The sequence below is a fragment of the Rutidosis leptorrhynchoides genome, chromosome 4 (genome assembly GCF_046630445.1).
Source record: "Rutidosis leptorrhynchoides isolate AG116_Rl617_1_P2 chromosome 4, CSIRO_AGI_Rlap_v1, whole genome shotgun sequence".
NCBI classification, from domain to species: domain Eukaryota; kingdom Viridiplantae; phylum Streptophyta; class Magnoliopsida; order Asterales; family Asteraceae; genus Rutidosis; species Rutidosis leptorrhynchoides.
Window position 1 is genome coordinate 471,561,784 of NC_092336.1, and position 72,089 is coordinate 471,633,872.

Genomic DNA, 72,089 nt, shown 5'->3' on the forward strand with positions numbered 1-72,089 from the left:
GAAATCACATCAATGAAAGGAAGATTTACATTTATCTGTTTAAACATATCCAAAAATTTGGATTGCTCGGCTTCAAGTCTCTCTTTTCTCATTTTACTCGGGTAAGGAAGTGGTGGTTGGTATGGTTTAACATAAGGTTTATCCTTAACTGTGTTATATTCATTAACCTTTTAAACTACCGGTTCTTTTTCCTTATCTTGATCAAATTGTGGTTCTTGTGGAGTAGGAATTGCTTCATCATAAATTACAGGTATTTCAGGTGGTTTAAGTGTAATACCACTTCTTGTGGTAATGGCTTTAGCTGTATCATTCTGGGGGTTAGCATTTGTATCACTAGGTAGACTTCCCGGTTTTCTTTCACCTATTAACCTTGCTAGGTTACTTACTTCTTGTTCCAGATTTTGAATAGAAGCTTGTTGATTTCTAAATGCTTGAGCATTTTGTTCATTCGTTTGTTTCTGAGATGTGAAAAACTGAGTTTGAGAATCAACTAGCTTCGACATCATGTCTTCTAAATTTGGCTTTTTATCATGGTCTTTGCTGGTTGTAAGTATTATTGAATACTTGTTGATTACTTGGACCTTGTTGGTTGTTGTATGGAACATTTTGGTTATAATTCTGATTTTGATTGTAGATCGGTCTTGGCGGTTGATAATTATTCTGATAATTATTTTCAGGCCTTTGGTTTATGTATGAAACATTCTCTCTTTGTTCCATTGTTAGTTCAATACTGAGACAATCTTTTGTCAAATGTGGTCCTCCACACTGCTCACAACTAATTCGTATTGAGTGGATATCTTTAGTCATCTTTTCCATTCGTCTCTCGACAGCATCTATCTTTGCAGAAATGGAATCTAAGTCATGGGTAGAATTGGCTCTAGCTGCTTTAGATGATCTAACGATATCTTTTTCTTGGTGCCACTCATGTGAGTGGGAAGCAGTGTTATCAATAATTTTATAAGCATCAGTTGCGGTTTTCTTCATAATGGAACCACCAGCTGCTATATCGATGTCTTTCCTTGTAGTGATGTCGCATCCTTGGTAGAATATTTGTACTATTTGACAAGTGTCTAAACCATGTTGCGGACATCCTCTTAATAACTTTCCAAATCTGGTCCACGCTTCATATAAAGTTTCATTTGGCTTTTGTGTGAATGTAACAATTTCTCCTTGAAGTCTCACGGCTTTAGATGCCGGAAAGAATTGTTTAAGAAATTTTTCAACTAAAACGTCCCATGTATCAATCGCCCCTTCAGGTAACGATTCCAACCAATCTTTGGCTTCTCCCTTTAAAGTCCAGGGAAATAACATGAGATATATCTGTTCATCCTCCACTTCTCTTATTTTAAATAGAGTGCAGATCCTATTAAAGGTACGAAGATGTTCATTTGGATCTTCCTTCGGCGCACCACTAAATTGGCATTGATTTGTTACCATGTGTAGGATTTGTCCCTTGATTTCATAATCTGGCGCATTAATGTCAGGTTGAGTAATTGCGTGACCTTGGCCAGTGCGTTTAGCTCTCATTCGGTCTTCCATACTTAGAGGTTCCAGATTTTCCATAATTGAATTTGTTGAATCTGAATCACTAGAGGATTCTGATTTAATGGTTAGTTCCTCAACAATCTCTGTTTGAATGATTGGTGGTTCCGGAGGAAAGATTAGTGGTTCAGGATCTCGGAATCGTCCCTGAATATTCTCCGAATTCTCAATTGTGAGGTCGGGTTCAAAAAATGGATTATCGGAAATTTGAATTGGAGTACTTGATCGACTGGATGACGATTTTAAAGAAAAATCAACGACGACAATATTTGCTAGATGTCTAGATCGAGTTACAGGTGGTGAACGTACAAAAGGTGGTGATCGTTTTGCTCGGTGCATTCACTGAATATCCTATTAGTTATAAAAATAAGAAAAATTATATAAGTTATCAAATTAATAGACTTTTCTGATTTTGCCCACGTTTCGAATAGCCAAAAGATGCAGTAGAGGGGCAGGATTCGTTTGGTCTCAATATAATTGATTACTGTTTGGCTCCAATAACCCGGTCCACTACAAATCCAACTATTACTACGAACCAGAAAATTTTGATGTCTATCAATTTAACCACTTAAAATAATTTTTCGTTAAAGTTTAAAGAAATTTAGAGAGAAGAAATAGAAAAATTATATGTCCTAAAAACTAGAATGTCGAGAAATAAGAAAGAAAAAGAGCGCGTCGAAAAACGTCGAAAAATAAAAATAAGAATGTAGCGCGTCGAAACTTAAAAATGAACTAAAAACTAAAAATTAAAAGTTGTGTCTAAAATATTAAAGCCTAAAAGAAAAACTATATCCCAAATGGCAATAACTTAAAAAGGTACTAAAACTTAAAAAGGCGTCGCAAAATTCTAAAGCACCTAAATCTTAGTCTAAAGAAAAAGCACTTAAGTGATTTTACGGCAAAGCCTAAAAATCTAGAAATAAAAATAACTATGGCAAAAACTATATCTTAGAATTAAATACGAGCGAAAAATACAAATATTATGCTAAAATAAATTAAAAGTTACAAAATATAAAAATAATCTTAAAGTTGTAAAAAGTACAATTTTTATAATAATATTATTTTTTATTATTTATTTTATAAAACTATTAATTTTGTAATTTAATTAAACTTAAAATACAAATTAAATAAAAACTAAATTAAATAATTAATTAATCTAACCCTAATTAGGGTTTAAATTAAATAATAATAATTATTAACCCTAAACTCGTACAGCTTATGTTTCAGACGAGTCAAATCACTCCATGCGATCGCATGGAGTGTATGTTATATATTCATGCGATCGCATGGCTTAAGGTTTCGGGCCAGAGTTGGGCTGCTACAGTGATCGAGTAGATTTCTTTTATATATATATTTTTTTATGTTTTTCTGTTTTAAATTTCTGTTTTAAATAAATACAAAATATTTAAATAAAATTTATATTTTTACAAACTTAAAAATAAAAATAAAGAAACTTTATAACACTTAAATATTTAACAAACTATTAAAAATATATAATTTTTTGTTTTTCTTTTTATATTTTTGGTTTTTAAAATTTAAAACGTATATTTTTTTACAAAAGAGTATTTTTATAAAAGTAAACTAAAAATTAATAAAAATCTTTTTTTTCTATAGCGTTGCGCTTCCGGCGTTTAAGCAGAATTGTCCCCGGCAGCGGCGCCAAAAATACTTGATGTGTGCGAGGCGTACTAGGAAATAGTATTATTTTTACAACGAAATACTATTAAATACGATACAATTTTACACAAGATATTTATTTATTTATAGAATGGATATACCTAAACCTTACTACAACACTTATAGGCAGTGTACCTAATTGTACAGTAGTGTAATTTTTAGTAAGTCCGGTTCGTCCACAGGGAACTCTTAAACAAGCTTAACGCTATATTAGTTTTAAATTTATAAAAATACAAATACATATATATATATATATATATATATATATATATATATATATATATATATATATATATATATATATATATATATATATATATATAAGTGATATTATTATTATAAAAGGGGGTTTTTTACCGTTTAATGACCGGTTTGTCGATTTTAAAACTTTAGTCGCAGTTAAAACCTAATGTAAAATATTAAATAAATAAAAAGACTTAATTTAAAGCGTAAAATAAATAACAATAATGAAATTGCGATAAATAAAAATGCGATAAAATAAAATTGCGATAATTAAAGATGCAATTAAATACAATGACAATAAATAAAAGAATTATGCTTATTTAAACTTTCGTAATCATGATGTTTGACGTGTTGATTTTTAGTTTATTCCCATGGGTTAATTGTTCTTTGTCCTGGATTATTCAATATGTCCATATGGATTTTTCCATAATAGTCCATCAGTCATAATCATAAAATGCGGAAGTCTTCGTCAAATTATTCTTATTCCCGAAGTCAAATATTCCAACTAATTGGGGATTCGAATTGTAACAAGGTTTTAATACTTTGTTTAATGAATACACCAGGTTATCGACTGCGTGTAAACCAAGGTTTTACTACTTTGTTAACAATTACACCAATTATCCTTGAATGTAATCCACCCCTGTTTCAACAAGTCTATTAACTATTAATCCAGTTCCGTGTCCGATAAAATGAACAATTATTGGTATTTATAGATATCCCGCCCACCGTGCCCAGTCAAGCGTATGTGGTTATATATAAATACGTCAAATTATAAGTCTATATATTAATTTAACGAGGTATCGTTTAGTTAATATAAAACCCATTAATAGTCCATAGTCTAATTTCCACAAGTGTCGTTCTTTTGTCCAAACCCCAATTATGGTACAAAGCCCAATTACCCAATCTTAATATTTTCAGCCTAACATCATGATTACTTCGTCTTAAATAAGCATAATAATAACTTAGCTACGAGACATTAATTTAAAAATAACATTAACCATAACTTACAGTGATTAAAAATAGTGTAGCGTTACACGGACAGAATTTCGACTTACACCCTTACAACATTCGCTAACATACCATTATTATTAGAATTTTAAAATTATAATTATAATTATAATATATATATATATATATATATATATATATATATATATATATATATATATATATATATATATATATATATATATATATATATATATATATATATTATTACGTTCAGAGAAAGGAAAGAAAAAGATGTGTTTTTTACGTCCAAAACATGCGAGATTTATAGGTGAGGCCTGTCCCAGCTTGCCATGCGATCGCATGGGATTTCTTCCTCCAGGCCATGCGATCGCATGGCCGTCGGTTCCAGCTGTCTTTCAGCTTTGCAACAGTAAAGCCGCCGGATTTTTATAATATATAATATATATATATAATTTTATTATAATTATATATATATTATATTATATTTATAGGCATAGTTGACTTGTAATTTTCAGTCCGTTGCGTCGAGCGTTGAGAGTTGAATTTGGTCCCGGTTCCGGATTTTTGAACGTCCTTGCGCACAATTTAATATATTGTATTTTACGTTTTGCTTCCTGTACTCTTGTAATTTTGAGACGTTTCTTATCAATAATTGGAACCACTTTGATTGTACTTTGTACTTTTGAGCTTTTTGGTCGTTTGCGTCTTCAATTCGTCGAATCTGTCTTTTGTCTTCACCTTTTATTATTTAAACGAATATCACTTATAAATAGAACAATTGCAACTAAAAGCTTGTCTTTTTTGAGGGATAATGCTATGAAATATATGTTCGTTTTTAGCATTATCATCTTTCAATGCTTGCTTGACGTTTTTTAGTTTGTTGCGAAACACACAATCAGGTCTATTCCCATCAACCCTTAGATTCCACGCATCAACAATAATTTCCTTCGAACCTTCGGCTTCTAACCATTCATCAAATATTTTCGTAGGTTTCGGACCATAGTCGATTACTTTATCCCTCAATATAATGGGCCAATGATCCGATAAATTTCTTTCAAGTGCAAGAGCCAAAACATTATCCCACATCGATTGAAAATTCTCAAAGATGAGAAATCTATCCAATTTGCTAAATTTTAACCCGTTATCACAAATTCTCGTAAATTTTTTCCCTCCGAGTGGGACATCAATTAATTGAGTTTTGTCAATAAACTCGTTAAACCACTTAGCCCTTCTATCAATAAACTCGCAATTTTTTCTTTCGCTTTTGTCTCGAACTTCGTTGAAATCTCCACATAAGATCCAAGCCGCATCGTGAGCACCTAAAAGAGATTCAAGACTCGACCACATTTGCAACTTATTAGCATCGTTATGAGGACCATATATATTGACAATGAAAGTAAGTTCATCTCTACCCTTCCACCTACCCGCCACCGCAATATAAAAATCACTAAAAAAGGATTGTTCTACCACAAAGTTATTCGTGTTCCAAATGAGTAAGAACCCCCCCCCCCCCCCCCCCCCCGAATTCCCTATTTTCTCTTTTTGGATAAAATCAAACTCGTGTGACCCCCAAAATAAAGTAACCCAATTATTATCCACGATGTTTAACCTAGTTTCTTGTAAGGCAACAATACAAGGACTTTCTCGAAAAACTAATTTCCTAAAGTCACCAATTTTACTATGTTTCCCCGACCCAAAACCACGAATATTAAGACAAAGAACCTTCATAAATAAGCAATAAGGAAACGATGTAAAAAACTAAGAGTAAGACTTAGACCTGATGATGGTCATCATCCCACACTAGCCCAATTCGACTCGCCACCTCGCATGTTGGGTTTCCTAAACTTTTTTGCACGTTTACATCACAGTTGTTTTTGGGAGAAGTGATACCATTATTACCATTTTTCTCGTTTTCCAAGCCTTTACCTGCAAACCCCGATTCTTCATCTTCTACCTCCTTCTCCGGCTGCAAGTTACCGTTGTGATTACCGGAACCACCATTGCCACCATTGTTTCCCTTTTCATCGTCAGAGCTAGGGTAAAAGATGTCCTCATCATCATCATCACAGTGACTATCATCAATATTATCCTCATCAGACTTTTGACTTGCATCGACATCACCCCATTCACTTGCCTGTGATTCATCCAAATCGATCTCAATGAAATCATTAACGTCTTTTATGACCCGAACATAAGAGATGTTGCTTCCAATCTTGAGTTTAACCGTCTCATTGATCAAATTAATACCCCAGACCTTCACCAACACCTTGCCAGCAATCAAGTTTTGGTTACCCATAAGTGAACAATTCGAGGTTTCAAATATCTGTCCCCACCATCCTGCTATTTTTTTAAAAGTATCCTCTTTCTAGAATTTAATCGTGACCCCAACGATGTTTAGCCAAGTCAAGCGACCTGACACCAAATAAGGACTAGTGCCAGGTTTAATGTTTTCCATCCACTGGTTGAGGCTGTGATCCTGACGTTCGACAAAGTTCTTGACTGAAAGGTAATCATGATGGTTAAACCACCCAAGTACTTGTATTCCACGTTTTGAACACCTTCTGCAGTACAGAGGGAACGGATGTTGCTAAGAAACTTCAACTTTTTGACATCACCAATGATAGATCTTTCCATGATTGACATGTTGTCATCATCGATTGGGATGGTGACTACCCTCTCATTGACGCCACAATTATGATTTCCCGTATTCCTGTTATTAGCTTGATCTCCATCTACTCTTCTATTGCTCACCACATCACTGAACATCTTGTCGTCTCCAAGGGCAGGACTACCCTGTTGATAGTTTCTGTGACCCTGGTGAAGCGACCCGTCCTAATCCATAAGGACGAATACAATAACATATGATTACATCGCGAGGTATTTGACCTCTATATGATACATTTTACAAATATTGCATTCATTTTTAAAAGACAACCTTTCATTACATCGAAAGTTGACATGCATGTATACCATTTCATAATATCCAACTTATAAATGTCCTAATCTATCATTTACTTAATAATAATCTCTATTGAACTCAACAACTTGAATGCAACGTCTTTTAAAATATGCCATGAATGATTTCAAGTAATATCTTTAAAATGAGCAAATGCACAGCGGAAGATTTCCTTAATAACTGATAATAAACATGCTTTAAAGGTCAACAAAAAGGTTGGTGAGTTCATTAGTTTATCGTAATCAATTATTTTCATAATTTTAATAGACTACAAGATTTCCTTTATTCAATAATCATACACTCGCAAGTGTTTAAAAATCATTCATATGGATTGAACACCTGGTAACCGACATTAACATAATGCATATAGAATATCCCCAAACAAAAACTCGTCTGTATAATATAAACTCGATTACTAAAGCATACCATTTTCCAGTATGGGGGTGTTAGTGCCCGTAGATCTACCTTTAGGATTCGCGTCAATTAGGGTGTCTGTTCTCCAATTCTTAGGCTACCAAGCTAAAAGGAGTGATATTCGATTCGATAATCCAACCATAGAATGTAGTTTCGATTACTTGTGTCTATTTCGTAAAGCATTTATAAAAGTAGCGCATGTATTCTCAGTCCCAAAAATATATATTGCAAAAGCATTTAAAAAGGGAGGAAATGAAACTCACAATACTGTATTTCGTAGCAATTGTGCATATGATGGCACTGACAAGTATAGGGTTGGCCTCGGATTCACGAACCTATATATATATATATATATATATATATATATATATATATATATATATATATATATATATATATATATATATTCATAGATTGGTCAATATCTGTCTAACAAATTAGGTCAGGTCATAGTGTATCACAGTCCTAATGCTCGAGACTAATATGCAAAAGTCAACAAAAGTCAATTTGACTAAAAAAGACTTTTAAAATCTATTTATGTTTATTATATAACTTAAATATAGTCATTTAATATATAATATATTTAACAGATTTTATTAAAATAATAATATAATTCATTTATTAATAAATAAAATTTTATATTAAAATTTATATAATAAAAATATACTTTTATATATCTTAAGTAATAAAACTTATAAAGTTCATTTAATATCATAAAAATATAATGATAGGTATTATTAATGTAATTATATTACATGTAGTAAAATATCTTTGTATCACATATTGATTTGATAAAATATTATCGATAATAACAATAATAAGTGAAAGTTGTATTATTTTGTAATAATAATTATTATTATTCTACTAATAAAAATAACAATATTTATATTTACTAATGATTATAATAAATTGATAATTCTAATCATGACAATCTTAATAATAGCAATACTTTTTAATATTAACCGTAATAATAATATTTTATATAAAAATAATATTTCTATTCAAAACGATAATTTTTAAATAATAATAATACTAAAATGATAATAATAATGATATTTTATCATAACAATGATATTTCTATTAAAAATGATAATTTTAATAAAATGATGGTTTTAATATTAGTGATACTTTTAATAATAATAATGACGATAAAAATAATAAATTGATAGTTTTGATAAAAAAAAATATTAATTATTTTAATAATAACAATGGTAATAATAATAATAATAATAATAATAATAATAATAATAATAATAATATTATTATTATTATTATTATTATTATTATTATTATTATTATTGATTATTAAATAAAAATAATAATAACGACGATAACGACGATAACGATTACGATAACGATAACGATAGCGATAATCATTTTAACAATAATATTTTAAAATTATAGATAATTCAATTGACGATATCTTTTAATCCGTTCATCAAAACCAAACGATATCTAAATGAAAAGTTTATAGTTTTTCGCCAGATTTCCAACGACATGCATATCATATACCTTATCTCAATCGCATATGTATCAAATTCATAATTTATCATAAGTTATCTAACGACAAAATTAAACATACACGCATGCATAAACATATATACTCGAGCACTAGTCAGGGATACACTATTAATATATAAAAGATAAGATATGAGTGCTCGCGTATCAATATTGAGATTCAATATTGCAGGAAAATACGTATATGCAACGGAGATGATAAACACTAGATTGACCTCACGAGCATACCCTTGAACCATACCCATAACCTCCATAGCTATAACCCATAATTTCCTTAGCTCTATCCCTCTCAACAAACCCGTTTTGAAATAAACCACTCATGACTTCGTCGTAGTATTTTATGTATATTAATACTAATAATATTACTACTGATAATAATAATACGATTAATAATAATATTAATCTTAATAATAATAATAATAATTAATAATAATAATAATAATATATATTACATATAGAGAGATTGAGAGATATGAGATTGAATGAATTCGTCCGAAAACTGATCGAGCTTTATAGCCCCTTTCTGGACCCATGAGCTCCGCGATCGTGGAGCTTTTCAAGCATACACCTCCGCAATTGCGGAGGTTCCTGTTTCCAGCTCACTCACAAACAAAACGTGGGCTGCCGACAATTTTATATATATATATATATATATTATAATATATTTAATTTATATAATTAATTAAATATTATATTATATTTATATACATAGTTAACCTGTAAATTTAGTTCCGCTGATTTGTACGTTAACGCTCGACTTATGTCTCGGTTCCGGTTTCTTGAACGTCCTTTCTTATGCTTATTGTACTTTACGTTTCGCGACGTATACCTTTATCACTATTTAGGTTTATTCGCCAACAAATTATATTACTTGTAATGTAAATTATACATTTGAGTGTTATGGTCATTTGCTTCTTTAAATCGACGTTTCGTTATATTTCAAAATATTGCTAAAAATTATTTTAAATCAAAACGTTTTATGATTAAGTTAATATTATATTTTATCACCTTATAAAATATATATGTTCATTTAGAAATACAAGTTTATACATATAATATATATTTGAAATATTTATCTAATAATATAATATTTAGTTTTTCAAAACTAATTATATTTCAAAGTGTAATTTAAGATCATTTACATAATAGGAATTACTAGATCATATAACGTTTTAAAACTTAACTAAGTATAGTTCATTTATGTAATAGCGTTTATTTTAATCTCTTAACGTTCTAATTGACATATCTAAATATCAATCGAATCAATAAGCGAGTGTTACAATTGTTTACTTAATTAATTTGAAATCAGATATATCTAATATACATAAACACGTTTTAAATACACGTTGCAAGTTATCTAAATATTTAACAACCAATATTCCAACTTACATTAATTAATCAAAGATATTTTAATTAATCAAGTTCTATTATATCGAAAAACGTTTTCGTACGTTTGAAATTAAATTAAATAAATATAATAATTTGTTTTCCCAAAACTAAATATATTTAGGACTCATTTCAAAAGGTTAAAATAATGGAAGTCATTATATCATAAAATGTTTTAAAAAAAATAAAATCATATATGACACATAATAAATTTCAAGTTTCTAAATCGTCGTTTGTTGGTGAAGCATAACATAAGGTTTAATGGTTAAAAAAAATCATTTAATGTAAAACGTTGATTTACTCATCTTGTCAATATCCAACATCTAAATTACTTACCTTACACTTGCTTACTTTTACATTTAAATAAAATGAAAATTAAAATAGTTATCTTATCAAAGTCATGAGGAAAATGTTGTAAAGCATGAATTGGAAATCAAACAGGAATTTCCACTAATATTTGTCTAGTACTCGATAATCGGCATTTTGTTCTCACTTATAAATCACTTTACCATTTATTCTGAATATCGTTAAAAAGAAAAGTTTCCTAAATCAAAGTGGACCTCTCAACAGAGACTCGTAATCATACAATGTATCTGATAAATCAATCATTTGATCTTATCTTCTAATTTCATCGATAAACATATTGAAACAAATACGTTCATGTAAAGTATTATACGTTTAGTACTTTGTTAATGTTTCAAGTTATAATATATACACATATACATATAATCATATCCGTTCATTTAATGGTTCGTGAATCGTCAGAATTTGGTCGAGGTTTAAATGAATGTATGAACACAGTTTAAAATTCTTGAGATTTATCTTAACAAACTTTGCTTATCGTGTCGGAAACATATAAAGATTAAAGTTTAAATTTGGTCAGAAATTTCCGGGTTGTCACACCTGGTAGTTGTGACAATCCTTCTCCGTAGCTTTTGGAGATGGGTTTCCTGAACCTTCGCCTTTATAGTTTACTGGACCTTCACCTTGAAATTTTACAGGTACTTTGGCCTTTCTATCGATTGCCTTGAAGATTTGTAGCATAACCCCATCAATCTTAATGTCCTTAATTTCTTTAGAAGCCATTCTTCATCTTGTACATTACCGAATCTGACAAACGCAAACCTCTTCCCATTCCTAAGTCTCTTTTTCACCATGTACACATCTTTCACCCATCCATATTGCTTAAACATCCTCCATAGTTCACCAACCTTCCATTCCTCCGGGAAGTTGAAAAACATGAAGGATTTGATATGATTTCTGTCTCGCCGTTCGTAATCGGATTCATTGTTACCGCCATAAACAAACCTAGACCTAAACGCGCCCGTAGATTTTTGTTTCCTCACCTCTTGCCACTCACCGATATTTTCTCTCTCTAGAATGGACTCTCTCTCTAGAATTCTCTCTCATCTCAATGGGCAATGACAAGTTATAATTCTGATAGCCTTAAAACTACAAAAAAAATTATGAACTAAATGGGTCGGGACAAGCAAATGATTTATCACTTCGTGCTCGAATATTCCAAATTTCATGGGCGTTACATAGATATTTTGATATAATATTCATTGCTTGAAATATTACCCCATCCACTTTTTAATCTATTGTTATCAGATAAAAAATACAGTTTAAGAAAAAATACTTAACACATGTATTTTTTTATTAACTTTTCACTCAGGTCCCTTATTTTTTACTATCTTTTTATTCTACATAAATAAAGTAACAACACAAAAAAAAAAAAAAAAAAAAAAAAATTACATTATTTTTATCCATTTAGTGATAGTGATAAATAGATTGAGTGAATAAAATATAGTTTTCTCTTTGAACGGTAACTAGATTTAAGGAGAAATAGTATAATAAAGTAGAAATTTGTACCGTTGATCATAAAAGTCAACGAAATGTCAATGCAATTTACCCTCAAATTCAAAATGCAAATAACCCCGAAATTTGACACCTTCATGTACCATGTACATCAAAACTTCATCAGATTTCATTACAGTATTACACGCGATATCATTAAGAAACACAAGGTAAAATTACACACACATATAGCTCGCATTGAATGATTAAGAGAGCATATCAAAATATAATGTATCTAGCATGACGAGATAATGCAATGGCACCTAGCAAGATAACGAGTATAAGCACAACGATTGCTCCAAACGATCCAATGAGCGAACCAGATGCACTTTGACAAAAGTCCCCGTATTGTTGGCATACCGGTAACCAATTTGTTGAAGTGTTTCCGTTATGAGCTAAATACACGATTGATGCAGCTAGATGCCCCTGCGGTCACAAGAGAAAGCATGACCTGCAAAACGATGGCTTTAATGTAAACAACCAGTTTTTTATAAGACACACGGATTAATATGATCTGGTAATAATTATTGAGATTTTTCAAAAGGGATGTCGTTAATGTACATCTTAGTGTTGTATGTTAACTTTAAAGCGACGGTTTTGAAGTATACAATACTTTTATGCACCTTAGCGACAACATTAAGATCTCGTGTTAGAAAATCCCATTATTGTAATGAGAAATGCTACCTAGACCTAACTAAATCAGAACGGACTGTACCACATGTCATTCATACAATACAGATCACTACAACTATCTAATCTTATAGCTTTTAACTTTTTGAATGAGTTTCTCATGCTTAAACTGGGAATATAATTGGAAGCGTGAAAAAATATGGCGTCAAAAAATTTGATTCGCGAAAAAATATGACGTCAAAAAATAGTAAGTGTTATTAACTTTTTGATACTTCTAAGTGTCATTGACTTTTCCTTTTTGTCACTATTATGTGTCAAAAATTTTGTGAAATTTATAAAATATATGTGAAGTTATTTATGCTTTAAAGTGTCAAAAATAATAAAAGCGTCAAAAAATGAGAATTTGTTTGTAGTAAGAGTTGAACCTGGACCTTCTTCTAAAACTAACTAAATATATTTCAAGTCTATCTATCAATTTCGTAACATATGAAACTCCAAGGGGTGACTTAGTGATTAAATGTTTGAGAATCTCTAAAGAAGACTCATGTTCAATCTAAAAATTTCTTAACATATGAAATTTACAAGAATGGTTAATTGTGTCATACCGTGTCAAGAATAATCAAGAGGATTCGGCTTCCTCTTGCAGCACTCCTCATGATGTGAACAATTGATAAAGGGATGGTAAGAACGAAATATGCACATGCTATCGCGTTAACAACCACAAACAACCTAAAACAAGATAAAAATACAAAATAAGTTACTTGATTATCGGTAGCAAAGACAATATAAACTAAACGAATTAATGATGTAATGATCAGTTAAGATGTACAGTTGTTAGTTTATGTACGTGGTAAAACAAAGTAACAAACCTGAAAGACGTGAAATCATCATATTGTGCGTCGAAGCGCACAAACCTAGTGAAGAACGGTAGAGTTTGTTCATTGGTTCCCATAGCAATTGCGGCACCTAATGTACCTGTGATACCAACAAGTCGTAGAACAAGATCCATCACCGCGATACCTTTGTTTGATCGAGCGGGCACTGGGACCTTGGATGCATATGATCCCTCTTCCAATCGTACTGGCTTCATCATCTTTGATATTTCACTATTATTTCTTTAACAAAGACTAATGCAGCTTCTCAATGCTGTAATAAGATGGTATGAAAATAGTTTCATAAAAAATGAAGGTGATCGAATGTGAGAATTTATACAACGTACATTAACATAGTTGATCGAGTTGAGTTGAGTTGAGTTGAGTTGGTGTGTTAGTTCTCTTGGTGTATTTTTGGCTTTGATTAACCTGCTCAACTTACAAACTTCCTACTCCATCAAATGGTCAAACATTCTTGGTGTACTAATTAATACCTTATAAAACCTTTTTGGATAATTAAATGCATAATGAACATAATTTCCAATTGATGTATTGTATAATATAGCAAACACCCTAATTTTTTAAATGCTCAATACAATTGGTCAAACATCATCAAAATTAGTTTGAATGCTTTAGAACTATCTTACAAATTTATGCAAGAAAAACTGTCTTTGATAACCAAACCGATACATGAAAAGATTCAGCATATATGAGTGGCTCGCAATAAACTAAAGTTATGTTCGAGCAAGTTATTGAACCCATTTCCTCTTTCGCTACTTCCTTCTTTCCATACCCCTCTCTTAATGACACTCGATTCATATTTTTCTTTTAAAAATAGTTGTTTTTAACATCTGTTTTTTTTTTATTATTATTATTTTTTTTTAAACCACACAGGCTTGCCTGAGTGGCCACCGAGTTGCCCAATGAAGCACACCACCCGTGTTCAATCCTTGGCTATGTCAAATTGTTCAAAAAGGGAGTGTGACAAGAGGGTGCGCATAATGCGCAATTCACCCGGTACCAGGTCTCGCGCTCGGGGGGCTTGATTACCCGAGGTTTTACCTTCTATGGGGGAGCCAATGTGCTCGTTCATAGGATGGTTTCCTTGCTAACCCAAAAAAAAAAAAAAAAAAAAAAAAAAAAAAAAAAAAAGAAAAAGAAAATCTGTTTTACAAATCTATTATTTTAAAGAAATTATAAACATAGTAAAACTGGCATTCCTAATGCCGGTTTGCCACTTGTTACACCAAACCGGCATTTGGAATGCCGACTAGTGCCTACACGGCACAACTTTTCAGCCCGAGACCTAGTTTTTTGCCACTCGTGCCATAAACCGGCATGCCAAATGGCGGTTTCACTACTTTTCTGGCACTCTCTGAAATCGGCATTTCAAATGCTGGTTTGTGCCGAACTGCATAAATTTTCATAAACCTCACACACTTTTATCTTTCTCAACATATAACATAAATGTCGGATTTTGGGGATGATGGATGGGAATACCTTCTGAATGTAGAATGATTCCGAGATCAATTACCTAAGTTCGCAATGCACTCAACTCGTATCGCTTACAAGTCCTACTCAACCCAATTTGGTGCCGACTCGGTCGCCACTATCACCCCAACCTACTTATCAAAATAGCTAAAAAAAACAAAAGCATCATTTTACACCACCAAGTCATATTTTGCGAGGTTTCGAGTCTAACAAAAGGAGTCAATTATCGTACAGGATTCCCAAACCCGCTGGTATATTACAAGCTGCGTATGAACTTTGAAATAACGAGAAAAACATTTTGGATGATAAGAGTACACAAGATTTTATAAGGGAAGTAGTAAACAAACCTGAAGTTAATGATTCGTTTACACTTGGTTCGTGGCTTCACGCCATGGAGTCTGCATATCCATACGGGGGTAAACTACAATATTGTTTGGTTATGACAAAAATCCTAATTAAATTTTTGACATTTTTCTATAATTTTGTGACTGCAGACAACTCTAATATAGCAACATTAAGGACAACCTAGGTGTAACCGGGTCGATCAAGTTGTTGGTGTTGTCAAGACGTGTGGTCCAAATGTTGTAGGCGATCTATCTGTAACACTAAAAGTGAGTTTACCTGACTCATTCATTTTTTAAATAAATGTATTGATTTCACTTAAATGTGGTAATATAAGTTTTTATCCTTGATTAATAGAACACTACTGGTACAATCAACGCAGTTGTTCATAGCAAGATTATTAATGGTGTTGAAGGTCAGTATGAAGGTATTAAAGGCATATGTGATGAAGCTGTTTTGGTGATATAAAATGTTGTCGTTATGCCCTTTCATGGGTGGAAATTTTTTTAGCATTACGCGTAGAAATTTAGTAAATGTGTTCTTTAAAGACGGTGGGTGTACTTAAAGTTGTGTTAATTGTGTTATTTTTATTTGTATTGATGTTATTGTTGTTGTTTGTAATAAAATTGTTACTTAAATTCGTCATTAAACAAAAAACATAACTATTACAATCAATAAAATTAAAAATACAACCAATCAATGTCTATGTCAGTGTCGATGTCCACCGGTTTCACAAGTTGGTGGATTTGTAATCCTGTCACTTCTCTGGAGTTGCTGTGAGGGCTCATCAGCTGCTAGATTCTCCTTAGATGCTAGATCCTCCTCAACATGTGGTTGTGATGGACTCCCAAATCTTGCATCGTGTACGTACTTTTCCTTGGAGTCTGCTGAGGGGTACGATTAATGTAATCGTATATATCCAGGGCCGAGGTGGCACGAGAGGATTGACCCTGATGTGTTTGCTGAGGGGTATGGTGAGTCTGATCATAGTCATAATCCGATCATTGGAAGTTTTGTTTACTATAGTACTGAAAACCCGGATTTTGCTAACTATGATGCGTGTAGCCCATCAACTAATGCGATATGTTAAAAAATGACTGCATGTTTGGTTGACTACTCGGTTGCATTTAAGCTGCAGTCATCTCGTGCATCCTAATTCCTAACTAACCTCTCCGTTTGCTTATTAGTTAAAAGTAAACAAATTTTAAAATCAATTCAATTCAAATGTAACGTATATTAATAATAGTAATAATATATATTTATATATCATAGTTTGATAATGATAGTCCACTGTGTAATTAAAAAAAGAGTTACACCAAAGGGCCATTGGCCTAGCGGTATCGAGGTGACTCTTTCAACCTATAGGTTGGGGGTTCGAGTCCCGGGATGGGCAAGTATATATTCGTATTTAAATTCGTGTATGGGTGTGTGTGTTTGCCTTTCAAAAAAAAAAAATTTAAAAAAGAGTTACGGTGTTGCATTAACAGAATACATATTTATATGTTAAATTATAAATCAGTTAAGCTTCATAAACAAATTCAATATACATCGCACCAAATATTTTATTAATGAAATAGTACACCAATTTAATCAAAAAGGTGTCGTGGGTTAAATAGGAGAAAGTTCTTGCTTCGTTTGATAAAGGTGGGCTTATTATTGGAAGCCTAAAAGCTTTCAATATTGCTCTAGTGTTTAAATGGTGGTGGCGTTTTTTAATTAAACCGAATGACTTATGGACAAAAGTGATTAAATCGATACACGGGCCTGTTTTTCTCTCGGTTCACAGCCACTCCACTGTCTGGACTTCGATTGTCTCGGTCTGTTCTCGGATCACGAACAGAAAGTTGTTGCCAACAGATACATTTCGTATGACTATAGGGGATGGTTGTAGTGTGCGGTTTTGGCATGACTTATGGGTTGGAAACGATCTCCTCTCGCACCGTTTTAACAGATTGCTTCATTTAGACTCAAACCCGAACGCGTTCATTTCGGATAAATGGGTTGATGGTAATTGGCTTTTCACATGGGTTAGAGATAATTTGGGCGGAAGAATTGAGAATTGTATTAATAATCTTTTAGAGATTATTGGTAAGCCTGTATTGAGTGATCGTCCGGATTATTGGACTTGTTCGTTAAATAATGATGGTGTTTATACGGTTAAAAAAGCTAGAGAGCTCATTGATCGTATGATTCTTCCGTCGTCTCTTGTTGAAACTCTTTGGTACGTTTTTGTTCCTAGAAAAGTTAATATTTTCTTATGGCGTTTTCGTTTGGATTCTCTCCCAGTTCGTTGGAACCTATCCGCGAAGGGGATTGATGTATCTTCTATTGTTTGCCCGTCTTGTAACAACGGGGTGAAAACTAGAGATCATTTGTTTTTCGATTGTGAAGTTGCTCGAGATTTATGGTATAAAATTCGAATTTGGCTCGATTGTGATATGCCTCAATTGGCTTCATGGGATTCGTTTTTGGCATGGTTGGAAGGTATTCGGTTACGTCCTTCGTCTAAAGATCGTATTGTTGCGGTAACATTGACTTGTCTATGGGCTATATGGCGTTATAGGAACGACATTGTCTTCTTAGATCCTTTATGTAACAAAAGTAGTTTATTTGATTTCATTAGATTAATTTTTTTTTCGTTGGATTAAACATTGGAGTCATTTAGTTTCAAATTGGAACTTATGGTTTTCTATGTCGTTGTAGTTATCCCTTAGCACCTTGCTAGGGATCGTTTTTTTTCTAATATAATCATTCTTTGGCCGTTAAAAAAAAGTAATCTTCTTTACATATCAACACATCTCTCACTTTACCTATAACATACCAACACCTATTCCTAAAATACATGGATAAAACTTCAGGACTGCTATGTGTCAATTTGAATAACCACGAGAAATGCTTGATTACAATATTATCAATCATGAATTATTCAATGTTTTTTTGGATTTACATGAGTTTTGGACCCACTTTACTGGCCAACTAAACTCATGACGACTACTCGCTTGCGAACAATTCAAAGTCATCATCGCAGGTGAATCTCCGTAACCACAATGAATTTTCTAGATCTAGATGTACGCCTATGTGTACTCTATTTTAATATTACTCTTACTACATTATATTATACTATATACTAAATATGGACAACGATCACCAGTCAAATTCCGCCACATCATCAAAAAATCCTACAGTATAACAGTAACCACTAGGGGTGTTTTCGTCTTTTTACATATATTCAGTAAAAAAAACATTGAATTCTACACCAGTATTTCATGTCCACCAACCACCGTAATTTTGTCTTTTTACAACCCATAAATTGCCAAAAAAAAAAAAAAAAAAAAAAAAAAATTACAACAAATCTGCTAACCAAGATCATCTACCAAAATTGATAAAGTTATAATTTTTATAAATTGCCAAAAAAAAAAAAAATATTCCTAGAAACAAGTGTGAACAAAATCATACACCAAAAAAAAAAAAAAAAAGACTACAGTACCGGAGCTACTTCCGGCAACAGTTCCGGTTATACTGTAGCACCTTTTTTTTTCCCCTACCTCCATCACCACTACTTTAACTCCTGCCACCACCACCACTATATCTCAATTCCTAGAAACAAGTGTGAACAAAATCATACACCCAAAAAAAAAAAGGCTACAGTACCGAAGCTACTTCCGGCAACAGTTCCGGTTATACTGTAGCACCTTTTTTTTTTCACTACCTCCATCACCACTACTTTAACTCCTTCCGCCGCCACCACTATATCACCGCACTACAATTCAACAGTAACCGATAAGGGTATTTTTGTCTTTTTAACCCCCCCCTTTTTTTTTAATAAAACCCATTTGGTTCTTCCTCTAGATTAATCACCATCATCACCACTACCAGTAGTAGCAACGACTACCACCACCAACAACCGCAATGACGGCAATACAATTACCCCAACATGGCCAGCCTCCACCGACGGCTACATCCGCAAACAGGTAACAGCCAGCATGTAACATCCTCAATCGGGCCTAGATGTAAGATTACTAGATTGCCCTTAAGTTTGTATTGCGTTATTATATGCTTTTATTTTTATTCAATATTTATTATTAAATAATGATGTGGTTAGGACCAGTTTGTAACAAGGGTCACAGAACAGGTTTGTTTATTTAATTTGGACTCCGTTTGGGTTGCTAAATGACGTACGAAAGATATCAGATAACTGATAAATACCCGTGTGTTGTTCAGTGTGGGAATTAAACCCACGTTTGATGTCTAGAGCAGGTCATTTCTTGCATTTTCCAGATTCTTCCCAAACCACCCCGTTCTTCATCTCCCTCACCTACAATCAAACCCTAATCCTTAATCTTTAGCTAGAGCTCAAATTGTTCATATCTTTGTGTTCCTTGTGATTCACTGATTCTTTTAAGGTAAGAATCACAAGCTTCTATGCTCTAATCTTTGAGAAATTTAAAGTTTTGTGTTAGTTTTCATAAAAGTGTAAATTTGTGTCAAAACAAGTGATTTAAGTGTTGTTATGGTCAAATTGTTGTGAATTTTGAGTCTATAACAAGTAGTGAATAAGTTGTGGTCGATTTTGGTATTTAAAACGAGCTCTAGATCGAGATTTGAGGATTTCATCGTGAAGTCCGTAGCCTTTGTTCAGTTTCTGATGAAGATGAACACACTCGGCCGACAGTCGGTCGACAGTCGACCTACTGAGGGTTGAACCGGCCAATTGATGAAGACAACCGACCGACTGTTGAGTGAACTGACCGACTGAGATTTACCTTCGGCCGATTGATGTAATACCAAATGAATCGACCGACTGGGAAGGTCAGTCGACCGGTTGTGTCGACAGTCGACCGGTTTTGTCGACAGTCGACCGACTGTAAGAGTCAGTCGACCGACTGTGTGTCCAGGGCAGAATATTTTACCTATGTGTTGATTTTTAGCCGTTATGCTGCCCGTTTGTATTCTGGTGTTTATGATGTAAATTTTGAAAGAATTTTGAAAGTGCATAAGTGTTAAGCAAAAATTTTTAGCGGACAGTTTCTGATACAAAAATTTATATATTGTGTTATTTAATGTTAACGAACAGAAACTAACTTGTGTATATGTTTTCTCAGGAGAAAAGGAGAAAGAGAAGGTTCAGTGATTAGATAGCTGAATACCTTCTCGTTTGCTGGTAATCGGTGGGTGAGAGTAACTGGAGAATATAGTATATAGAAGCATGTTATATTATGATTGCCATGCTTGTTAGATATACTTATTGTTGTGGTTAGTTAGTACTTGTGATGACTGCATGTTAGTTGATGCTTGTCTGCTGGAGCCCGGTGCGTCCCTATTGTGTGGTAGCCTTGGTAGGAGAGATCAACCTGCGGGTTGGGTTCTTCTGTGGTAGCCTAGACAGCCGTGGTGCATATATATGTGAATGACGCGTCCGTCGCGTGTGGATTATGTATATACATACGGTGGTGGAGGAACTTCTGGTAAGCCCCAGTCCGATCAGCTGGTGGTTAATGGTTTGGCCGAGCCGCTAGAGTCTCTGTAGATGGCACTTGGGTGATGTTTGTGTGTTAGACTATGTGACATGATTAGTATAACACTTATGTATGCTATGACCTGTAGTTAGTCGTACTCACTTAGCTTCGTGCTAATTCCCCTCCATCTCCTCCCTGCAGGTTGATAGCTTTTGTAGATAGTGCTTTTTGGGAGAAGACGGGCATGGTGATGTTATGTTTGACAGGATTAACTCTGATGTGATCTTTTATAGTTTAAACCGTGTTCTTTTGAAAACAGTTTGTAACTACATCTTCTCCGTATAAACATGTATTTTGTAATGACACGTGACACTGGTTGTCTTAGCAATAGTTAATGTGGATATCGTATTTAATTAATATTATGCTTCCGCCTCGTATAAAAAAAAAATCAGCGGTGTCACAAGTTGGTATCAGAGCTGAGTTTGGCAGCATGTGCATTGTGATCTACATGTCATGTTCCCAAACTTAGAAGAGTCATGTCAAACATAACATGCTGGGGATGGGTTAAGTGAGTATTAGGACATGATATGTGTTAGTTGTTAGTACTAACAGAATTTATACTAAGCTTTGGTGTGAGTGTTGTGGTAGTGCAGCAATGACAGATAACGAAGCTAACGCTACTGACCCTGCTGCCCCTGGAACTGGTACATTCAGAGCCCCTGACGAAGATGGACATGTGTCTTCAGAAGAAGAAACTTCTCAAGAAGTAATAGAACTTCAAAGTCGGTTATTAGAAGCTCAAGAGAAAATCAAAGAATTAGAACAAGAACGGGCGAAATGGAACCCTAATACCACTGCGTTGAACACAACCTTTCCTCCTAACTTTTATACTCAAGCTGGTGGCAGTTCTCAATCACAGTTTCCACAAAATACCTATCAAAACTATCAAATGCTATTTCCGTTTAACCAGACTTTTCCTAATCAAATGATGTACCCATTTCAAGTCCATGAGACAAGAAGGAAGTGTACCTATAAACAGTTTATGGATTGCAAACCTCCTGAGTACAGTGGTCACACAAACCCTACAATGACCCTTAATTGGCTGAGGGAAGTGGAGAGAGCATTAGAAGCGTGTTTCTGTGAGCCTGAATCCATGGTGTTATTTGCTAGTAGACTTCTCAAGGGTGAAGCAATGGAATGGTGGGATTCTATTACTGCATATTTACCCAAGGAACAAATCAGCCAGATTACCTGGGAACAATTTGCCGCTAAGGTTCGTGAGCAGTATTGTTCTGAGTATGAGATGGAAAGATTGAAAACTGAGTTTCTGAGTATGAAAATGACTGAAAACATGACTATTGATGAGGTTTTCAGAGATTTTACATCGAAGTTAAGGTTTGTTCAACAGTCGGTACCGACTGAAAAGGATAAGATTCAGCATTTTATGCGAGTGATTAAGCCAGAATATAGAACAGTTGCGAGATTTGCAACCACATTGGCACAGGCTCATGAGATGGCGAAGATTACTGAAGGTGATATCATGACAGCGAAAAGAGAAAGTTCGAAAAGTGGATCTTTTGGAGGAAAATCAGAAAGTCAATCGGGTGGTCAGTCTGTTCAGCAATCAAGTAAGCAATCAGAATTTTGTGGTACGAAGTCAGGTGGGTTTAAACAGAAAAGTAAGTCTGATATTAATGGATCGGGTTCAAGTCAGTCTGGGTGGTGTAATGTTTGCAAGTCGACCCATCTCGATCCGTGTTCTCCAATGACCAGAAGGTGTTTAAAATGTGGAGTGTTAGGTCATGAATCAACAGCTTGTTCTTTTAAGTCTAATGTTTGTTGGAGTTGCCATCAAGAGGGGCATAGATCAGCAAATTGTCCATCTGCATCAAGATCCGGTTCTGGGGCAGGGTCAGGGGTGAGGTAGGTTACTTCTGGGGGATCTTCTGCTTCTACTGCCGGGCAGAAGAGAAAGAATCCTCCAACAGCAGAGGCAAGGGCATTTCAGATGACGGTAGACGCTGCAACCGCTACCGATGACGTCATTACCGGTATGTTCTTAGTTAATTCTTTGCCAGCTCGTGTGTTGTTTGATTCAGGAGCGAATTGTTCTTTTATGTCCTTAGGCTTCTGTAATAAGTTGAAGTTGCCTGCTAGGATGTTAGATGAGCCTTTGGGAATAGAAGTAGCTGATGGTAAAATGGTTCCATGCACATCATCTGTGTCTGGAATTACCATCGAAATTGACGGTCATTCCTTCCCTTTAACTTGTTTGTTGATGCCTATACCTAGCTTTGATGTAGTCATAGGTATGAATTGGTTAAGAGCTAATAGGGCTAATATTAAGTGTGATAAGAAGATGATTTCTTTCCGTTTGACCGACGGATCCCGAGTGATAGCTAGGGGAGAGCGCAGTGGATTTAACTTTCCTATGGTTTCCCTAATGAAAGCTCAGAAGGCGATATCGAAAGGGTGTGATTCGTTCTTAGCTTATGTGATTAATGTTAAGAAAGAAAAGAAGCAGGTGACCGATATTCCTGTTGTGTCAGAATTTCCAGAAGTATTTCCAGATGATTTACCAGGGTTACCTCCAGTACGTGAAGTAGAGTATAAAATTGATTTGGTTCCAGGTGCTACACCAGTTGCAAAAGCTCCTTACAGATTAGCTCCGTCAGAAATCCGAGAAATGATGTCTCAGATTCAGGAACTGTTAGATAAGGGGTTTATTCGACCAAGTTCTTCACCATGGGGTGCTCCTGTGTTGTTTGTGAAAAAGAAAGATGGGTCGCTTCGTATGTGTATAGATTACCGTGATTTGAATAAGAGAACAATCAAGAATAAGTATCCGTTACCAAGAATAGATGACTTATTTGATCAGTTACAGGGTGCTTCCTACTTTTCAAAGATTGATTTACGTTCAGGGTATCATCAGGTACGTGTTGCAGAGGACGATATACCGAAAACAGCGTTCAGAACTAGATATGGTCATTATGAATTTTTAGTTATGCCATTCGGGTTAACAAATGCGCCAGCAGTGTTTATGGATTTAATGAACAGAGTGTGTCGTCAGTATCTTGATAAGTTTGTGATTGTCATCATAAATGATATCTTGATATATTCGAAAATCGAGAAAGATCATGCTACGCATTTGAGGTTGGTGTTAGAACTTCTGAAACAGGAACAGTTGTACGCCAAGTTTTCTAAGTGTGAATTTTGGTTGCGAGAAGTACAGTTTCTAGGTCATGTGATTTGTGAACATGGTATTAAAGTGGATCAGTCTAAGATAGAGGCCGTAATGAATTGGAACTCACCGAAAACGCCGACAGAAATCAAGAGTTTTTTGGGTTTAGCAGGTTATTACCGCCGATTTATCAAAGACTTCTCTAAAATAGCAAGTCCGTTGAATAAGTTAACTAGAAAAGATGTGGCCTTTCGATGGACTGATGGACAAGAAAAGGCTTTTCAGACTCTCAAACAGTTGTTATGTCAAGCGCCGGTTTTAGCTTTACCAGAGGGAACATAAGATTTTTTGGTCTACTACGATGCGTCATGTGCAGGTCTGGGTTGTGTTTTGATGCAGAGAAATAAAGTTATAGCGTATACTTCACGACAGTTGAAGAATCATGAACGAAACTATCCTACTCACGATTTAGAGTTAACTGCAGTTGTGTTTGCTTTGAAGCTTTGGAGACATTATTTGTATGGTACACATTGTGAAATCTATACAGATCATAAGAGTCTTCAATATATCTTTTCGCAGAAAGAATTAAATATGCGTCAACGTCGATGTTTAGAATTGATTAAAGACTACGATTGTGAGATTAAGTACCATCCGGGTAAAGCAAATGTGGTCGCAGATGCTCTGAGTCGCAAGAAAACCATCGAAAATGTTAGATTTATGAGAATTGAAATAGTTTCAGACTTGATTGATCGATTGAAAACCGTTCAGTTAGTAGCTTTGAATGACGAAAACCTAAAGACTGAACAAATGACTAAAAGAAAATTTGACCTATGCAATGATTCTAGAGGATTAAAGACCTATAAAGATCGAATTTGGGTGCCTATGCTTGGAGATTTGAGGGATTTAATCCTTACTGAAGTGCATAAATCGAGATTATCAGTGCATCCAGGTAGTACAAAGATGTATAGAGACTTGAAAACATTGTATTGGTGGCCGACAATGAAGACAGATGTTGCAAATTTTGTCGAAAACTGTCATATTTGTGCGCAAGTTAAAGCAGAACATCAGAAACCGTATGGATCTCTAAGACAGTTAGAAATTCCTCAGTGGAAATGGGATCATATAACGATGGATTTTGTAACCAAGTTACCCCGAACCCAGAAAGGACACGACATGATCTGGGTGATTGTGGATCGTTTAACAAAGAGTGCTCACTTTTTAGCTACTCGTGAAACAGCTTCGTTGAGTGATTTGGCAGAGTTGTACTTGAAAGAAATCGTTAGTCTTCATGGTGTACCGTTGTCAATAGTTTCCGATAGAGATTCGAGGTTTGTATCAAACTTTTGGAACAGTTTACAATAGAATCTGGGTACGCGTGTGAATTTAAGTACATCATATCATCCACAAACAGACGGTCAGAGTGAACGAACGATTCAAACGTTAGAAGACATGTTGAGAGCGTGTGTCTTAGAATATGGTGGTTCTTGGGATTCGCATCTTTCACTGATAGAGTTTGCTTACGACAATTCATATCATTCGAGTATCGGAATGCCACCGTATGAAATGTTATATGGTCGAAAATGCAGAACTCCAACATGTTGGTTAGAAGCAGGTGAGAAACAATTTGCAGGTCCCGAAATTGTTCAGTTAACTGCAGAAAGTCAAAATTGCACGTGAGAAGTTAAAAGCAGCTAGAGATCGACAAAAGATGTATGCTGATCCGCGCAGACGTCCGGTAATTTTTAATGTAGGTGATCGTGTATACTTGAAAGTTTCGTCGTGGAAAGGGGTGATCAGATTTGGTAAACGTGGTAAACTAGCACCGAGGTTTATTGGGCCATTTCCGATCAAAGAAATTTTGAATGATCAGACTGTTGTTTTAGATCTTCCATCAGAGTTAGCAGGAATACACAACACGTTCAACGTGTGCTATCTGAGAAAGTGCAAAGTAGACGATGAAAGTCAGATTCTTCCATTGAAAGATTTGAAAGTCGACTTGACTCAGAAACTAGTAGAAGAGCCGGTTAGAATAGTGGACAAGAAAGTCACAAAGCTAAGAAAGAAACAGATTCCTATGGTGTTAGTGGAATGGCGGCACAGTTTAGGTTCTAACTTGATGTGAGAAACCGAGGAGTTAATGAAGGCGCGCTATCCCCAGTTGTTTGTCTTTGACCTGATTCCGAGAACGGAATCTTTTTAAGGGGGTAGATTTGTAACATCCTCAATCGGGCCTAGATGTAAGATTGCTAGATTGCCCTTAAGTTTGTATTGCGTTATTATATGCTTTTATTTTTATTCAATATTTATTATTAAATAATGATGTGGTTAGGACCAGTTTGTGACAAGGGTCACAGAACAGGTTTGTTTATTTAATTTGGACTCCGTTTGGGTTGCTAAATGACGTACGAAAGATATCAGATAACTGATAAATACCCGTGTGTTGTTCAGTGTGGGAATTAAACCCACTTTTGATGTCTAGAGCTGGTCATTTCTTGCATTTTCCAGATTCTTCCCAAACCACCCCGTTCTTCATCTCCCTCACCTACAATCAAACCTTAATCCTTAATCTTTAGCTAGAGCTCAAATTGTTCATATCTTTGTGTTCCTTGTGATTCACTGATTCTTTTAAGGTATAAATCACAAGCTTCTATGCGCTAATCTTTGAGAAATTTAAAGTTGTGTTAGTTTTCATAAAAGTGTAAATTTGTGTCAAAACAAGTGATTCAAGTGTTGTTATGGTCAAATTGTTGTGGGTTTTGAGTCTATAACAAGTAGTGAATAAGTTGTGGTCGATTTTGGTATTTAAAACGAGCTCTAGATCGAGATTTGAGGATTTCATCGTGAAGTCCGTAGCCTTTGTTCAGTTTCTGATGAAGATGAACACACTCGGCCGACTGTCGGTCGACAGTCGACCGACTGAGTGTTGAACCGGCCGATTGATGAAGACAACCGACCGACTGTTGAGTGAACCGACCGACTGAGATTTACCTTCGACCGATTGATGTAATACGAAATGAATCGACCGACTGGGAAGGTCAGTCGACCGGTTGTGTCGACAGTCGACCGACTGTAAGAGTCAGTCGACCGACTGTGTGTCCAGGGCAGAATATTTTACCTATGTGTTGATTTTTAGCCGTTATGCTGCCCGTTTGTATTCTGATGTTTATGATATAAATTTTGAAAGTGCATGAGTGTTAAGCAAAAAATTTTAGCGGACAGTTTTTGATACAAAAATTTATATATTGTGTTATTTGATGTTAACGAACAGAAACTAACTTGTGTATATGTTTTCTCAGGAGAAAAGGAGAAAGAGAAGGTTCAGTGATTAGATAGCTGAATACCTTCTCGTTTGATGGTAATCAGTGAGTGGGACTAACTGAAGAATATAGTATATAGAAGCATGTTATATTATGATTGTCATGCTTGTTAGATATACTTATTGTTGTGGTTAGTTAGTACTTGTGATGACTGCATGTTAGTTGATGCTTGTCTGCTGGAGCCCGGTGCGTCCCTATTGTGTGGTAGTCTTGGTAGGAGAGATCAACCTGCGGGTTGGGTTCTTCTGTGGTAGCCTAGACAGCCGTGGTGTATATATATGTGAATGACGCGTCCGTCGCGTGTGAATTATGTATATATATACGGTGGTGGAGGAACTTCTAGTAAGCCCCAGTCCGATCAGCTGGTGGTTAATGGCTTGGCCGAGCCGCCAGAGTCTCTGTAGATGGCACTTGGGTGATGTTTGTGTGTTAGACTATGTGACATGATTAGTATAACACTTATGTATGCTATGGCCTGTAGTTAGTCGTACTCACTTAGCTTCGTGTTAATTCCCTCCATCTCCTCTCTGCAGGTTGATAGCTTTTGTAGATAGTGCTTTTTGGGAGAAGACGGGCATGGTGATGTTATGTTTGACAGGATTAACTCTGATGTAATCTTTTATAGTTTAAACCGTGTTCTTTTGAAAACAGTTTGTAACTACATCTTCCCCGTATAAACATGTATTTTGTAATGACACGTGACACTGGTTGTCTTAGCAATAGTTAATGTGAATATCGTATTTAATTAATATTATGCTTCTGCCTCGTATAAAAAAAATCAGCGGTGTCACACAGCAAGTATCACTGTGACCCAGATCTGAAAGAAAAATAACATTAATTGAGATCTAAAAACCAAATATAGATCTAAAATAAATGATAACCTGTCAATAAACAAAAAAAGAAAAAAAATACACCGTATATAAAGTTACAGTGGACAATTTAGTAGCAACAATAGATATTCGAACTATTGAAAACAAGTTGGACTGCGTGCAAAACAAATTGTACATAGTGCAAATAAAGTTGTACATCATGCATATAAAGTTGTACATCATGTTTAAAAGGTTGTACATCAAACGGCGGTGACTTTTGCCGGAAAACAGGTAATCAACAGCCACCGCCGTCATCCACCACCATCAACCGCTGCCGGTTTCAAAAGAAAAAAATTAGTAGCGGGAGTCGCCATACCTGTTAGATCTGACCGGCGGACGTAGTAGATCAGAAAAATGATCGAATGACAGATATGTAAGAACCGCCACCAGAAAACGAGATGGAAGATGAAAAACGATTTAAGGCTTGTAGTAGAAACATAAAATCCAATATATAAAAGTAAAAATTCCAATAATAACTTAGAAATTTCAGATCTGAAGATTTGATTAAAAACGAAGTCATATCTACAAGTTTTGCTTTTACACAACCAAATATTTATGGTTAATTAGCATAACAAAATTTTGTAAAAGAGTAAAAATAATTCGTAGTAAATCTAAAAAAGAACGGTCATGGTTAACGGTGTGCCGGCGTTTTTGTGGTTGATTGAAATGAAAGAACTTTTTTTTCTGAAGAAATATCAAGTGAGATTTGAGGATGGTTTCAAGGAAGATGGAAAGATGAGGAGAAAGAGGAAAAGTAGAGATGTGATGTGTTAATAAGCAGACAAAGTAATAAAGCTGTATTTTTTGCAAACAAACAAATACTTCTTAAAAAATACAAATTAGAATTGGAACACAACATTTTAATTCATTCAATAATTAAATAAATTACTCCGTATATACTTTGATATGTATATGTATAGTATAGTGTATATATAGAGTATATAATAGCCTAATATTCAAATCTAGGATAAGAAGTATAATACTCCGTATAATACAGATAAATAGTGTGACGAGATCCATCCAGTGTAAAATAAAACATAGTAATATTGAATGTTACCATTTTTGTATTAGATTAGATTGATAAAATTTAGATTTGAGGCCCGTACTATATATAGTAACACATAGTTAAAAAAAAAACAAAGTGAACTAATTTTTAAAACGATTTTTAACCGATTTTTTAAATGTTAAATCAACCGATTATTAACTGAAAAACAACCCCGCAACTAAGTTATTTTTTATAAATTTCGTTTACTTTATTTTCTTCAGTAGTTGATAAGATGAGAAAGGTAGATAAAGTAGAGAGAGTAATTGGTTCAGAAACTAAAGCCGTTGACATAGCTGTGTGCGGGGTATGAGACAATGGTGCAGTCGCATCCTTAAAAAATTTATGAAATCACTTATAACAAAAGTATGATATAAAATCGGATAATCATTCATTGAACTATAAATCCGCCACAACGTGCGGACCTAATATCTAGTTCATTAACAAAATTCGACTCATATGTTTCGAAATTTATTATAATTAATTACCTTAAATAATAATTGCTAAATATTTTCAAACCTTAATTACTATAAATTATTTTGAAACTCATTTATTTCTTTAAATAAATCATTGAATATAGTCGTGTATTGAATCTTATTTAAATTTAAATCAAATAAAAGCTAAGGATGAATTGTTTTAGATGCAATTTATTTTTTAAATACAAATCTATTTTATTTTTGAATAATGTTAAACGTGTTTCTCTACTCTACGTTTAAGAATGTCATATTTAAATTTATAAACTTTGTTTGATTAAATGCAAAGTATTAATGTGTTTTTAATATTGTTTTGGTCATATAACTTTGATATCAACTAGAAAATTACCGGCCCGCACGATGCGGCGGGGCTTTTTGGATTGCAAATTCACATTTAACGTGTCACACCCCCCCCAAAATGGACCAGGGGTAATTGTGACCAATCATATCATAACACAGTTGTATAAACGAGAACGACTCTATATGAGACTTTTTAAATAAAACCTTTGTTAATAAAACAGCGGAAGCAGTAATACATGTTTACATTATTATTAAAACGTAATATAAATGTTTATGAACTAAAATATAATATGCGATGTGGACTCCATGCAAGCATCAAATCTATCATCACAAAGTTGCAAACAGCTAGCTCAATCATCACCTGAGACAAAACATGCTTAAAGTGTCAACCAAAAAGGTTGAGTGAAATTCACATGTTTATAAATAATATCCAAAGTTTTAGACCACAAGATTTAGTTTAAAGTTGATTGATATAGAAATATCAATCTAAAAGTGTTGCTGCATTTTGTAATATCGCTACTAAACAAGTTTACCCTATGACACCTTGTACTGTCAGTGTCGTGGAATCATTATTATGTAACCAAAGACCAAAGGTCGAATGGTTAGAGACGTTACTCTCAATAGGCCTACTCACAATAATTAAGTTTGCATTTAAACGTAGCAATTGACGATATTACGGTAGGGATTTAGCATGAATCAAAGCATGACAGCATAGTTAACAATTTAGTACTTGTGTCTAAGTGTAAAATAGTTATAAAGCAAGCATGTGTCTCACCCCAAAAGTTATAAAACAGTTATGAAACAGTAAAAAGTGGGGCTATGAAGTTCACCTTAGTAGCACAAAAGAGTATTCCACGAAAGAATTGAACGGAAGGACGTGACCGAGATCTCAACCTAGAGATAGAACGTATGATCAGACATTGCCTAACAGACAATAGTATATAGTACTATATTGATAGTAATGGTTCACTAAAGAATTTCCATTTTCGGAAGGTTACTATTTATGGAAAGTTTCCACTTATAGTAATTTTTCAATTTTAGAAAGTTCGGGTTAATCTTTAGCAAGACGTTGTATAACTTTACTCAAACTTTGTTGCTATCAAATAAGTCAGGAATGACCAGATGTAACCGGGGGCCCAGGACTCTTGACCAGAATCTAAGTCATGGCATTCGAGATCCACAAGCTTACCCATAAATGGCAACCTAGACATCATTCACTTACGACCGTGAGTAGCGATGAAGTTCACATGAATTGTACATTATCTTTGATTAACCTTTACTTTAGGTTTATATGTTATTATATATGTTATATTATATTTATTAATGTATTAACAATTTGATTATCTTATATTATATATACTATAAGTTATTATTATTAAATTAGTATAGTTATAAAATAAGTGTTTATTAATAATGTATTGTTATTAACTTACATTATCAGCATTATACTTTATTATATAGTATACTTAGTTATTAACCGTAAGTTATAATAATAATATTAATTTAGTATATGTAATATACTTATGTTAATCGAAAATAATACTAATATAAGTTAATACGAATATTAATTCATTAAATATTATATTTATAATTTTTATAAACTTAGTTAATTATACAATTCAGTAGGATATTTTATAAAAATAATTTTATCAATTTTTTTGTATTTATTTCCCACTTTTCTTTATATATATACTCGATTTATATTAATCAAATTTAATTAGGTAATAAATATTAAATCGACCTAAATAAATAATTTTATATTTTTTACAGGTTCTATGTTATGTAAAAATGTTATAAAAATTATTAAATCAAATTTTATATCAAAATATTATTTATTTAATGTTTTCTAATTATTTAACCATTGTAATCGGCCTATAATTAAATAAATAGGAAAAATAATTTAAAATTAATTTTTATATATTTTTTTTAAAGTATCTAGTGATGCTACTAATCATATAAAAAATTTATAAAAATATTTAATACAAGTTTGTATTTATTTTGTATTTTCTTTATTATTTCTCTCGGTTTAGAATAGTGCAAAAGTAAATTCTTTTTAAATACTAATCGTCCCATTTATTTAAGTTTTATAATTTTCGCTTGTTTATAAAAGTATACTAATCTCAAAAAAAAATTATAATTATTTTTATTACTGTTTAATATTTTATTACGAATTTTATATTGTTTTTATGTTTAAATACTATATAATTCGTATTTAATTATAAATAATATTCCATAAATTATAAAAATTATTTTTATACATCATAATACTTATAATACTAATTATAACATGTAAAAATAATTTATATATATTAAATTCGAATTTTTAAAGAATATACAAAAAAAATAAAAGCAATTCGATAAAAAATATAGAAAATACCTCAAGTACTTTCCCAAGTTTGTGAGAGAGTTTTTCCAAAGATTTGATACAAGTTTTTATGAAATAGAAGTGGGTATTTATAGGAAAAAAATGGTTGGTGAAAAGAAAAAATATAAATAAAATAAAGGTGCCAATTTTGACAAAAAATAAAAACATGTTAAAAATGTTTTTAATAAGTTTTTATTTTTGAAAATATTTAGTCAAAATTCATGGCCTCATTATTTAATTTATAAAAAAAATCTCTTTTTTTTTATAAGCTAAAAATATATATATAATGATTAAAATAACTTATCATTTAATTAATAATTATGTTTCATATAGTTTTAAATATAATACGCATTAATATTAATATTAACTAAAGTTATTTTATATAATTAGTGTAAACTTTAGTTAACAAAAAGTGTAGACTAAAAATAAATATTTGATCAATGTCAAATTTAATTATATATTAAGTATGGATAACAACCCTATAGTCAAATTAGTCAATTCAGGTATGGAAATATGAGGGTTGTTATAGTACCTACCCGTTAAAAGAAATTTCGTCCCGAAATTTAGTTGTTGCCATTAATCGGTGTTGTTCGTACATAGACGAGGATATTTACATTTTATTTGGTTTTCACGTTCCCAGGTCACGTTCCCAGGTATGCTCGGGGCCTTGCGTGAATTCTAACGGATAGAATATTGTTCTGTTTCAAGAATTAAAATCATACAAACCACAATTTCTACAAGTTCTTCTACAAAGTGCATTTTATTATTAATGCGGAGATCATTCAAAATGATAATGTTTTACAAGTCATTTCAGTAAATTAGATACATGAAATATGTTATGAATAATATTGTGCTCATTTAAAACCTTGAGTGTTTATGCCACAATATTGGAGCAGATAAGACAGAGAGGAGTTCGTGAAATCATATTCAAGAAATTTGATAGAGATCATCATTGTTTACAACAAGAATATCTTAATGATGAATATGAGTTGAAAAATAAAGTTTTATCACTATTTAATAATATGGATAAAACAATTCGATTATAGAAAGCGTATAAACGAAGCTATCGTAAAAGAGTGAATGAGAAAATTAAATGTTCGCCTTAACTTTTGACGTAGTCACGATTGATTTCCGGAATTTAAGGGATTAAAGGAAATCTTCGTAATCTATAAGATTTGATTCTCCGGTATTCACGGAATTTTGAGATTTCTTTGATTAAATGCGGTGAATTGCCTTGATTGACGTGTTTGGAAATTTTGCTATAAATTAGCTTCTTCCGTTTCATTATCTTCACCACTTCTATACTTTCTTCCTAAATTCGTACTTCCAAAAGATTTGTTAATATGCTCAATCCTGTATTGATACTTGTTATTATATTGACCATATATGCAGTCATTCTTCTTTTTCTTTTACCACCAGAGGAATCTGTTTACTTCTACTATGCTCTTGGGGTTATAGTGTTTTTAATTCTTCCGTGTCTTTATATTGCTATACGCATTGATATACACGGTTTGTAGTTTCGGAGTCGTTATCGGGCTTTATATTTTCCCTTATATGTCGGAGCTTTATGCTTTTGTTTCTTCTTCCCGACTTCAAGTCAAGCGAATAATGGTCCAGAACTCGTAGGTATGAAGTTTCGAATGATCATAATTTATAAAGTAGAAAGGAAAGGTAATAGCACGATTTGATTTGTTAAATTACCAGAATATTCGGAAAAGACCGAATCATCAAGAAAAATATTTTCTTGATATGTTTAGAGGTTAAATAGAATGTAAGAGTCGTGTAACATGGCGAATGGTGATTTATACAGTCTATGAATCATCATCTTCCATTAAAAATTTAGCATGTCTTACTGTAATATAATCACGTTGGCCTGACGTCATTATATTATACTAACTCACGTTTCAATTCCCAACACTTCTTCAAATCATTCATAATTTAAACTTGAATTTTACAGAATATAGAAACTAATACAGTTTCCTTTATGATGTGATAAAGATATCGCAAAGAGATAATTAATTGCGGACAAGAATCGTTATGATGATATCATCAGAAATATAGCGGATATTTATGATGATATTTTGGAATTTCTAAGTTCAAAAGTTGATGAAGAAAATTTTTTCGCAAGCTTTTAACATGACTTCGAAGCAAAATATTCTCTAAAGAATTCATCGGATCTAGAATTACCTGGATTCTTTGAATATAGGGTTTGGTCCTTGTATTTGTTCTTGGTCTCCTCCATGGCTAGCTCAATCCGTTTTTCAGTTCCTAATTTTCTTTTGAGCTTTTCCAACGTACCATTCTTTATTATAAAACTTTTGACCATTGAGACCATCTACAATTTTGCTGTTTTCTCTGCATTTAATGCAGCCATATTTGAATCATTGGTTATCAATCCGAGATGGTTTTAAGAAATTTCGTTTTTAGATGATTAAACGCTGATTGTAATCGTCAACGGATCTAATGGTTGATGAATAGGCGTTGTTGATTTCAAAAGAAATGAACGATAATTTCGGTGGTTTGATGTGATAATTCATCATAGAATACGAATGAATATATATATGAATTTAGTAATCTTTAGGAAGATAACACCTGCTAAAGCTTTACTTGGATTCTGATATGTCAAAATTAGAATATGTAATTGAATTTGTACGAAAATGGTTGTTCTTTAGTGAACGGATACATATATCTTGTGAACGTAAGTAGTATAGTTACTGATTATTGAATCAGAATTGAAGAATGTACAATGCAACATATTAATGTGAGATATAAATATTTCTCAGGTTACCTACCCGTTAAAATATTTTCACAATTAACAGTTTGTACAAAAGAACTTTAATTACAATCTTTATGGAGATATACGTTCATATATGTATTTTTCAAATATAATATAGATTTAATGAGTTAATATAATATTAAAATCATTTAATTTGCGGTTGGAACAAGAATAAATAATCTTCAAAACTTGAGAGATTACATAATCGTCGCGGAATATTTCTTTAATGGAGTTATGAATCAATACTTCATCGTTCATTGTTATTGATATACCTCGATATATGATGTTGGTGCTCGTGGAATTCTTGTGAAATTCACAAGACACGAATAATGTTTTCTAAAAAGTTTCGAGTACATCGAAAATGGAAGTGTAAAATCAGACATGTATTTGAATAATACACTTGATTTATTATGAAATGGAGTTTATTGTGCTGAAGCAGTGATTAACGATCATTAAGTCATTAACGAAGGATGTACATTATAGCATATTAGTGATATGAATTAACCAAGTAGTACATACTAGTTAAGATTTACACGTAATAGCTTAGTACGAAAAGATTTATTATTGTTTCAAACCATATATATATAAAGTATACATATATAATTCTTCAGGAAGAATGAGTCAATACATCTTAACTCATTATTACTAATATTCCTTGGTATCTATGGGGCGTATGATGTTGATATCCGAGGTACTGAGTGTGATGTTGAGGCGTGAAATGCAGATGTTATTGTTGGTGATGCTTATGCTGTTGGTGGTGATGCTGATGGTACTGGTTATGCTGCTGGTGCTGCCGCTGGTGTTCGTAGGTTTCGCACCATATTCTCCAGAGCCACCACTCGAGCGCGAAGCTCGTTGACTTCTTCTATTATTCCGGGATGATTGGCGGTTCGGACAAGTGGATGAATAAGATCTAGAATTTTAGATATTATATATTCGTGACTGGATATCCTGGAAATGAGGGTGAAAATAGTGTTCCGAACGGGTTCGCGGTAAGTGCTTCAGGTTCTTCACCAAGAGGTGAATTCGGTTGGTGGAAGGGATTACCTTCTTCTTGTCTCCATTGATTAAGTTTACTACGAACCCATCCCCAATTCATCCAAAATAGATGATGGCTGATTGGTTCGTTTGTTCCGGTTATGCTGCCATTGGAGCTCGAGGAATCGGTTGAGAAATCCATATTATGTGATTTGATTTAGGGTTTGATATGAGATTAGTGTTGAATACTGGATGATATATTCATCTCCTTGAATATGTATATGTAGCAAAAAGATTTTCGTAATTTACGGAGGAAATTTAGAAAAAGTGTTAGACAAAGATTATTGGGATAGATACGATAAGATATAATAAGATATGATGTGTCTATACTCTAATAATGGTAGTATGACGTGTCTAGATGATAAGTATTTAATCTGATAATCTTTTGATTAAAGATTTTCAATTCGTAATGTCCTATTCAGGTCCAGGGGCTTGAGCTATAGGATTCTTTAAATCAGTAATCCAAACGCTTTCTATTCTATAGTTTCGTAGACGTCATCCGTCAGGAAAATTCAATGATCAAAACAACAAGAAAGCAAAGAAAGTAATGAATATAAATAGTGATGACATTGTAATGTCTTTGAGATTCTCGATAACTCAATAACATTTTCTGATTCGCAAACCGATGCATAAAGGCATAAGGCATATAGGTACGTGATATAACAGGGAGTTATATACGTTTGAGTATGAATAGTAACAAATATAGGAGTTTTAAAATTCATGGATAATATTTCATGTAATACATATGTAATACACAAACCATGATAGATGACTTAGGAATGTCAAGAATTTCAGAAATCGTAGTGTCGCATTTAAACGCGGTGGCGTAATTGGATAGTACTTAGAAAGTGAACAGAGTTCTTAGATTGACTTGGCATTCTAAGATAAATAAAGTTTCTAAAGTATAGTGTAGCATTTAACAATTAAAGGCAACAATTAAAGGCACTATAGTCAAGGAAAGTTGTAGTCCTACATTGCTAAGGTACCTAATTGTATAAGACACACTTAAAATGCAATCCTGGTTCTCTACAACAACACTGCTCTGATACCAATCTGAAATACAGTTGGGGACAACCACCGTCCCACCCAGTGCCTTCCCAGCTAACCGCCTGGTGACCACTGAGTGTACCTCAGACACTGATTTTAGGGCCTGCCTCTCGGCTACTGCCAACCCTCGTAAGGGATCGCAAGGAGTAAGAGCCAATGCTTCGTCACAGGTAACACTGTGAGAACCTCCTTTACGACTAACCCGCCACACATGGACGGCGTTATACCAGCTCTGATACCAATCTGTCACACCCCCCAAAATGGACCAGGGGTAATTGTGACCAATCATATCATAACACAGTTGTATAAACGAGAACGACTCTATATGAGACTTTTTAAATAAAACCTTTGTTAATAAAACAGCGGAAGCAGTAATACATGTTTACATTATTATTAAAACGTAATATAAATGTTTATGAACTAAAATATAATATGCGATGTGGACTCCATGCAAGCATCAAATCTATCATCACAAAGTTGCAAACAGCTAGCTCAATCATCACCTGAGACAAAACATGCTTAAAGTGTCAACCAAAAAGGTTGAGTGAAATTCACATGTTTATAAATAATATCCAAAGTTTTAGACCACAAGATTTAGTTTAAAGTTGATTGATATAGAAATATCAATCTAAAAGTGTTGCTGCATTTTGTAATATCGCTACTAAACAAGTTTACCCTATGACACCTTGTACTGTCAGTGTCGTGGAATCATTATTATGTAACCAAAGACCAACGGTCGAATGGTTAGAGACGTTACTCTCAATAGGCCTACTCACAATAATTAAGTTTGCATTTAAACGTAGCAATTGACGATATTACGGTAGGGATTTAGCATGAATCAAAGCATGACAGCATAGTTAACAATTTAGTACTTGTGTCTAAGTGTAAAATAGTTATAAAGCAAGCATGTGTCTCACCCCAAAAGTTATAAAACAGTTATGAAACAGTAAAAAGTGGGGCTATGAAGTTCACCTTAGTAGCACAAAAGAGTATTCCATGAAAGAATTGAACGGAAGGACGTGACCGAGATCTCAACCTAAAGATAGAACGTATGATCAGACATTGCCTAACAGACAATAGTATATAGTACTATATTGATAGTAATGGTTCACTAAAGAATTTCCATTTTCGGAAGGTTACTATTTATGGAAAGTTTCCACTTATAGTAATTTTTCAATTTTAGAAAGTTCGGGTTAATCTTTAGCAAGACGTTGTATAACTTTACTCAAACTTCGTTGCTATCAAATAAGTCAGGAATGACCAGATGTAACCGGGGGCCCAGGACTCTTGACCAGAATCTAAGTCATGGCATTCGAGATCCACAAGCTTACCCATAAATGGCAACCTAGACATCATTCACTTACGACCGTGAGTAGCGATGAAGTTCACATGAATTGTACATTATCTTTGATTAACCTTTACTTTAGGTTTATATGTTATTATATATGTTATATTATATTTATTAATGTATTAACAATTTGATTATCTTATATTATATATACTATAAGTTATTATTATTAAATTAGTATAGTTATAAAATAAGTTTTATTAATAATGTATTGTTATTAACTTACATTATCAGCATTATACTTTATTATATAGTATACTTAGTTATTAACCGTAAGTTATAATAATAATATTAATTTAGTATATGTAATATACTTATGTTAATCGAAAATAATACTAATATAAGTTAATACGAATATTAATTCATTAAATATTATATTTATAATTTTTATAAACTTAGTTAATTATACAATTCAGTAGGATATTTTATAAAAATAATTTTATCAATTTTTTTGTATTTATTTCCCACTTTTCTTTATATATATACTCGGTTTATATTAATCAAATTTAATTAGGTAATAAATATTAAATCGACCTAAATAAATAATTTTATATTTTTTACAGGTTCTATGTTATGTAAAAATGTTATAAAAATTATTAAATCAAATTTTATATCAAAATATTATTTATTTAATGTTTTCTAATTATTTAACCATTGTAATCGGCCTATAATTAAATAAATAGGAAAAATAATTTAAAATTAATTTTTATATATATTTTTTAAAGTATATAGTGATGCTACTAATCATATAAAAATTTTATAAAAATATTTAATACACGTTTGTATTTATTTTGTATTTTCTTTATTATTTCTCTCGGTTTAGAATAATGCAAAAGTAAATTCTTTTTAAATACTAATCGTCCCATTTATTTAAGTTTTATAATTTTTGCTTGTTTATAAAAGTATACTAATCTCAAAAAAAAATTATAATTATTTTTATTACTGTTTAATATTTTATTACGAATTTTATATTGTTTTTATGTTTAAATACTACATAATTCGTATTTAATTATAAATAATATTCCATAAATTATAAAAATTATTTTTATACATCATAATACTTATAATACTAATTATAACATGTAAAAATAATTTATATATATTAAATTCGAATTTTTAAAGAATATACAAAAAAAATAAAAGCAATTCGATAAAAAATATAGAAAATACCTCAAGTACTTTCCCAAGTTTGTGAGAGAGTTTTTTCAAAGATTTGATACAAGTTTTTATGAAATGGAAGTGGGTATTTATAGGAAAAAAATGGTTGGTGAAAAGAAAAAATATAAATAAAATAAAGGTGCCAATTTTGACAAAAAATAAAAACATGTTAAAAATGTTTTTAATAAGTTTTTGTTTTTGAAAATATTTAGTCAAAATTCATGGCCTCATTATTTAATTTATAAAAAAATCTCTTTTTTTTATAAGCTAAAAATATATATATAATGATTAAAATAACTTATCATTTAATTAATAATTATGTTTCATATAGTTTTAAATATAATACGCATTAATATTAATATTAACTAAAGTTATTTTATATAATTAGTGTAAACTTTAGTTAACAAAAAGTGTCGATTAAAAATAAATATTTGATCAATGTCAAATTTAATTATATATTAAGTATGGATAACAACCCTATAGTCAAATTAGTCAATTCAGGTATGGAAATATGAGGGTTGTTATATAACGTAACGTTATGTATTTACAGAGTTTAAAACGCGTTGCTACGGGTGTGTATGAAAACACATGGTTAGTACCTAGCATACCTAATGTACTGCGTTTTAATGGCAGAAAAATCGCGTAAAAAAGGGAACAAAACCATCGGTATGATGTGGTTAGTTTGGGTTGTTTATTATATGTATTAGAGATAACCCAAAAGTTTTAGCGTTTTTTAAGAAGTGTCCGTTTCGCGTGTAGTTAGTCGTGTTGTGTTCGTAAAATTATTTCGAGTTGAACGGTGGTGTCGAAAGAATTTAGCTCGTAGCGAGCGGTAAGATATGACCCGTTAAAAAATTGAGTGAACTTTGTTTTGGGTTTTTACTTAAAATATTAAATTTACGTTTTACCCCTTATTTCGAGGGCTGAAACTACATATTGGGCAAAGTTTGAGGAGTGAAATTGTTTTTTTTTTCTTGTGGTGTCGTTTGGGAAGTTTATTTGGGCAAATACGATCAAAAGGTGTAGCTCAATTAGTATATTAGACAAAATATTTATATTTATATTCATGACAAGTTTAAATTATAAAAATAGAAATAGAAATAAATTATATATGATATGTTTAAAGGAAGGATAGTGTAACATTTTCCTTCATTTTTATATACAATACAAATACAAATCTATTTTATGTTTTACTTCTTTGGAATAAAACTCTTCAATCTTACTCCGTAACACCCAGGGGCGGATCTACCATATGTTCAGTGGTTGCACGGGACACCAGTGAAATACGGGATGTAGTGTTAAATTTTTTGGGTTTTTAGTTAGTGACACTGAGGGTGGGCCACATGGGCGATCACCAAGGACGGAGCTGGTGGCTGGTGTCGGGCGAAGCTAAAATGAAAAGTTCAGATCTTACTTTAATGGAGGTTTGGTTAACGTAGTATGTGAAAGAGATGAACAGAAGGATGGGTTGGGAGGGGAGACATATGTGGGGGATTTGTAAGAAATGAAAGGTTAGGAGGAAGCCACGTCAGTTGTTTAAACTCATTACTCCGTACTTTTTATAAAAAAAAAACCAACATTATTTAATATTTTATTTTTTCATATTAACCATTGTTATTGTTACTTTAACTTTAAAGCAAACAAATAATCCGTACAAAATCCATATAACTAAGATATATTGACTTGAAACATACAATAAGATTACAAAATGTATTTTATAGAAAACAAAGATGTCATGCTTTAGATTTTAAGCTACAAACTACTAAAAATCAACTACATCCACAAAAGAACAATAATTTCCTAACTGTTACGGAAGTACATTTGAAATTGTTGCAGGTCATATATTATGAAATTAAATTTCTAATATACGTGATGATTTTTCATCACGATTTTTCATCATATCACATTCGCATACACACTGAAAACTAGAAGTCGTGTCAGCCGACTTTATTGAACCTTGAGTTAAATTGAAATTCTCGAAGAAAAAAAAACTAAAAAATGTTACCGTAACAAATAAAAAATTAAAAAAAAGCTAGAAGACAAAATAGGCTACTGTAGCATTTGTTTTGGTAATACTACTGAAATATGGTAATACTATTGAAATAAGCTATCCACTGAAAAATATTTTGAATTTTTAACTAATGACACTGACTAAAATTCCTAAATCCGCCACTGGTGACACATGTGTCTTGAAATCTTGATCTTCTCCCTGCATAACAAGAAGAAAATCAGAATTCTTGATTCTCTGCTCTCCAAGTTAACACTCCTTTCCATCAGTTTATCCTACTCTGCTGGTAAGTTGAAGAAAAAGTCAAACCATAAAATTTATTTTCTTGTTCTTTGAATTTAATTATCTATATACTTATATAAAAAAAAGTGTGTTAAAGCATAGTTGTCAACGTGAGAGTAATTATAGGGAATGAGGACAAATGGATTTTACACATGTCAAATCCTAAAATTTTCTAATTACAATTAATCTATAATTAACAAATAAATAAATCTATAGTTTTTATTAAAATTCTATAATGATGATGTCATTATTAAGCTAATTCCTTTGTTAAAAAAAATTAAAAAGAAAAAAGAAAAAATATAAGCCACTAAGCTGATGTCATTAATCATAATTATACAATTAGAAAACTAATTATAATTAAAAGTGTGTAATTATACGGAGTATTTATATTTATTTGACCAGCTCTAAACCCTAACTTCTAAAATCAACTCAAGCGATTTATATCAATCTTAATTCTTTGTATTTCTAATTTATATAAATTTTGCAATTATTCTCATGATTTATTATATTTGCAGGAATATTCATGTGAAAATAAGCTTTATAATAATCGATTCAGGTTTCTCCTATTAATTTTTAATTGATTTTGTTATTGAGATTACTCTGTATATTGTCTTCATCATTGGATTTTAAGCTTCTTCAAGAAGTTTAACCACATAGAGAAATTAGGGTTGTATTGTTACTTCTTTCTCAATAGTTTCTTTCGTTAATAATAATTGATTTGCAGTTGTTGAGGTTGGTGATGAAGTCTTTGAGGTGTTGTCTACATCTGGAGATACACATCTTGGTGGTGATGATTCTGACAAGGTATGGGTCGTTTTTTTATCCAATATTGAGGTGGATTTATTTTATTTTTAGTCTAACGTGATTAATAATTGAATTCATATTTGTAGAGAATTGTTGATTGGCTTGCTGCAAGCTTCAAGAAAGATGGAGGCATCGATCTATTAAAAGACAAGCAAACTTTGCATCGATTGACCGAGACGGCTGCGAAGGCTTAGATGGAAGTTTCAACTTTGGCTCAATCCAATGTTAGGTAATTGCAAACACATACGTTACTGATTTCTACCGTAGTATTTTAGTATAAGGATATAAGGAATGAGAAAATTATTTATATATTATTTGTTATAAGTTTAAGGTATGTTATTCATTAATAGATATTTTTTGAACATCGTGTTAGATGCGATTTAGTTGTATACTGTTTAATTTCCAGTTTGTTCTTTGGTTACGGTTTAATCGATGGTGAAGTGTCAATTAGTTATCATTGTGCTTAATCAGTTAACATCATTTTGGTTTTAACCTTCCCTATAGTGGCTAACATTTTAGGAGATCGGGTTTTCATCCCTTCTTAAGAGGTTTATAATTATTCTGGACATGTATGATTGTTAAAATACTTGCTTAAAGATTGTTAATTACTTTGCTTTCGAATTTATATGTGCATTTGAAGTAAAATTTGTTATTATATTAATAATACTTGCATGTGCAGTATAACATATAACGTTTTGTTTTGTATATATGCAATATTCGTCTTCTGCTTCAATGGTGTTTCTTTCATAAGATCTTATAAACTCAAATTAGCATTGGAGGTGGTGTTGTGGGCTGCTGAGTTTTTTATTCCAGTTTTTGAGTCACTCAAAGTCGTTTGAGTTTGAACATGGATGAGACTCAAGACTTCACAATTCAAATCATTAAATTGTTATTTGTGTTTGAAGTTTTTTTTCCATGGGTACTATTTTTTTCAACTCAAATTTGATGTTGAAGTTAAACAATGTAAATTGTTAATATATGTAGGGATAGAGAATTTATTATCCTCATCAATATTAATATGATCTTTATGCTTCATGTAGTTTATGTTTACTGGTGGTACCAAAATGACAATCTTATGCATCCTACAAAATGAATCCTTTATGAATAATTCGTTAAATTTATATACATGTTCTCTTAACAAACTTGTGGTTTAATGGGTTGATATTTTTGTAATATACTTTGGGCTATACTTGAGTTTCTTTTGTCCAAACATTATTTGTTTGAAACTCATGGGTTTGTTATAGCATATTAGTACTTCATACTAGAGTGCTTGATTATGATGATGAACTTTTACTGGTTGATAATTTCGATTTAGGTTTCTTATTAGTCATTTTACGAAGTCGCTCTCAACACCAAGATATATTTACTATATAAGAATTTTCCAATGTATAATTTGTACATGTTTTAGTTATCTTTATTCAAATGTATGCCTAACTTTACACATTATTGTTAGCTGATATATATAACAATTTATCGAATTACTAATGTTAATACAATATCCTTCTGTGAGTTTTCGATCCCCACCTTTAAAAGATATTTGTGTTAAGATTGGATCATGAAACATGTGGTTTTTAATAAAACCCGTGATTTAACGGGTCATTAAACTAGTAAAAAAACATTAACTGAAAAGAGGTTTAATAAAATAAATTGAATAAAAATAAATAAATACAGATATTGAATATATAGATTAAAAATTGAACGTGTATACCGAAAAGTTTGTCAAACAAAAACTTATCTCACTTTTACTATTACTATGTAAACATCAACGATCTATCTTAGTCTAAATATGCTTTAAGTTGTGATCAATATAGTTTTGTTATCAATATGTAGTTATCGAAAACAGCAGGTCGATCTATAACGGTTTTTTGAGTAGCCATGCATCGCACGGGCTCATAATCTAGTAGATAGATAGATCATAGATATTTTCAAGATTTATCTAATTGATTAGTAAATACGGAGTATTCAATAATGCATAGCTCTGTTTATGTATGAACTTGTCAAATGCTAGCAATCAAATGATGTGGGAATTTCATATTTTGAATTACTGTCAACTTCCTTCTCCTAAAAAATTGAACTTTGAGATTTCAGTATGTTTCTTTTTCCGGGTGTAACTATTTATGAAAACATTATCTGGATGTTACAGCTTTTTATATATTGATATGTTTTTTAGGCTATGGAAGCTCAGCTTGTTTGAATATCCTTAATATCATACAAAATGCAATCTATTGATTGATTCACTATGTGATCAAATTATGTGCTATGTGCTTAATTTCGTTCGTGTGTTTCAATTCAGATTGAATTATTGTTATCTTGTTTTTGTTCTAATAAAAGATTATGAGCATGTCTAAAAATGCTAAAGATTGGCATTAAGGATCTGTGATCATGGTAAGTGTAACTAGATTCCAGTGAGTGAGTGAAGGAATCAGAAATAGATCTTCATTTAATAATTTTCATACAATGTTTTATCGATCTATGTTTTCATACGACAGGTTCTGGTATAGACGATTTGAGCATGTTTCATATTTATTTTAAAGTAAATGATGATATTAAATGATTGTTTTCTTTATATAGGTGTTGCGATAAGCAGAAAATGTCTGATGCAAACAATGGAAACGCAATGCCTTCAAAGGAGCAGGAAGTATATACTCGAACAAAAAAAGTTTAGTACTTAATTCACCAGGAAAAAATGCTAATCATGTAAAATATGCTAATCATTTAAAGTTTAGTACTTAATTCACAAGAAAAAAAAAATGCTAATCTGAACAGGAAGCAAAAAAAAAAAAAATGCTAATAATGTAATATGTGAAACCTTCTATATATAGTAAGATCCTAAGAGACAATGATATGTTTTGTGCAGGAAGCAGTAATCAAGAAAAAAGATGGAGGTCTGTTACCAAAGAAAAACCCTTTGATCTCAAAGGTAGAAATTGCATTTTATTTTATATTGTTCATATATATATGGATAAAAAAAATAGGGTTATTAAGTTTCGGTATTGAGATGTTTCTCGGTCAATCTTGCACAGGACGATGACCGAGCTTTCTTCGATTCTGCTGATTGGGCATTAGGAAAGGTAATTGATTGAGTTAATTTGTTGTCTAAAGTTATCTAAAATTCAGTATACATGAAGTTTACTTTATGTGTGTGATTAGAGAGTGGTTATTTAACAATAGGGATCACAGAAGAGCAAAGGACCATTAGAAGCGCTCCGACCCTAAATTACAGGTAAATAACACGTTATCGAAATGATAATCATCCTTTTAATCAGTTAACACATTGATCACATATTCAATTTGTATTTCAGCCAACTCAACAGCAATCTCATTCAAGGCGGTCTGCTTATGCCCCTGCAGGCGAAGGAGAAGGTACCTCTTAACCTCTAATTTTGATATGTCTTTCAACGTCTATGTTTGAACTGCGAAGAAAGCTTTTTTTTTTACCTTTCGTTATGTTTTTTTTTTTGTCCAAAGTGGATGGTGGTAATATGGACATGGATAACGACGAAAAACATCAAGATCAACCTATCTAAGCAGCGATCATGCTGTCAAGGATCGATGTGTTGATGCATAACATTACTTTATATGTACTTTGGGAACTTGGTTGTTTATGTCATAAACCGTATTTGTCGTACTGTGAAGAGTTTAGTAATAAACCGCTTATATCTCATGTCTAATTTACTTGTGCTACAAAGATAAACCCCGATGTAACTTTCGATTCATTACTTTCAATCGATTACTTTCGATTTTTGATCTAAAGAGAAATTAAATAATTCCTATATTACAAACAGTGTCATTTAAGTATCAAATTCAAAACAATTACGGAGTACATATTTATACTATGAACAAACGAAACATGCGACTAAGTGACTAGCTGCTATCTAATACATGGGTAACGAATAGCATGTTGCATGCACGGTGGCAATCACCATGGGTCCTGTTTCAGGGTTCCACTGCTATCAATATTGGTTAAGGCGGTAACAATGTTGGTGGTAGTAGACTGGGTGGCGAGTTGTTGGGAAACATATTCAAGTTGATAGTTGGAGGTGGCACCTTGGGTGGATAAATGTTTCAAAACAGACTCAAGTATAGTGTTGGCGGTGTGGAATTGTGCGAGGAGTTTGCCCATGTTCTCAACGAGGGCGGCTAAGGATTCTTCAAGAGGTGGAACCAATTAACGAAGAGGCACGTTGACTCTCAAATGAAAGGACTAGTTGATACAACCTTTCCGAGCATGTTAGACTCAAAGAAATACAAGATTAGTAGATATATATCCTTTGGTTTGGTGGCCTCCTAATAAGTGGAAAGATATGGTTTTCGGTGACACGGTATGTCACCAAATAAGCCCCCATTAGTCCAGCTAGCTAGTCTACGTGATGGTAGCTAGTCTGCTAATTGGGGGACATGTAACTTAAAGCGAAGATTATGGTTTCAATTTCAGCCTCATGTCCTTTTAATAATGGGTTACGCAATTTTTCACTCACATGTTGACCGTGTGATTGCTTAGTGTGGGGCCGTCAAAGGTTCGGTTTTACCCTCTTTCTTTTACTTTTTTTTAGTCCGGCTAGTTCTTTTGAGGGGCCGCGCCGGTTACGAATTGAAATAGGAGAAATTGATAGGAAGCTTTTGAAAATTTGATGCACCCTCGTAAGGAACACGATTAACAGAGGTTAAACAAGAATTCCACACCAAAAATTGATATTTTTCTTCTCCAATTTAAGATATTAATGGATGGATGAATGAGAAAAGTAGGGTTTAGAAAAGTAATAGGAAAAGGTAAATATAGATATAGATAGTAGAAAGGAAAAAAAATAAAAAAAAAATAAAAAAAAAAAAAGCGGGAAATTGAAGTAGTAGTGTCCCTGCTTTATCCTTTAAACTAGGGTTTTATTTTCTGCCTCAACAATCCATTTCAATGTAATTATACTCCAACCTTATTTTTACTTCAATTTTTTTTTTTTTTTAATTCTCTATGTACGTATATAACTTGTTTGTAGTGCTATTCTGTTTCTCCCTTTTGCTCATATGTTCTTTCTTTGCTACTCCATAATTTTTGAACCTAAGTAGGGGGCCGGTTAAGTTATTTAGTTGCAGTATTGTATAGTTTTTCTTTGAGTGATGGTCTATAATTCTATATGCTATATTTTATTTTTGCCTGACTAATAGCTTTTGTATGTCTTTTCTTTGGCTGGAAATAAGTTGTTCTGTCACGATTAAAGTTTTTTTTCTCAGACTTCGGTAAAGTTTTCTTTTAATCATTTAATCTTTTGTAGCTAAATATCTTGTTTAAACTTCGATTAGGTGATTTTAAATTGTAGCATTACCTTTTATGTCGAAGTTATTTGAATATGCTGATGTCTGGCCCGTGAATGACCTTATTTTGCGTTCACTTTTGCTTGTATTTGTTACAATATGATATTTGATTATTATCCCCCTTGCATAATGTTTTTTTTTGGATATGTGAACTTGTGCCCGGTTCACGCTTGGTTAGTAAAATCAAATTTGGTGAGTTTGTTGGATAGCTAAGACGGGGTCCCTTTGTTGTGTGTCTGCGAGGCCACATGGTTCTAACGTGGCTCATGATCCTATGAAGGACTTTTTCTCGGTGAAAATGCACGCCACCTCATCCATCCATTTTAGAATAGTATGACACTGAAAATCTGAAATAATAATAAAAATTATCAAGAAAGTTCACTGTTTTGGGTGTTCTATCATGATGACATGAAGTGGTTTGTAACGACCCGACTTTTTTGAATTATATTTGTGCTTGTTACTTTCTCGAAACTGCGTATTTGTGCGTACTGTGTTAGATTATATTCTGGGATCTTATTTATGTTGATTACTTTCGTCTATATCTTAGAACGTGTTATTAAGTGCTTAATTACTTAACTTGATCCCCGAATGCTTTTATGACCGTTAGTGTCATTTGACGTTTAGAACGAGCTATGTATTTTGGTACACGTTTAACTTTTGTCGTAATTGGAATATTATGACTACGTAATACTAATTGTTATTTTCTAATGACAATTACTTGGCTTATTGGTTGCTTAATTACGCTTAGTAATTTACTAATGCACACTAGTTAGTCTTATTGGACTTTCTACCTTGTTGGACTTAAGCTCACCCTACTCTAGCTAATGGACTCTTAAGTTCGTCCAATTTTAAATGGATTATGACCCATTAAGAAGTAGGACAAAAACCCATTAATATGAGCCAACATACTAGCATTTTTGTTAACCATTACCACACATGTTGCATGGGATCCCAACAACAAGCACCACCTTTAGACCACCACCATGCAAAAAGCAAAAAGTTGTCCCCTTGTTCCCCCCCAAACCTACGGCCACCACCACCCTGCACCACTATAAATATCAAGTTCATTTCATCCATTTCACACTTGATCTCATTATCATTTTACACACACTTGCTCTCTAATTTTCTCTCTAGTCTTTCTCACACTTAAAATTGTAAGTTTTAAATTTTCTTCTTCTTCTTCTTCTTCTTCTTCTTCTTCTTCCTCTTCTTCTTCTTCTTCTCATAATCACGACATCATCATCATGTAAAGATCAAACTTTTTAGCTTTTTGATCTTGTTATATCTTGTAGATTCAAACTTTGATTTGAATCCTTCAAGAACATGAAAGATTCAAGATTTCTAGATTTGAATCTTCATTACTTTTGTTGGATCTAAGTTTTCTACCTTATGATCTCTTTATTTTGTTAAAAGATCAAAACTTGTGTTTATTATCTTCATGAAACTTGAAGATCTAGCCTTTTGCTTTAAAGATCTTCAAGAACATAAAAGATTCAAGCTTTCTAGCTTTGAATCTTCATTACTTTGATGGATCTAAGCTTTATAACTTAAGATCACTTTGTTTTTGCTAAAAGATCAAAACTTGTGATTATGATCTTCATAAGACTTGAAGATCTAGCTTCTTGCTTTAAAGATCTTCAAGAACATAAAAGATTCAAGCTTTCTAGCTTTAAAATCTCATAATTAATTGTTAAAGGATCCAAGCTCTCTTGCTTAGGGTTCCATTACTTTGATTGATCAAATTTATGTCTTGCTTGTTTGATTGAATCAAAGTTTGTAGCTTTAATCTTGAATAGAACTTGTATTTGTGTTAAGACTAAGAACATGATGTAACCTTGGTTCATTATCCTTCTAAAACTCTTAAGTGAGTTGTATTACTTCTTAGTCTTGACATTGTGTGTTGATGGTTGAAACTTGGTCAAAGTGATGCTAAAACATCAAAGAGTTGTACACTTGAAGCTTACACGCATCAAGGATGAGAACTGTGATGAGCATCAAGCACCAAGGAACCCACCAGAGCACTTGTTTACTGTTTTTCGGGGTCTGATCAGACACCTAGAACTTCTGGAAAATTGATTTTCAGATAGCACGGTTCGAGTAGATGACTTTTCGTTTAAGACTCGCCTAAATCTGATATACAGTTTAGGATTTATAGCCTTCCAAAAATCACTACGCCTTTGTAACGACGTGCTGAAATTTCTGACCTACTCGCGCTTGAACCGTCGCCACGGTCAAAAGACATCAAGTTAGGATCTGAAATTGGACAGCGGTACGAGGGCTCACATACGGAGCCTTGGCCACTGACCACGCGTCTTTTCGGTTTGTATAGAGGTCGTAGCAGGTGTCCGAAGTCAGCTTTTTGTTTCGATCTCGATTCTTGATTGAAAACTTACTTTACCTTTTACGAATGATGATGATGATGATACTTAAGACTTAATTTATTAACTTTTAAACCTTTTGGGACAATATACTGACTTAGTAACCTTTGACCTAGGTTGAGGACCTTTCGGACCGGCTTACTACTTGCATACTTTTCATATCGACTTTTACCGCATTTATCACTGTGAGTTATAGCCCCCTTTTTACTTATACTATTTTTGGGACTGAGAATACATGCGCTTTTTATGTTTTACTTACTAAACACGAGTACCTAAGCTTTATATATGTGTGGGTTATATAACGGTATAAACTTTCCCCTTAGCACGGTAATGTTTAACTATTGGTTTTTGAACCGGTACACGCGAATCTTAGATATGGATCCATAGGGTTTGACATCTCCACTCGGGCTAGTCGCGCTAGCATTTAACGGGTGTTTAATACTTCGAGAACATACGCACTCGTCAAGTGTACTTTTAGGGGGTAATATATTATTTTTACGTTAAGTTAGTTACCGGGTGCCCATGTATAAGCATATACTTTATCATATACTTTTCATACTTTTTTTAATACGAAATCTCGTGGTCTACATTATATCATTGTTTACAAAACTATAGCTCACCAACATTCGTGTTGATATTTTAAAGCATGTTATTTCTCAGGTGCTTAGATGTTGTTGCCTCCGCTGTTAGACTTGCTGTTAGACATGTTGTGTTAGACTTCCGCTGCATTGTTTAGAGATGTCTCAATCGTGGAACTTTTATCTTGCATTCACAACTTATGTTATTTTTAAACAATGGCTTTGTAATGAACTTTGTGTCACATACTTATGTTTATGCTTTCTATTCGTCGAAGCAAGTTATCTTTTGTAAAACGTTATCTTTTCTTGAATGCAAAACTTGTTTTTAAACAGCATATAGTGTTTGACCTTGTAATGATCCTGTTGTTGATGGTCCGTATATGATGATTTTGTATTGGGCGTCACATTTGGTATTAGAGCATTGGTTGTAGGGAATTAGGTTGCATTAGTGCGTCTTGACCGAGTCGAGTAGGATTCACTAATAGGACTAATCTACAACTTGCTCGTTTACTTGCATCTGCGGAACTGCTGTATGCTACTGCTTACTTTTACTGCTATATGAACTTGCTGTATGCTATTGCTTATTCTCGCTACTGCATGCTGCTATCTGCTTTTGATTGCATGATTACTTCTGTTTGATATTGTTAATATTGCCATGCTATGTACTGCTGTAGACGATCTAGACTGCTGTAGTGCCTGATTACGTGCTTGCTATATGTCTTACTAACATGGAAAAAGTTATTTTTCCTTGTTCAGATGTCGGACATGCCGCCCATGACCTTTGACTTCGAGAGTGACTCAGATACGTCTGCTACCTCGCCTACTATTGTTGCTGACTCACCGCTATCTCCGGCGACTCTGGCGATTCGTCTTCTGGAGATAGTAGACACGCACCTGACCTAATGGACATCCCAGACAGAGACGAGGATCCTGAGGAGATTCCAGCTCCATCCAGCCTTAGACTCCCGGGGCCACAGCATCATTCCGATGGTACTGTGATCCCTGGGAGAAACGGGGACGGTCCCTTCCGTAATGAGCGTGGACATTGGGTTAGACACACCGCTGACGGACGAGTCGTACCAATTACACCAGGTAGATATCGACTCATGACCACCGGCCAGACACTTTCTCCCGCCCGTGATTTACCTGCACTACCTTCAGACGATTCAGACGGTTAACCATCCGATGACACCAGCGAGGAGCATTCTGAGGAGAACCCCGAGGAGGAGCCCGTGCAGCCACCCTCTACCCCTCCGAAGAAGCGGTACCGTTACGATGGTACTGTTATTCCAGGGGTTAATGGAGGTATGCCGTTCATGAACGCACGTGGACAGTTGGTTAGGGTCACAGCCCGTAAGCGGGTTGTGCCGTATCCTGCTGATCCATTTGTGCGTAAGGTCGTCCGCTCAATGCCGTCTACTTCAAGTGCTATGTCTGCACCATCTGGACCACCTGCACCACCTGCACCGCCTGCCCCACCAGCACCTCCCACCGTCGAGGAGCTGACGAGGGAAGTGCATGCCCTCCGTGTTCGGGTGACTGAGCTCGAGGACCAGGTGTCCCACATGATGGACATCATTTACCCACCCTCATCTTAGGACTGTTGTATTAGATTTCATTATGTATTCCGTTAGTAGTTTCCTGTTTTTCATTCATGTATTATACGAACCTTATGCTGTTGTATGCAATTTTCTTATTTTGAAGGGAATTACTGTTGTTTGAATTATTGTACGGCGTTTTATTTAAGTTATTACATGATGGTTTTTGTGCTATCTGCTGCTAGTTGCCATGCTTAGTTAATGTGTATTGTGTTGGTTCCATGTTGTTTGCCTTATGCTATGACGTTGTTGATTAATGGATTTTGACTTAAGTCAAAAAATTTGTTTGGAAGATCGATGGCAAACGGAAGAGATCCAAGAGAAATGCCCACCGCAGCACAAATTGAGGAGATGATAGCTACTCGAGTAGCCGCAGCTATGGCGAATGCCAACCCTGCACAAGCTCCAATGGCGAACCGGATTGCTCAGAACGGGTGCACTTATAAGGACTTTCAGAGTTGCAAGCCCCACAATTTCAGTGGAACGGAAGGGCCAGTTGAGCAGACGAGATGGTTTGAAAAGTTGGAATCTGTGTTCCGTGTGAGTAACTGCTCCGAAGCGAACAAGACCAAGTTCGCATCCTGCACCTTGTCAGATAGCGCTTTGACGTGGTGGAACACGTTTGCCCAGGCTCGGGGAATTGATGAAGCGTATGCAACACCCTAGGAGGAGTTTAAAAGGGCTATGATCGAGGAGTACTGCCTCAGAACCGAAATTCAGAAAATGGAAGCGGAGTTTTGGGAACTGAAAGTCGTAGGAACTGACCTTGATGGCGATAACCGAAGGTACTTGGAGTTAGCCTTGATGTGCCCCACAATGGTTAATCCTGAGTTCAAACAAATGGAACGATATCTGTGGGGACTCCCCAAGGACATTCAGGGAAATGTCACTTCTTCGAAACTAGCGAATGTCCCGGAAGCTATGCGCATGGCGCATACCCTGATGAATCAAATTACCCGCCAAGAGCCAGAGAAGGTGAAATCAGAATCGGGAGCTAGTAATGGGAAACGTAAGTGGGATGGAAGCAAGGGTAAAGGTTTTGATCAGAACCCAGCTAAGAGGCATGAGAATTTTAAGGGAAACAACGATTGGAGGAACCCTAACCCCAACCCTAACTACAAAGGTAGTCTTCCTCGATGTAAGAGATGCTACAAGCATCATACTAGATACTGCAACGTAGTGTGTGAGAAGTGTAAAAGGACTGGACACGTCAGCAGAGATTGTAAGATCACCATCCCAGCTGTGAGGACAAACCCGAATGGACCAAGGAAGTGCTTTGAGTGCGGTCAGCAGGGCCACTTCAAGAATGAATGTCCTAACAAGAAGAAGAATGGCAGGCCAGTACGTGGAAGAGTCTTCAACATGAACGCCAGAGATGCCCGCGAAGATCCTGACTTGGTCACAGGTACATTCACAATCAATAAACTATTAGCTTCTGTCTTGTTTGATACTGGTGCCGATAGGAGTTATGTATGTAGACACTTTTGCTCTAAGATAGATTAGTCGTTAGTTCCTTTGGATGAGAGTATTCTTGTTGAGGTAGCCAATGGGAAACTTGAGAAAGTTGACCAAATTGGCCGAGGAGGTATTATAAACTTAGTTGGTGTGAATTTCGAGATTGATTTGATACCCATTAAGTTGGGGAGCTTTGATGTGATAGTCGGTATGGATTGGTTATCCAAGGTGAAGGCAGAAGTTATCTGTGGTGAGAAGATTGTTCGTATACCTCGCGAAGGTGGCGAGCCACTAATTGTTTACGGGGAGAGATGTAGCCCGAAGCTGAACCTTATTAGTTGCATGAAGGCACAAAAGGTCATGAGAAAAGGGTGTTTTGCTATTTTGGCGCATGTGAAGAAGTTAGAAACTGAGGAGAAAAGCGTGGATGATGTACGAATTATGAACGAATTTCCCGACGTCTTTCCAGAAGAGTTGCCAGGATTACCCCCGCCGGGATCAGTGGAGTTCCAGATTGATCTAGTGCCAGGAGCTGCACCTGTAGCTCGCACACCTTATCGACTTGCACCTTCCGAACTGCAAGAGTTGCAGAGTCAACTGCAGGAATTGCTAGACCGTGGATTTATTCGACCGAGTTCATCGCCTTGGGGTGCACCTGTTTTGTTCGTGAAGAAGAAGGACGGATCTTTCCGCATGTGTATCGATTATCGTGAACTGAACAAGTTGACGATCAAGAATCGGTATCCCCTTCCCAGGATTGACGATCTATTCGACCAGCTGCAATGATCCAGCGTTTACTCCAAGATCGATTTGCGATCAGGTTATCATCAGTTGAGGGTGAAGGAGAGCGATGTACTCAAGACGGTGTTCCGAACTCGTTATGGTCACTATGAGTTTCTGGTGATGCCATTCGGTTTAACTAACGCACCTGTCGTGTTTATGGATCTCATGAATCGCGTATGCAAGCCGTACCTAGACAAGTTCGTTATCGTCTTCATAGATAATATTCTAATCTATTCCAAAAGCGAAGAAGAACATGAGCAACATCTTCGACTCGTGCTTGAACTCTTGAGACAAGAGCAACTCTATGCGAAATTCTCCAAGTGTGAATTTTGGTTGAAAGAAGTTCAATTTCTCGGTCATATCATGAGCGATCAGGGTATCAAAGTCGATCCCGCAAAAATCGAAGCCATCAGCAAGTGGGAAACCCCCACTACTCCTACTCATATCCGCCAAATTTTAGGCCTCACCGGTTATTACCAAAGATTCATCGAAGGTTTCTCTCTGATTGCACGTCCTTTGACCATGTTAACTCACAAGGGAAAGAAGTTCGTTTGGGCAACCGAGCAAGAGTCGGCATTCCAAACCCTAAAGCAGAAGTTAACCACCGCACCTATCTTATCCCTTCCCTAAGGAAGTGTTGACTTCGTTGTGTATTGCGATGCCTCCTGACAAGGTTTTGTGAAAGGATCCGAAACTAATCACCCGGACGTTATCCATATTGATTACAAACGAATTACAATAGTTGATAACATTGCGAGGTACTTGCCCTCTATATGATACATCTTACAAACGTTGCATTTATTCTTAAAAGGCAATCTATAGTTACATCCCGAATTGACATAATCGCCTGACATTTCATAATATTCAAATGACCTAAACCGCCATTTACTTAATAATAGTCTCTATGAACTTCAATGACTCGAATGCAACGCCTTATGATATAAGTCCTTAATAGCCTCAAGTAGTATCCTTAGTACGAGCTAATGCACAGCGGAAGACTTAATTCATACCTGAGAATAACATGCTTTAAAATGTCAACATAAAGTTGGTGAGATATAGGTTTAATGCCGGCAGCGATATATATATATATATATATATATAGACCACAAGATTTCATATATAAACATTTTCATAAAAATATTCTAAGTGGTTGAGCACTTGGTAACCATACTTAACATTCAATCACGTCGCATATTCCCTTTAATATGAAATCTTACTACACCGTACCAAGTGTAGTCACAAAACGAAGTAATGTGCAACCGTTGAATACTGGTCGTCCAGTCCGGTTGGGGTTGTCAGGCCCGATAGATCTATCAACAGGATTCGCGTTTACAATACCGCTGTAAATATTAGTTACCAAGCTACAGGGAAGTATGCCAGTGGTACAACTCAACGTAGAATATATTTTTCAGTTACTTGTGTCCATAACGTAAATCATTTATAAAAACAGCGCATGTATTCTCAGCCCAAAAATATTTAGAGTTTAAAAGGGACTATATACTCACTGTTGTCTTGAAGATATAAATATTTTGACTTGGTCTTCCGGTTGATATCACGAACCTATCCATATATAATATATCAATATATTTTCATTTTTAAACAATCGTCACATATATATACTTGTTATACTTTTAATACTTTTAATAATTCCTTAGTCCGTAGTTAGCAGTCCGATGTTAGTAATTCAATTTTAATGGTTCATTTTTAGGTGTTTAATAAACCCCCAATGAAATGAATAAAACCCCCATCGTATATGTATTGGTCGAGATTAATCTTGACCCACGGTACCGGTGTTGTCAAATGACGTGTTGCGTACATAAAGTACCGGTGTTGTCAAATGACGTGTTGCGTACAATCATGGGATCTTATGATTAATCTTCTCGTATTGTTTACGGGTGATCCTGAACCATATAAAATTGAATTATGAGTACATATATATAAAATATCATGTTATCTTAGAAAGATGTGATTTATTTAATTTCTCCCAATTATTTTCGTGGCTAAACTAGTCTTGGATATCCGATTTTGTTTCGGTCATAGTTTCTTCGTTACAACTCCGTTTTTGTTGATTCAACTTGCCATCTCCTTGGATCGAGTCCCTCTTTAAGACTATGAACTGTAAATACCTTAGTTTGTATTCAAAATCACACGGCATAGGTGAAACTTTAGTGAAACTTATGAAGTTAAACATTTTTGTTACAAAAATATCATTTAATGACCATTTTTCTAAAAATACCTATACTTTGAATTAAATCATGAAATTTTTATGTGTTAACATATTTATAGTAAAAATCATTTTTCCAGAAAATAAACCTCCAATTCAAAGTTTAAGATGGTTTTTAATTATCCAACCCAAAACAGTCCCCGGTTGCACTCCGACGTCGTAAAAACAGTTTTTAAGGTATTCTTTGAAAAACCAAGTTTTACCTTGTTAAATTAGCATATATTTAAGTTATATTATAGGTCTTGAAGTATTTTAAAAGTTAAGTTAGAAGGATCTATTTAGTTTGCAAACAAGTTTGAAAACTTTCAAAATATGTTCTTGTTGTTAAAATTTTATACCACAAAATAAGATAGCTATATATATATGAATCGAATAAGGTTATGAACATAGTTACTACCTCAAGTTCCTTGGACAAGGTTGCTGTAAAAGAGGAGTAATAACCTAGAACCAAAAGGGTGTTGGAAGTGGATGAAAGATTGGAAGTAAGTTTGTGTTCTTGGAAGGATTTCTTGAAGTGTTTTTGTATGGTTTTCTTATGGTGATTAAGTAAGGTTTTTGAAGCTAAATGATGGGGAAAATGCTTGTAGATGATCAAGTATGAAGTTAAGAGTATTTTGAGAGAGAAATGGGAGTGTAAGTATGAGAAAATGGGGTGAAGAAATGGTGTGCATGCATAAAAACGTTTTTAGTATATAAAGAAAAAAATGATACCTAACTTTGTTTTCTTGCTAAATAATTCATGCTACATGACAAATGGTTGGTTCCACATGTTTCTTAATCATTTAAGGCTGCTAAGGAGCAGATTTTTATTGGTATATACCAATAGTAAATACATCTAGAAGCTGCGTATGATACGGGTACATATACCCTAAATATACGTGTAGAAATCTTTGAGAAAACAGAACGAGGATTCAAATATAGCTATCTTTTGTGAATATACTTATATTGTTTTATGTATTTAAGTCCTTAAAAGTGATTAAATACATTACTTATACGTTATATGTATAAACATTATAAATCATAAGTATTTATATCAAATAACGTTATGTATGGTTATTGTTTTGAAAACTTAAGTTAGTAGTTTCAAAATATACTTATAACTTATTGTAATTAATACAAAATGAGATATTAAAACATCCATAAACCATGTTAAATATGTATATATACATATATATACACAAACGTATAATTATCATATATTGTATAGTTCGTGATATCATCGGTCAAACTAGACGGTCAAACGTTGTGTAAAACTCTTTTCGAAAACATAAGTCTCAACAATTTGGATTGCTTATCATGTTGGTAAGGTTTAATTTATGTAAATATTAATCTTATAAGTATAGAACGATCGAAAAAAATGCGGGTCAACTTTAGGGTTTTTGCTTATCGTGTCGGAACCATATAGAGATTAGAGTTTAAATTTGGTCGGAAATTTCCGGGTCGTTACAGTACCCACCTGTTAAAGAAATTTCGTCCTCGAAATTTGGTAGAGGTTGTCATAAATCACAATAGGAATGTTTTCATGACGAATATGAGGTAATAATGAAATTTTATCATTATTGAAAGATTTAGATAAAACGATTCGGTTATGTGAGACGCACGAGCGAAGCTATCACAAAAGAGTGAAATGAGTAAATATAGAATTGTTGTAACCGATGACGTGATTATGATCGATTTCCGGGATTTAAGGGTTTTAAAGAAAATCTTATGTAATAAGATTTAGTTTTGCGGCGATCAGGATCTTCTTTGATTTAACGCGGCAATCTGTTTTGATTTCTTTGTCGAATATTTCACTATAAATTTACCTCCTTCCCTTTCTTTCTTCCCACATCTTCTATTCTTTCTCTTTAGTTCCTACTTTAAGACATTCGTTAATATGCTCCATCCCATTCTAATCCTTGTTATATTTCTAACTTTCATATCTTTCATTCTTCTTTTTCATCTATCACCAGAAGAATCTATTCTCTTTTATCCTTTCCTTGGAATTATAATGTTTTTAATTCTCCCGTGCCTTTACGTTGCAATACGTATTGATATGCACGGTTTGTAGTTTCGGGGTTGTTGTTAGGTTTTATACCTTCCCTTATATTTCGATGTTCCTACTCCCGTCCCTTAAAATCATTGTCATCCACAGTTAATGCTCTCTCTTATTTGCTGTGGTTTATGTTCCTATTTCTATTCTGAGGTTTTGTCCCTTCGTTTCTTCTTCCCGTCCTCGAGCCAAGCGATCGTAGGTAGGAAATTTGGAATGAACCTAGCTATCGGTTTTAGAATGAAATTGTAATGGCACGATCTTGATTCGTTAAATTACTCGAATATTCTGGAAAAATAGAACTATCAAGGTGATACGTTCTAATATGTTTAGAGACTTGATAGAATGTAAGAGCCGTGTAACATGGCACATGATGACGGTACTGTGAATCATCACATTCCATTAGAAACTTAACATGACTTACTGTAATATAATGAAGTTGATCAAGTTTCATTATATTATACTAATTCATGCATCAGTTCCCAACACTACTTCAAATCATTTATATTTTAATCTCGGAGGTTTCAGAATTTAGAAATTAACACAGTTTCTTTTATATCGTAACGCAGATGTTACGGAGAGATAAATGATCGCAGATAGGAATAGTTGTAAAAATATCTCCAGAAATATGAAAAATATGTATAACGAATGATATGAAGATATCTTATAATATCTAAGATAAGATGATGATGAAAAATATCATCCGGGCAAGGTTTTGAATAAAGAGTAGGGTTCTTACTGACGGTTTCAGCAGGTACGGAATCGTTTGTATTCTTTGAGAGCAGGTTCAGTCCCTGTGATTTATCCACAGTCTCTTTCATACTTTGCTTCATCCGTTTTCTAGTTCCAAACTTTTTTTTTTCCAGCTTTACCACCTTACTATTCTTTGTCATCAAACTTTTGACCGTTAAAGTCGTTTACAGTTTTTGCTGCTTCGTTAGCATTTCAAGAACTATTTCATAGTCCTGGGTGTTTTTCAGAAACTTCACGTTCAGATTATGAAATTCTTAAGGATAGACATTATAGATATGATGGAAGAAGTTCCGCGAGACTTTCAAAATACTGGTTGTTGATTTCGCCAAAAGGATAACGATCTGCTGGTGCACCTGTTGATGTTTAAAAGGTTTTCCGGTAATGACGGCGAAAGGACAAGGTATAAATATCATGATTATAATAGAAATAATCTCACTGAAAAGTCGAAGTGGAGCTGTGACAAAATTAGCTTCTTGAAAAGGAATTGTAGGGTTGTTCTAATAAATGGCAAAGGATTCAATACGTTATGTGTTAAATTATGAATTTGGGTTCGAGAGTTCTTCAGGTGTATAACTGTATGTATAAATCTTCATTCCTTAGGCGAGGTGCGGCGGGTTCAACTTCTCGGTCGGGGTGTTTTCAGGAATCATGAAAGGATTTGAATGCGAATTGTAATCGTCAAGTTACGAATGAGGTTTAAGATAAAATCAAGTGGAAAGCTTGAAGAATTGTTTAGTTTCATATGTTACAATCAACATTTTAATTCATTTTAATTGTCCAGAGTTTTCTTCTTTATGCCACTTGTTGGATTCTGATAGGTCAAAATCCGAATATGAAATTTGATTGAAAATGGTTATTCTGGGGTGAGCGGATACGAATATCGGTGGTTGTAAGTAAGATAATAGATAACCGTTGAATCAGATTCAAGAATGTACAATATAAATTATTAATGTGAATTCTAAATATTCCTCGGGTACTACCCACCCGTTAAAATATTTTCATCATTAATAGTTTGTACGAAGGAATTTTTAATTACTATCTTTATGAAAATATACTTGCATATATATTTTCTTCAGAGATAAGCATAGATTTAATGAGTCAATAAGATATTAAACTCATTTGATTTATCGTTAATTCTAGATTACATAATCTCTAAGACTTAAGAAATTACATAATCGTCATACGATACGTAAAGCGAAGATAATCGATGTAGAACGATATATAGAACGAAGATCATACTCGAAGTACAGATATTGAGTCGTGTGATGTTGATATTCGAGATACAGATTGTGATGTTGAGATTTAAGGTGCGGTTGTGATTGGGGTGATAAAGGTACTGTCGGCGTTGACGATGGTAGTACGGATTATGCTGCTGGTGCTGCTGTTGGTGTTTGTAACCTTCGCACCATATTCTCCAAAACCACTACCCGAGCACGGAGTTCGTTGACTTCTTCTATTATACCGGGATGATTGACGGTTGGAACGAGCGAATGAACAAGATTTAAAATATGGGATATTATGTAATCATGATGAGATACTCTAGAAATGAGCGAGAAAATGGTGTTTCGAATAGGTTCGCCGGTAAGTGCTTCAGGTTCATCGTTAAGAGGACAATTTGGTGGATGGAATGGATCACCTTCTTCTTGCCTCCAGAAATTTAGTATATTACGAACCCATCCCCAATTCATCCAGAATAGATGATGGGAAATTGGTTGATCCATTCCGGTAACGCTGTTCTAGGAGCTCGAATGGAAATCCATATCGGCGAAGCTATCGAAGTCGGAGGAATTTGAGCTGGATGAAGAATCCATCTTGTATGGTCGGAGAAATGAATTTTTGGTTTGGAATAGATTATAGGAGTTGGGTTTGGTACTCTTCAATACATAATTTACATATGTATATATAATATCAAAATCCCATGAATTACGGAGAATCTTTGAAATACGTCAGGCAATGTCTATAGTAACAGATACGCTAGGATATGAATTTTGTCTATACACTATCGATGCACTAAATGCAGTAAGACGTGTCTAGACTTAAGAATGATAAGCAGGCAGTTCCCTAAGGATGATGAGCAGATGATTTCCGACTAGGATTGATAAGCAAAACTTTTGACAGGCAGACACGGTCAAAGTCCAGACTCACTTAATGTATCCTAACAACTACTAGTTAGACACACTAATGCAAGGCCTGGTTCGCTAATACCAACGCTCTGATACCAACTGAAAGGATCCGAAACTAATCATCCGGACGTTATCCATATTGATTACAAATGAATTACAATAGTTGATAACATTGCGAAGTACTTGCCCTCTATATGATACATCTTACAAACGTTGCATTTATTCTTAAAAGGCAATCTATAGTTACATCCCGAATTGACATAATCGCCTGACATTTCATAATATTCAAATGACCTAAACCGCCATTTACTTAATAATAGTCTCTATGAACTTCAATGACTCGAATGTAACGCCTTATGATATAAGTCCTTAATAGCCTCAAGTAGTATCCTTAGTACGAGCTAATGCACAGCGGAAGACTTAATTCATACCTGAGAATAACATGCTTTAAAATGTCAACATAAAGTTGGTGAGATATAGGTTTAATGCCGGCAGCGATATATATATATATATATATAGACCACAAGATTTCATATATAAACATTTTCATAAAAATATTCTAAGTGGTTGAGCACTTGGTAACCATACTTAACATTCAATCACGTCGCATATTCCCTTTAATATGAAATCTTACTACACCGTACCAAGTGTAGTCACAAAACGAAGTAATGTGCAACCGTTGAATACTGGTCGTCCAGTCCGGTTGGGGTTGTCAGGCCCGATAGATCTATCAACAGGATTCACGTTTACAATACCGCTGTAAATATTAGTTACCAAGCTACAGGGAAGTATGCCAGTGGTACAACTCAACGTAGAATATATTTTTCAGTTACTTGTGTCCATAACGTAAATCATTTATAAAAACAGCGCATGTATTCTCAGCCCAAAAATATTTAGAGTTTAAAAGGGACTATATACTCACTGTTGTCTTGAAGATATAAATATTTTGACTTGGTCTTCCGGTTGATATCACGAACCTATCCATATATAATATATCAATATATTTTCATTTTTAAACAATCGTCACATATATATACTTGTTATACTTTTAATACTTTTAATAATTCCTTAGTCCGTAGTTAGCAGTCCGATGTTAGTAATTCAATTTTAATGGTTCATTTTTAGGTGTTTAATAAACCCCCAATGAAATGAATAAAACCCCCATCGTATATGTATTGGTCGAGATTAATCTTGACCCACGGTACCGGTGTTGTCAAATGACGTGTTGCGTACATAAAGTACCGGTGTTGTCAAATGACGTGTTGCGTACAATCATGGGATCTTATGATTAATCTTCTCGTATTGTTTACGGGTGATCCTGAACCGTATAAAATTGAATTATGAGTACATATATATAAAATATCATGTTATCTTAGAAAGATGTGATTTATTTAATTTCTCCCAATTATTTTCGTGGCTAAACTAGTCTTGGATATCCGATTTTGTTTCGGTCATAGTTTCTTCGTTACAACTCCGTTTTTGTTGATTCAACTTGCCATCTCCTTGGATCGAGTCCCTCTTTAAGACTATGAACTGTAAATACCTTAGTTTGTATTCAAAATCACACGGCATAGGTGAAACTTTAGTGAAACTTATGAAGTTAAACATTTTTGTTACAAAAATATCATTTAATGACCATTTTTCTAAAAATACCTATACTTTGAATTAAATCATGAAATTTTTATGTGTTAACATATTTATAGTAAAAATCATTTTTCCAGAAAATAAACCTTCAATTCAAAGTTTAAGATGGTTTTTAATTATCCAACCCAAAACAGTCTCCGGTTGCACTCCGACGTCGTAAAAACAGTTTTTAAGGTATTCTTTGAAAAACCAAGTTTTACCTTGTTAAATTAGCATATATTTAAGTTATATTACAGGTCTTGAAGTATTTTAAAAGTTAAGTTAGAAGGATCTATTTAGTTTGCAAACAAGTTTGAAAACTTTCAAACTATGTTCTTGTTGTTAAAATTTTATACCATAAAATAAGATAGCTATATATATATGAATCGAATAAGGTTATGAACATAGTTACTACCTCAAGTTCCTTGGACAAGGTTGCTGTAAAAGAGGAGTAAGAACCTAGAACCAAAAGGGTGTTGGAAGTGGATGAAAGATTGGAAGTAAGTTTGTGTTCTTGGAAGGATTTCTTGAAGTGTTTTTGTATGGTTTTCTTATGGTGATTAAGTAAGGTTTTTGAAGCTAAATGATGGGGAAAATGCTTGTAGATGATCAAGTATGAAGTTAAGAGTATTTTGAGAGAGAAATGGGAGTGTAAGTATGAGAAAATGGGGTGAAGAAATGGTGTGCATGCATAAAAACGTTTTTAGTATATAAAGAAAAAAATGATACCTAACTTTGTTTTCTTGCTAAATAATTCATGCTACATGACAAATGGTTGGTTCCACATGTTTCTTAATCATTTAAGGCTGCTAAGGAGCAGATTTTTATTGGTATATACCAATAGTAAATACATCTAGAAGCTGCGTATGATACGGGTACATATACCCTAAATATACGTGTAGAAATCTTTGAGAAAACGGAACGAGGATTCAAATATAGCTATCTTTTGTGAATATACTTATATTGTTTTATGTATTTAAGTCCTTAAAAGTGATTAAATACATTACTTATACGTTATATGTATAAACATTATAAATCATAAGTATTTATATCAAATAACGTTATGTATGGTTATTGTTTTGAAAACTTAAGTTAGTAGTTTCAAAATATACTTATAACTTATTGTTATTAATACAAAATGAGATATTAAAACATCCATAAACCATGTTAAATATGTATATATACATATATATACACAAACGTATAATTATCATATATTGTATAGTTCGTGATATCATCGGTCAAACTAGACGGTCAAACGTTGTGTAAAACTCTTTTCGAAAACATAAGTCTCAACAATTTGGATTGCTTATCATGTTGGTAAGGTTTAATTTATGTAAATATTAATCTTATAAGTATAGAACGATCGAAAAAAATGCGGGTCAACTTTAGGGTTTTTGCTTATCGTGTCGGAACCATATAGAGATTAGAGTTTAAATTTGGTCGGAAATTTCCGGGTCGTTACATTTTGGGTGTGTATTGATGCAACTGAAGAAAGTTATTGCTTACGCCTCTCGACAACTGAAGATTCACGAGCGAAACTACACGACTCACGATCTCGAACTTGGAGCTGTCGTGTTTGCACTCAAACTGTGGAGACACTATCTGTATGGAACCAAGAGCACTATCTTCACCGACCACAAAAACCTCCAACACATTTTCGATCAGAAGCAGCTGAACATGAGACAGCGATGGTGGATTGAGACGTTGAACGACTATGATTGTGAACTTCATTACCATCCTGGTAAGGCAAATGTAGTAGCTGATGCCTTGAGCCGAAAGGAGAGAATGGTACCTCTTCGTGTCCGAGCCTTGAACATCACCATTCACACGAATCTCAGTAGCCAAATCCGTGTAGCTCAATAGGAGGCTCTCAAAGAGGAGAATATTTCTCATGAGCACTTGAACATTCTCGTCTCTCGATTCGAGGTTAAAGAGACTGGACTCTGATATTTTGCCTGAAGAATTTGAGTGCCTACTTATGGGGATTTACGGAGCTTTATTCTCGACGAATCCCATAAGTCAAGGTATTCAATTCATCCAGGAGCTGGTAAGATGTACCACAATCTCAAGGAGCAATATTGGTGGCCAAACCTTAAGAAGGATGTTGCTATTTACGTTGGAAAGTGTTTAACTTGTTCCAAGTTTAAAGCCGAGCATCAAAAACCATCTGGGTTACTTTAGCAACCCGAGATCCCGCAATGGAAGTAGGAAAGAATAACGATGGACTTCATCACGAAGCTACCGAAGACTGTAGGCGGATATGATACCATCTGAGTTATTATTGACCGTCTTACCAAATCTGCTCACTTCCTAGCCATGAAGGAAACCGATACAATGGAGCGACTCGCACAGCTATACATAAAGGAAATTGTATCTCGTCACAGTGTACCTTTATCGATTATTTCAGATCGAGATGTCCGTTTCACTTCTAGATTTTGGTGTTCTTTGCAAGAAGCTTTGGGAACACGTTTAGATATGAGTACCGCGTATCACCCGCAAACCGACGGACAGAGCGAACGCACAATCCAAGCCTTGGAGGACATGTTACGAGCTTGTGTTATTGATTTCGGGAAAGCTTGGGAGAAGCATTTGCCTCTAGCCGAATTCTCTTACAACAATAGTTATCACTCGAGCATTAATGCCGCACCTTTCGAAGCTTTATATGGCCGTAAATGTCGTTCTCCTGTTTATTGGGCCGAGGTAGGTGATAAGCAAACCACCGGACCCGAACTCGTCCATGAAACAACCGAGAAGATCGTTCAAATTCAAGCGAGGCTCAAGACGGCCCGTGATCGTCAAAAGAGTTATGCTGACCTTAAACGTAAAGATCGCGAATTCCAAGCAGGTGACCGCGTAATGTTGAAAGTCGCACCACGGAAAGGCGTAATCCGCTTCGGAAAGCGTGGGAAGCTAAATCCGCGATATATTGGTCCTTTTGAAGTCTTGGAGCTTGTTGGACCCGTTGCTTACCATTTGGATCTTCCGACTCAATTGAGTGTTGTTCATCCCACTTTCCACGTGTCGAATCTAAAGAAAAGTCTTACTGAACCAGAACTTGTCATACCTCTTGAGAAGCTTACCATTGATGACCAACTCCACTTCATGGAAGAACCTGTTGAGATCATGGACCGTGAGGTCTAGACCTTGAAACGCAACAAGATTCCAATTGTTCGAGTCCGTTGGAATGCTAAACGAGGACCCGAGTTTACTTGGGAGCGAGAGGACCAGATGAAGCAGAAGTATCCTCACCTCTTCACAACTCTACCGTCTACCTCAGCTTAAAATTTCGGGACGAAATTTTCTTTAACAGGTGGGTAATGTAACGACCCGACGTTTTCGACTTATATTTGTGCTTGTTACTTTCTCAAAACTGCGTATTTGTGCATATTGTGTTTGATTATATTCTGGGATCTTATTTATGTTGGTTACTTTCGTTTATATCTTAGAACGTGTTATTAAGTACTTAATTACTTAACTTGATCCCCGAATGCTTTTATGACCGTTAGTGTCACTTGACGTTTAGAACGAGCTATGTATTTTGGTACACGTTTAACTTTTATCGTAATTGGAATATTATGACTACGTAATACTAATTATTATTTTCTAATGACAATTACTTGGCTTATTGGTTGCTTAATTACGCTTAGTAATTTACTAATGCACACTAGTTAGTCTTATTGGACTTTATATCTTGTTGGACTTAAACCCACCCTACTCTAGCTAATGGACTCTTAAGTTAGCCCAATCTTAAATGGATTATGACCCATTAAGAAGTAGGACAAAAACCCATTAATATGAGCCAACATACTAGCATTTGTTTTAACCATTACCACACATGTTGCATGAGATCCCAACAACAAGCACCACCTTTAGACCACCACCATGCAAAAAGCAAAGAGTTGTCCCCTTGTTCCCCCCAAAACCTACGGCCACCACCACTATAAATATCAAGTTTATTTCATCCATTTCACACTTGATCTCATTCTCATTTTATACACACTTGCTCTCTAATTTTCTCTCTAGTCTTTCTCACACTAAAAATTGTAAGTTTTAAATTTTCTTCTTCTTCTTCTTCTTCTTCTTCTTCTTCTTCTTCTTCTTCTTCTTCTTCTTCTTCTTCTTCTTCTTCTTCTTCTTCTTCTTCTTCTTCTTCTTCTTCGTCTTCTTCTTCTCATAATCACGACATCATCATCATGTAAAGATCAAGCTTTTTAGCTTTTTGATCTTGTTATATCTTGTAGATTCAAACTTTGATTTGAATCCTTTAAGAACATGAAAGATTCAAGCTTTCTAGCTTTGAATCTTCATTACTTTTGTTGGATCTAAGTTTTCTACCTTATGATCTCTTTATTTTGTTAAAAAGATCAAAACTTGTGTTTATGATCTTCATGAAACTTGAAGATCTAGCCTTTTGCTTTAAAGATCTTCAAGAACATAAAAGATTCAAGCTTTCTAGCATTGAATCTTCATTACTTTGATGGATCTAAGCTTTATAGCTTAAGATCACTTTATTTTTGCTAAAAGATCAAAACTTGTGATTATGATCTTCATAAGACTTGAAGATCTAGATTCTTGTTTTAAAGATCTTCAAGAACATAAAAGATTCAAGCTTTCTAGCTTTGAAATCTCATAATTAATTGTTAAAGGATCCAAGCTCTCTAGCTTAGGGTTCTATTACTTTGATTGATCAAATTTATGTCTTGCTTGTTTGATTGAATCAAAGTTTGTAGCTTTAATCTTGAATAGAACTTGTATTTGTGTTAAGACTAAGAACATGATGTAACCTTGGTTCATCATCCTTCTAAAACTCTTAAGTGAGTTGTATTACTTCTTAGTCTTGACATTGTGTGTTTATGGTTGAAACTTGGTCAAAGTGATGCGAAAACATCAAAGAGTTGTACACTTGAAGCTTACACGCATCAAGGATGAGAACCGTGATGAGCATCAAGCACCAAGGAACCCACCGGAGCACTTGTTTACTGTTTTTCGGGGTCTGATCAGACACCCGGGACTTCTGGAAAATTTATTTTCAGATAGTTCGGTTCGAGTAGATGACTTTTCGTTTAAGACTCACCTAAATCTGATATACGGTTTAGGATTTATAGCCTTCCGAAAATCACTACGCCTTTGTGACGACGTGCTGAAATTTCTGACCTACTCGCGCTTGAACCGTCGCCACGGTCAAACGACATCGACTTAGGATCTGAAAATTGGATAGCGGTACGAGGACTTACATACGGAGCCTTGTCCATTGACCACGCATCTTTTTAGTTTGTATAGAGGTCGTAGAAGCTGTCCGAAGTCGGCCTTTTGTTTCGATCTCTATTCTTGTTGAAAACTTACTTTACCTTTTACGAATGATGATGATGATGATGATACTTAAGACTTAATTTATTCACTTTTAAACCTTTTGGGACAATATACTGACTTAGTAACCTTTGACCTAGGTTGAGTACCTTTCGGACCGACTTACTACTTGCATACTTTTCATATCGACTTTTACCGCATTTATCACTGTGAGTTATAGCTCCCTTTTTACTTATACTATTTTTGGGACTGAGAATACATGCGCTTTTTATGTTCTACTTACTAAACACGAGTACTTAAACTTTATATATGTGTGGGTTATATAACGGCATAAACTTTCCCATTAGCACGGTAACGTTTAACTATTGGTTTTTGAACCGGTAGACGCGAATCTTAGATTTGTATCCATAGGGTTTGACATCCCCACTCGGGCTAGTCGCTCTAGCATTTAACGGGTGTTTAATACTTCGAGAACATACGCACTCGCCAAATGTACTTTTAGGGGGTAATATATTATTTTTACGTTTAGTTAGTTACCAGGTGCCCATGGATAATCATATACTTTATCATATACTTTTCATACTTTTTTTAATACGAAATATCGTGGTCTATATCATTGTCTATAAAACTATAGCTCACCAACATTCGTGTTGACATTTTAAAGCATGTTATTTCTCAGGTGCTTAGACGTTGTTGCCTTCGCTGTTAGACCTGCTGTGTTAGACTTCCGCTGCATTGTTTAGAGATGTCTCAATCATGGAACTTTTATCTTGCATTCACAACTTATGTTATTTTTAAACAATGGCTTTGTAATGACCTTTGTGTCACATACTTATTTTTATGCTTTCTGTTCGTAGAAGCAAGTTATCTTTTGTAAAATGTTATCTTTTCTTGAATGCAAAACTTTTTTTTAAACATCATATAGTGTTTGACCTTGTAATGATCCTGTTGTTGATGGTCCGTACATGATGATTTTGTACGGGGCGTCACATGGTTGTTGGCTTGCAAGGGGCAACAACTTATCTCGATCAAGTGAAATTTCATCAAGAAATGGTTTGGTCTAAAAGATATAATGGCACATTGGCTGTTAAAGATCCAATAGAGTTTATGTATTGTGTTTTTACGGATGCTAGTAGTACGTGTTATGCTACCATTTATGTTTGCAGGAAATTGTTTCGAAGGTGATGTAAGCGCGCCTTTAAGAAATGCCATGTTGCTAGTTAACTGAACCCCGGCTAAAATGACCTTTTCCTTGAAGAGTAACTCAAGTAAGGAAAGTGGGTCTTCAAAGATAGCTTCGGGTTCAATTAAGATGTGGTAGAAGTGGTATGTTGTGTGTACATACCTGCAAAATGTGGAAAGGGGTGGTTTTGAGTAGGGCAATTACGAATGAATGACCAAGTAAAATGGAGAGTTTGGTATCCAATAATATCCATGTGGTAATGAACTGATACAATTGTCGTTCAAACTTATTAACAGTGGTAAAAAAGATTTTTGTAGAATGTACAGGTTGAAATTGAATGGGCTTGGGTTTGTTGGGTTAATCAGGTTTATAAGTATAGTGTTGGTGCATTATAGTCCCCAAGTTCATTATGATCAAGTTGGAATGCTTTAACATTTAACTTTCACTATTGGAATGCAACCATACGGTTGTAGGTTTACAACCGTACGGGTACACAAGGCAACCGCACGGTTGCAGGGGTGCAACCGCACGGTTGCACGTGCTGTGTATATATATAGGAAATTACGGGTTCATTGTTTGGTTAACGATCCTAGCAGCACCAAAACGTCCAAATCGATTCCCTGATCATCTAACATTCATCGAGGTCGATCTTTAACACCCTAAAGTCGTTTATTACCTAAAGATCAAAGTATTATTGTGTGTTTTGATTATAAAACCCTATATCGAGATTTTCCGCACTCGATATAGAAGATTAGATCGTTTAATACTGTTTACACGATCCTACATGTGGTATCAGAGCTTGTGTACGTGATTGAACGATTGGAGTGAAACGTCATGGCAAGACAAGTTATGAGCTACTGTTTAAAAGAAAACCTAACATCAAACATCTTGAACCGTTTGGCTCTCTTTGTACCATTATGGTTCAGGATGCTGGTGGCGAATTCAATTCGAAAGCTGTTACATGAAGATTCTTGGTTTATGGGAATGCGTGTAAAAGGGTGTATAACTTAGATTCTCGGTGTGTTGAAGAACGTACTGAAATCGATGTTCAAAGACACACATCTATTCCAGCTGGTAAATGGTACTCATGGCAGTTTGATTACGATGAGTTGTTTGAATCTTTCCATCTACATGAGGATAACTCTGAGGACGAAGAGATTGCAGCACAAATGATGTATAACATGCGTATCTTCGCTGAACGCATGTCTGATGTGCGTGTGCAAACTAATATACCGATAGTAGCTGAAGAAAGTGCACTGGTAACAGGGTCAAATGATGATTCAGATTCAGATGATTCGGTTCCTCAGCCAGAGGAGACGACATTACAATATGAGGGGGAGAATGAATATATCGATGAGGTATTTGATGATGTGATGAA

The 72,089-nt window shown here is 34.0% G+C and overlaps 1 long non-coding RNA gene and 1 pseudogene across 2 annotated transcripts; one reads left to right on the forward strand and one right to left on the reverse strand.

Annotated features, from left to right (window-relative positions):
• Nucleotides 1–12,784: 12,784 nt before the first annotated feature.
• LOC139842295 (casparian strip membrane protein 1-like) lies at nt 12,785–14,288 on the reverse strand (annotated as a pseudogene).
• A 31,088-nt stretch (nt 14,289–45,376) lies between these two features.
• LOC139845226 (uncharacterized) lies at nt 45,377–47,056 on the forward strand. 2 transcript variants are annotated; one of them, XR_011758250.1, is made up of 6 exons: nt 45,377–45,451; nt 45,936–46,284; nt 46,388–46,435; nt 46,515–46,587; nt 46,667–46,727; nt 46,833–47,056. It is a non-coding gene; the product is annotated as an uncharacterized lncRNA (long non-coding RNA). The 2 variants fall into 2 exon arrangements; XR_011758249.1 differs by having other exon boundaries at nt 46,515–46,727.
• Nucleotides 47,057–72,089: the final 25,033 nt, after the last annotated feature.